This window comes from Haliotis rubra, unplaced genomic scaffold, assembly GCF_003918875.1.
Source record: "Haliotis rubra isolate DU_JTF1 unplaced genomic scaffold, ASM391887v1 Scf25, whole genome shotgun sequence".
Classification (NCBI taxonomy): Eukaryota; Metazoa; Mollusca; class Gastropoda; order Lepetellida; family Haliotidae; genus Haliotis; species Haliotis rubra.
This window is the reverse complement of record NW_025766558.1, coordinates 910899-977081: the sequence shown is the minus strand read 5'-3', so window position 1 is coordinate 977081 and position 66183 is coordinate 910899. Positions and strand designations below refer to the sequence as shown.

General features: G+C 41.0%; 3 protein-coding genes and 1 long non-coding RNA gene across 5 annotated transcripts; 2 read left to right on the top strand and 2 right to left on the bottom strand.

Moving 5' to 3' along the window:
• Positions 1-10428: 10428 nt before the first annotated feature.
• Positions 10429-17011, top strand: LOC124279371 (neutral and basic amino acid transport protein rBAT-like). Its single transcript, XM_046715184.1, has 10 exons — positions 10429-10967; positions 11904-12077; positions 12510-12655; positions 13036-13161; positions 14124-14228; positions 14504-14592; positions 14935-15133; positions 15300-15482; positions 15949-16065; positions 16394-17011. The coding sequence occupies exons 1-10, from the start codon at positions 10547-10549 to the stop codon at positions 16733-16735; spliced, it is 1902 nt and encodes a 633-aa protein (XP_046571140.1). The 5' UTR covers positions 10429-10546; the 3' UTR covers positions 16736-17011.
• Positions 17012-17099: 88 nt separating this feature from the next.
• On the top strand, positions 17100-21825 carry LOC124279372. Its single transcript, XM_046715185.1, has 2 exons — positions 17100-18800; positions 20481-21825. Exon 1 carries the CDS (start codon positions 17390-17392, stop codon positions 18731-18733), a length of 1344 nt encoding a protein of 447 aa, XP_046571141.1. The 5' UTR covers positions 17100-17389; the 3' UTR covers positions 18734-18800; positions 20481-21825.
• A 7683-nt stretch (positions 21826-29508) lies between these two features.
• On the bottom strand, positions 29509-31000 carry LOC124279369. Of its 2 annotated transcripts, none has more exons than XR_006899349.1 (2): positions 30956-31000; positions 29509-30762 (listed from the first exon to the last, which is right to left on the bottom strand). It is a non-coding gene; the product is annotated as an uncharacterized LOC124279369 (long non-coding RNA). The 2 variants fall into 2 exon arrangements; XR_006899348.1 differs by having other exon boundaries at positions 30924-30981.
• Positions 31001-31949: 949 nt separating this feature from the next.
• LOC124279368 (stress-induced-phosphoprotein 1-like) lies at positions 31950-60098 on the bottom strand. Its single transcript, XM_046715183.1, has 13 exons — positions 59971-60098; positions 49494-49703; positions 48592-48733; positions 48305-48455; positions 47716-47890; positions 47331-47457; positions 40604-40709; positions 39797-39917; positions 35429-35525; positions 34593-34754; positions 34127-34230; positions 33304-33467; positions 31950-32715 (listed from the first exon to the last, which is right to left on the bottom strand). The coding sequence occupies exons 1-13, from the start codon at positions 59992-59994 to the stop codon at positions 32643-32645; spliced, it is 1656 nt and encodes a 551-aa protein (XP_046571139.1). The 5' UTR covers positions 59995-60098; the 3' UTR covers positions 31950-32642.
• Positions 60099-66183: the final 6085 nt, after the last annotated feature.

The following is a 66183-nucleotide window of genomic DNA, read 5'->3' as shown; positions in this document are numbered from 1 at the left end:
TCTAGGTGACCACTGTTTCTGAAGATGGTACAAGTCTAGGTGACCACTGTTTCTGAAGATGTAACAAGTCTAGATGACTACTGTTTCTGAAGATGTGACAAGTCTAGATGACCACTGTCTGAAGATGCTTGACAAGATGTGACAAGTCTAGATGACCACTGTTTCTGAAGATGTGACAAGTCTAGGTGACCACTGTTTCTGAAGATGTGACAAGTCTAGGTGACCACTGTTTCTGAAGATGTGACAAGTCTAGGTGACCACTGTTTCTGAAGATGTGACAAGTCTAGGTGACCACTGTTTCTGAAGATGTCTAGGTGAGTCAAGTCTAGGTGACCACTGTTTCTGAAGATGACAACTGTTTCTGAAGGTGACCACTGTTTCTGAAGATGTGACAAGTCTAGATGACCACTGTTTCTGAAGATGTGACAAGTCTAGGTGACCACTGTTTCTGAAGATGTGACAAGTCTAGGTGACCACTGTTTCTGAAGATGTGACAAGTCTAGATGACCACTGTTTCTGAAGATGTGACAAGATTAGACAACTGTTTCTGAAGATGTGACAAGTCTAGTTGACCACTGTTTCTGAAGATGTGACAAGTCTAGGGTGACCACTGTTTCTGAAGATGTGACAAGTCTAGGTGACCACTGTTTCTGAAGATGTGACAAGTCTAGGTGACCACTGTTTCTGAAGATGTGACAAGTCTAGGTGACCACTGTTTCTGAAGATGTGACAAGTCTAGGTGACCACTGTTTCTGAAGATGTGACAAGTCTAGATGACCACTGTTTCTGAAGATGTGACAAGTCTAGGTGACCACTAGTGACCACTGTTTCTGAAGATGTGACAAGTCTAGGTGACCACTGTTTCTGAAGATGTGACAAGTCTAGATGACCACTGTTTCTGAAGATGTGACAAGTCTAGGTGACCACTGTTTCTGAAGATGTGACAAGTCTAGGTGACCACTGTTTCTGAAGATGTGACAAGTCTAGGTGACCACTGTTTCTGAAGATGTGACAAGTCTAGGTGACCACTGTTTCTGAAGATGTGACAAGTCTAGGACCACTGTGACCACTGTTTCTGAAGATGTGACAAGTCTAGGTGACCACTGTTTCTGAAGATGTGACAAGTCTAGGTGACCAAGATGTTTCTGAAGATGTGACAAGTCTAGGTGACCACTGTTTCTGAAGATGTGACAACTAGGGTGACCACTGTTTCTGAAGATGTGACAAGTCTAGGTGACCACTGTTTCTGAAGATGTGACAAGTCTAGGTGACCACTGTTTCTGAAGATGTGACAAGTCTAGATGTGACCACTGTTTCTGAAGATGTGACAAGTCTAGGTGACCACTGTTTCTGAAGATGTGAGGTGACCACTGTTTCTGAGATGTCAAGTCTAGAGACCACTGTTGACCACTGTTTCTGAAGATGTGACAAGTCTAGATCCACTGTTTCTGAAGATGTGACAAGTCTAGACCACTGTTTCTGAAGATGTGACAAGTCTAGATGACCACTGTTTCTGAAGATGTGACAAGATGACAACTGTTTCTGAAGATGTGACAAGTCTAGGTGACCACTGTTTCTGAAGATGTGACAAGTCTAGGTGACCACTGTTTCTGAAGATGTGACAAGTCTAGGTGACCACTGTTTCTGAAGATGTGACAAGTCTAGGTGACCACTGTTTCTGAAGATGTGACAAGTCTAGGGTGACCACTGTTTCTGAAGATGTGACAAGTCTAGATGACCACTGTTTCTGAAGATGTGACAAGTCTAGGTGACCACTGTTTCTGAAGATGTGACAAGTCTAGGTGACCACTGTTTCTGAAGATGTGACAAGTCTAGGTGACCACTGTTTCTGAAGATGTGACAAGTCTAGATGACCACTGTTTCTGAAGATGTGACAAGTCTAGGTGACCACTGTTTCTGAAGATGTGACAAGTCTAGGTGACCACTGTTTCTGAAGATGTGACAAGTCTAGGTGACCACTGTTTCTGAAGATGTGACAAGTCTAGGTGACCACTGTTTCTGAAGATGTGACAAGTCTAGGTGACCACTGTTTCTGAAGATGTGACAAGTCTAGGTGACCACTGTTTCTGAAGATGTGACAAGTCTAAGATGTGACCTAGGTGACCACTGTTTCTGAAGATGTGACTGTTTCTGAAGATGATGTGTTTCTGACAAGTCTAGGTGACCACTGTTTCTGAAGATGTGACAAGTCTAGGTGACCACTGTTTCTGAAGATGTGACAAGTCTAGATGACCACTGTTTCTGAAGATGTGACAAGTCTAGGTGACCACTGTTTCTGAAGATGTGACAAGTCTAGGTGACCACTGTTTCTGAAGATGTGACAAGTCTAGGTGACCACTGTTTCTGAAGATGTGACAAGTCTAGGTGACCACTGTTTCTGAAGATGTGACAAGTCTAGGTGACCACTGTTTCTGAAGATGTGACAAGTCTAGGTGACCACTGTTTCTGAAAGATGTGACAAGTCTAGGTGACCACTGTTTCTGAAGATGACAAGTCTCTAGGTGACCACTGTTTCTGAAGATGTGACAAGTCTAGGTGACCACTGTTTCTGAAGATGATGTTTCTGAAGATGTGACAAGTCTAGATGACCACTGTTTCTGAAGATGTGTGACAAGTCTAGGTGACCACTGTTTCTGAAGATGTGACAAGTCTAGGTGACCACTGTTTCTGAAGATGTGACAAGTCTAGGTGACCACTGTTTCTGAAGATGTGACAAGTCTAGGTGACCACTGTTTCTGAAGATGTGACAAGTCTAGGTGACCACTGTTTCTGAAGATGTGACAAGTCTAGGTGACCACTGTTTCTGAAGATGTGACAAGTCTAGGTGACCACTGTTTCTGAAGATGTGACAAGTCTAGATGACCACTGTTTCTGAAGATGTGACAAGTCTAGATGACCACTGTTTCTGAAGATGTGACAAGTCTAGGTGACCACTGTTTCTGAAGATGTGACAAGTCTAGGTGACCACTGTTTCTGAAGATGTGACAAGTCTAGGTGACCACTGTTTCTGAAGATGTGACAAGTGAAGATGTGACAAGTCTAGGTGACCACTGTTTCTGAAGATGTGACAAGTCTAGGTGACCACTGTTTCTGAAGATGTGACAAGTCTAGGTGACCACTGTTTCTGAAGATGTGACAAGTCTAGGTGACCACTGTTTCTGAAGATGTGACAAGTCTAGGTGACCACTGTTTCTGAAGATGTGACAAGTCTAGGTGACCACTGTTTCTGAAGATGTGACAAGTCTAGGTGACCACTGTTTCTGAAGATGTGACAAGTCTAGATGACCACTGTTTCTGAAGATGTGACAAGTCTAGGTGACCACTGTTTCTGAAGATGTGACAAGTCTAGGTGACCACTGTTTCTGAAGATGTGACAAGTCTAGGTGACCACTGTTTCTGAAGATGTGACAAGTCTAGGTGACCACTGTTTCTGAAGATGTGACAAGTCTAGGTGACCACTGTTTCTGAAGATGTGACAAGTCTAGGTGACCACTGTTTCTGAAGATGTGACAAGTCTAGGTGACCACTGTTTCTGAAGATGGTACAAGTCTAGGTGACCACTGTTTCTGAAGATGTAACAAGTCTAGGTGACCACTGTTTCTGAAGATGTGACAAGTCTAGGTGACCACTGTTTCTGAAGATGTGACAAGTCTAGGTGACCACTGTTTCTGAAGATGTGACAAGTCTAGGTGACCACTGTTTCTGAAGATGTGACAAGTCTAGGTGACCACTGTTTCTGAAGATGTGACAAGTCTAGGTGACCACTGTTTCTGAAGATGAAGACAAGTCTAGGTGACCACTGTTTCTGAAGATGTGACAAGTCTAGGTGACCACTGTTTCTGAAGATGTGACAAGTCTAGGTGACCACTGTTTCTGAAGATGTGACAAGTCTAGGTGACCACTGTTTCTGAAGATGTGACAAGTCTAGGTGACCACTGTTTCTGAAGATGTGACAAGTCTAGATGACCACTGTTTCTGAAGATGTTTCTGAAGATGTAAGTCTAGGTGACTACTGTTTCTGAAGATGTGACAAGTCTAGATGACCACTGTTTCTGAAGATGTGACAAGTCTAGGTGACCACTGTTTCTGAAGATGTGACAAGTCTAGGTGACCACTGTTTCTGAAGATGTGACAAGTCTAGATGACCACTGTTTCTGAAGATGTGACAAGTCTAGGTGACCACTGTTTCTGAAGATGTGACAAGTCTAGATGACCACTGTTTCTGAAGATGTGACAAGTCTAGGTGACCACTGTTTCTGAAGATGTGACAAGATGACAACTGTTTCTGAAGATGTGACAAGTCTAGGTGACCACTGTTTCTGAAGATGTGACAAGTCTAGGTGACCACTGTTTCTGAAGATGTGACAAGTCTAGATGACCACTGTTTCTGAAGATGTGACAAGATGACAACTGTTTCTGAAGATGTGACAAGTCTAGGTGACCACTGTTTCTGAAGATGTGACAAGTCTAGATGACCACTGTTTCTGAAGATGTGACAAGTCTAGGTGACCACTGTTTCTGAAGATGTGACAAGTCTAGGTGACCACTGTTTCTGAAGATGTGACAAGTCTAGATGACCACTGTTTCTGAAACTGAAGGTCACTGGGCTCCTTTCATTACAATTGATGATTATAATTTAGGAACCGTTTTCAGTAAAATATGTTCATTTCAGAGACTATACGTTAGTCTAATGACATGGCTGCGGGGTGATTTACCTTTAGATACAGTTTCAGGTACAGGTGCTAGTAGCTTATTTCACTAAACACTCGTTGAATATTCATACAGATAATAAGTAGAATCGGGCACATATCAAGTTATGTGTCAGCAGGTTTCATATTCACAAGCTCTTACATAAAATCATGATTCCCAGTTTATCTGATTATCCAGAGCACCCGTTTACATGCAACGTCTTGTCTTGTGTATATATCCAATACAACCGGTGCAAGACTGGTTTTTGACGAGTGTACGTAACTGCTGCTTCTGAAAATGAAAGTCTAAGCTCAATTTTATCATTTTTTCCAATTATTTATGAACGATTTTTTTCTGGAAAATATAATTTCAGGGACTAGACGTACGTCTACCTCAAAATTTGATGACTGCTTTATCCAGAATATCTAGATCACTAGTTTATCAATGAAATAATTATTGTGTGTGTCACTATCTCAGTAAAACCAGATCTTACCTCGCGCTACTGCTTTGTTTTTTGCCTAGTGGCTGCAAGAGTTGTATGATCCCCAAGGAGTTGAGATTGATAATACGACGTGCCGTTGAGATTGACATCCCGTGATGCAGAGCTGGATATCGGCGCTATACAAATGTGTGTGTGTGTGTGTGTGTGTGTGTGTGTGTGTGTGTGTGTATTGAAAACAAAGGTCGGGTTTTAATGAACACCCTGTCAATATACAAGATTGCAGGACTTTGAATTAGCTTCCATTTCAATTCTTAAATAAACTCAAAAACGTACCTGCACAAACGTAAACGACAACACGTATGTATTATCTGTTAATGAAGGCAAGAGCTGTGTCTACTGACAATTAATGTACAAGTAAACGTTATTTTAGTAATATCTGACGGCCTTGTTGAAACTTTGATGTTAGTGTCAACACATTTACCCATGAAAGCAACTGAAGACGACGATGAAGCAGGTCATGGTATTTAGAACCTGGACAGAGTTGAACTTTCAGGCCGTAGCCCATGGTATTAAATGCATGTACATTTACAGTACAGCTACTGCTGCATTCAGAAAATTGCCGGTGTTGCAATTGTAACGAAAAATAGTTCATACAATATCTGTTAAAAGGTTACTTATTTTTTTATTTTCCAGAATAACAATTCAGACTATTGTGATATTTACAATGATAAAACTGGATGCAACATGTTTTATTCTTTAAAATATGGATATAATAATAGATGAAGAAGCGTATCAGTTGGACGTCGTTCATTTGAAGTTCAAATATGCTATATTAATATTAGCAGAACAGATACAATTGAACGTACAGGGGCGTAGGAACGGTTTTCAGAGAGGAAGGGGGGGGCTAATTTATGAAAATATTGAAAATCAAAATGAAATTGTAGTTATGGTAATGTAGATATGCACCCACACCCCCCCCCCCACCCCACCCCCCGTGTAGTACAGTTTGAAGTATTTTCTATTTTTTAGACTTTCTGAAACGAAACAAAACACGTTTATCATATGGTGTGATTTTGACAGTGCATGTCTGTGATTTTAAGTAGATAAGCCACGTAAAAAGTCAGATTATAGCTGATAGCGTGTGCTTTGTTCACCACGTCCAGTAACCAAACTAGGTCTGTGTCCCTTGACATTTGAACTAATATATCTGACATTTAAGCGAAAATCAGTCCAACCACAGCATAGATATGTTTCCCTGAGTCCCTTGTATACGGTACCGACATGATGACAGCAGGACAGATTGTCTGGTTTCATATGGCTGAAATCCAGCAAGCTGCCTCTTGTATTATTGCAAGTATTAGGACGGACGCGTTTAGTTGCACTATATACTATATAATACATGACGCGCATATAGATGGCAGTGGCGGATCCAAGGGGTGGGGGGGGGGGTCGACACCCTCCCCTTGAAAATGACCTAAGACCACATTGAAAAAAAATTGCGTTGGCGGAGCCAAGGGGGTTCAGGGTTTTTAACCCCCTAACCCCCTCCCCTTTCAAAAATCCTGCATCCGCCCATGTAGATGGTGATTAGAATATAAAGAACCAATGTCCACCAAATGCAACTAGGTTTTATAACATGCACACTTCATTTTTACCCGTTTTCACGAGAGTTTCAATGGTCATTTAGTAAACTTTCAGGACAAAACCATAAACCCCCACGCGGTGATGTTGCATCGCATCAAGTGTTTGGTTGTACAAGGCTTTGAGTCACGTGCGAAACACAGACAGGAGACTAGTCTACGACAAAGTAATGGCGTGTTTGTGTTTTCCCACTGACTAGAAATTGTAACTTTTCGCGACTTGCTGGAAGTACATTGTCATGTCCAGTGTACAATGAAAAATGATATATTTACAGCACTGAACTGTGTAGTTCTTAAAAATGACTTATTAATTGTCACTAAAGTACGTAGTGTGTTTATTTTACTGTGGTAAACAATCAGCATTAAACTCTCGTGTAGCAACAGGTGCCCTTTATCAGATAATGTCAGTTGGAGTTTGTTTTGGTTGTTGTCATGATATAGGACATACACAGGTGGACGAACACAGGACTACATGTGTTCTTTATACAAGACTTTTAGTAGGTTAATGCCTGTTTTCTATGGACCCGATAAAAGCAATATTGACGCAGTTTAAATTGGAGGGTGATCCCCAAATGTTTTTCTTAAAGTTCAAAATATGTAAACTACTCAACTCTTTCAAAAATAAGAAAATCTCAACCAAACTTTGCATTACACCTCTCCTTTAGACAAAGAAGCTGAATTCCAAATATGAAATCATTTTGGCCTAAACTGTTACAGTTATTGGTTGAACAATCTTTTCTAAGTTCAAATTATTGAATTCTTAAAATATTAAACATATAATCAGAATTTGCATATTGTCTCTCCTATAGACAAAGACGGTGGTCCCCGATTTTGCCAACCAATAGTTTTCAAGTTATTGCCAAGTTGAATAAAAATGTATTCAGACGGCCGACGCTATTCCTTGGTATAACCATGATAACTGTATACCTCCAATCTTTCATCTTTATTTATGTTTATAACAAAATGTACTTTTCATACTTTACAAACCGGTCTGTGTTAATTGCTTCGCATTGTGTGTTTTCTTTCTATAAATGGGTTATATTGTAAACAGCTTACGTAATGTATAGCTGTTACACAATCTAAACCCGATAAGACCTTCAGTGGACACATAGGCGGATCAGAATGTAGCAAGCACACTAAGCCCACGCTAGAGCATTCGGCGTGTCGTTGCTTTCTATAACAAATATATGACAAACATGCTAGATCATTACATTGACTATGTTACAAACATGCTAGAACATTGTCTGTATGACAACTATGCTAGAACATTGTCTGTATGACAAACATGTTGGAACATTGTCTGTATGACAAACATGTTAGAACATTGTCTGTATGACAAACATGTTAGAACATTGTCTGTATGACAAACATGTTGGAACATTGTCTGTATGACAAACATGTTGGAACATTGTCTAGAACATTGTCTGCATGACAAACATGCTAGAACATTGTCTGCATGACAAACATGTTAGAACATTGTCTGTATGACAAACATGTTAGAACATTGTCTGTATGACAAACATGCTAGAACATTGTCTGTATGACAAACATGTTAGAACATTGTCTGTATGACAAACATGCTAGAACATTGTCCGTATGACAAACATCCTAGAACATTGTCCGTATGACAAACATGTTAGAACATTGTCCGTATGACAACCATGCTAGAACATTGTCTGTATGACAAACATGTTAGAACATTGTCTGTATGACAAACATGCTAGAACATTGTCTGTATGACAACCATGCTAGAACATTGTCTGTATGACAAACATGTTAGAACATTGTCTGTATAACAAACATGTTAAAACATTGTCCGTATGACAACCATGCTAGAACATTGTCCGATAGTTAGGCAGACACCGCGCTGTCGTGGCTAAGGGTTCCCGCGAAAGCGAAACCTAAACTGAGGAGGTTTGGTCCAGATTTCGCTTTCCCGGGCCATAACCAAACGATGAGCTTCGGATTACAGAAATGTCTGCATAACTGCTCGTGACTGGAGCATTTACAGACATAGTCTGTCGTACAGACCCTGAAGCAAATATATCCAAGAAAGCCCACACAAGTCTAGAAAATGTGGCAAGTCTAGATTTCCTCAGCTTCTGGAATGAAGAAAGTCTCAGGGCTCCTTTTCATTATATATTTTTTTTTTACTATGAACTTTTTTTCAGTAAAATATGTTCATTTCAGAGACTAGTTGTTAGTCTATTACAGACACTGTAGCTGGGGCAGTAATTATTCTATTCAAACATGTCAAACATATTCTATTCAGTTAGTTATACATGTCATGCCTATCTAATATGGATATGTGTTTCCTTATTAAAGTATCCAAAAGGATAAATGAGAGATATACAAGCTCTCAGCTCATCACTTTTGAGCAAACCTCCAACAATCAACAAACCGGTTGAGTGTGGTCACATGACCAGTTCATGGCGTGGAAGTATGTGGGAGGTCGTGCATATGTGTCTGACAGCTGTGGCCTCGCTAGATGCCTGGAATATAGAATGTGCTTATCGTGGGCAAATCTGGACAAGTCGGTAGCTGACCCAGAACCCTTGTGTATTACCAAATGAAGAGGATTTGGTGTTAGCTCTCTCACACAAAAAAACAACCCAACCACAGGGGCTTGTAACGCTAAAAACTGCCATCAAGGCATATACTATCACTGACGGGGTCTTAGTACCTTTTATATAGTACTAAGACCCCGTCAGTGATAGTATATGCCTTGATGGCAGTTTTTAGCGTTACAAGCCCCTGTGAACCCAACAACAAAAAACAAAACATGTCTGTCAGGTGTCGAGCTATTGTGTACTGATATTAAACTGCAATGTCATGCAGGTTGCGATCTCGAAGCCCTCACACTGACTGAACCAGCCCATGTCCGGTTGTCAAGGATCCGAAAACATCCGTGAACATTGTTAGGGAGTCTCCGCGTCCTGTTACCGTCACCGCTTCATGGAAAGACAAAAATAAAAACAGGACAGACACGGCACTTGTGCTTATTGCTTTTCATGACCGGATATTTCATTAAACATGACTTTGTGTTTTCCGCTTATTGTTTGCATCATATGACCACGTGTGTTAGCTGTAAAAGAAACTTCCCCCTTAATAGCAGTCAACTGACGCTCAATGAACAGCTGGGGTGGATACGTATACTAATTGCTGTAGGCCTACATGTTCTGTAAATCCACCTATATAGTTTATGTAGTTTACCGTAAAATAAATGAGCGTAAAGCTCCCCTGAGTGTCCCCATTCAGAAAAATTCATTCCCCGACAACGAAACAAACATCTTTTAACACGTGCACCTGTTGCATCATAAAGTCAAACCGGTATCTACCAGTTGGGTTATACCGACACGCAGGAACACGAATCACAGTACATGAGCATATTACAAAGAGGGGTGACGTTCAAACAGTGCGTCAATATTACCTTTATGATGCATATGTTATAACATTTGATCACTATAGTTGATGTATCCAACACATTAAAAATTAATGTTAACAACAACCACAAACCACAGAATGTTTGTCATGGTTTTGTTAAAGTTATAGTTGGTTTGATAAGCTATGCCCTCCCTATGAAATAATGAACTGGTCCATTCTAAAGACCCGGATGTTGACCTCTAGTCAAGACTGAGTGCTATTTCATCAGACCTAGTTCGGAAGAGGAGACGCACGGTGTGGTAAAGTGCCGTTCTCATTCAACGCCGTCTAAGAGCTACAGTTGTGTATATTTTAGTTAAACTTTGTCAAAATGTCGGACGAGAATACAAATCACGACGAAAAGGTACCGATCAAGGAGGCCGATGCTGTAAATGCTGAAGTCGACCTTGATGACTCGAAAGCCAAATTTCTGAATGGCGGTAAAGGCATGGATGAGTCCCATGTCGAAATTGAAGTTCCCTCTGAATCCAACGAATCTTTCGCTGGCCTAGGGAAAGATGAACTGATGCAGTATGTGAACGATCCTTTTTGGAAACGACTCCGTATCATCTTGTTCGTCCTCTTTTGGGTCGGCTGGATTGCGATGTTGGCGGCAGCCATTATCATCATCGTCCTGGCTCCTCGATGCGCTTACCGCCCCGACCTGAAGTGGTATAACAAAGAGGCCGTCTACAGCGTCTACCCGAAGAGCTTTATGGACAGTGATAAAGATGGAAAGGGAGATCTCGGTGGTAAGTTTTGAAAAAAAATGTATCAGTAGATTCAGGCTAAATCAAGTATATTAACCTTTAGGACATGTATGCCCGCCCTAGCTACCATAACCATTATTGCTATGACAATGGAAGTCTAAATATGGCTTACCTAGACTCTCTGCTGTGGAGAGTGATTAGTTAGACAGTCTATGAATCTATACATACTTGGAGTGGCTACTCATAGGTGGCGAGTTTCTTGCATGATAACCCATAGGGCTGGGACGGGTCCAAATTTTCTACCCGGGTACCCCACCCACTATTACCCTACCCTACCCGGGTATCCGTTATGATAATTCCTGACATCAAATTTGCAAGAAATGGCAATATATTCTTCAGCTCGGAGGCTAAAATTTCGAGTTTTTTCGTTATCTTGTATATATTAAAAAAGTGACTGTACATTATGTCTAAATCTTCAAACACAATACAACATTTTAATCATGAAAGTATATTAATCTATTAGTCACATGAGCATGAGCCCACCCGGGTGACCCGTCCCAGCCCTAATAACCCTATGTGCTGGGGATTCGCGCTACATTTATCTGAGGGTGCTACATTCCTCTTACATGCAAGGATCCAAGCAGTATTAAGCAGGCCTGCTATTATGCTGAAGTATTTGTCAAAACTGTAATAACTCACTCATTCGCCATTTTTATGGCCTTTTTAGAATGGACGTGGTGGGATAGCTTAGTGGTTAAAGCGTTTGCTCGTCACAACGAAGACCTGGGTTTGATTCCCCACATGGGTACAATGTGTGAAGCTAGTTAATCCTAGTGGTTATATCGTTTACCAGTCCCGCCAAAGCCTTGTGTCCCTCACCTTTGATATTGCTGGAATATTACTACAAGCTCACTCACCTCAACATATTATCAATAAACTTACAGTCAACTTATCAGTTGCTTTGTTCATGAATTGCAGGCATCGAGTCCAAGTCGTCCTACGTTACGGATGTTCTTGGAGCTAAAGTCCTTTCACTTGGATCCATCTACAAGAAAGACACAGGAAATGGAATCATTGACCACAAGGATGTTGACCTAGTGCTGGGCTCAATAGAACAGGTGGATGCCATGTTGGCCAAGTTCAAGAAAACAGGTAATTACACGTCTTTAGTCATATTCATGTACACCATCAATTTACTCTGTATCGTATATAGTATGAGATGGTGAATAAAATTGTCAGATGTTCACACAACTTCAGGAAGTCTTAAATAGTGAAAACACCTTGACAGAAAGCTTTTCTTATCACATGGTATTCATGTCACAGTTTTTTTTCAACTTTCCACATCAGCCTATATATATCACATGAATATCTGTGTTGAATTTGAAGGTGGTTGTGTTACTCCTAGATACATGTGATACATACTTTGAGTGGCTGAGTACTTGTAGCAGTCTTACTATATTTGGAACCAGTGTTGAGGAAACCTCAACCACTACCCAACACATGTAAATTAGATGTAGCCTATGCTTGACATGTTTATATGTGATTGTCCCTACGTGTCTGATTCTTTTGTTATGTTTTCTTTAGGTGTGAAGATTGTCTTGGACTTTGTTCCAAACCATACAAGCAAGAACAGCACCTGGTTCATGGAATCCAGAAAAGGCAAGAGTTCCAAGTATGGTGACTACTACGTGTGGGCTGATGGCAAGAATGGTGGACCACCAAACAACTGGGTAGGAACTTGTACCCTTAACCTTGTCATGACCAAAACATTTTCTTTGTCAATTATGGTATTTTTGTCAAATCCCCACACACAAGTCTGTCTTAAAGTATTGGATTACCTAAGTTTCCTAATAACTTGTGGCCAGTGAGAGCCATACTTTCAGTTCACAGAGTGGTAACAGATTTATTCCTCAGTGGTTTTAGATTTCTGACTGGTTGTTTTATTGATTGTTTGTTTGGTGGGGTCAGACAGAAAACTACTAGTGTGTTAACTGCATTTATCATAGGAAAAGACTCTCTCTACGCCCTGACTAGCCCAATGCTTCAGTTAGGATTAACATCTCTGATCAAAGAGTTTTCCTGTCTGATTGTCTTAACATTTGTGTTCCAGGAAAACGTGAATGGTGGCTCTGCATGGCAGCTGGACTCCACCCGCAACCAGTACTACTTGTGCCAGGCTGGCCCCGAATACCCGGACCTCAACCTGGAGAACAACGATGTTATGATGGAGATGAAGGTCAGGCTCACTGCTACTCTGTCAGTTGTGTCACATGTTTCATGTTTTCTTCAGGATATTACACAGGGATGAGACTTTCTGTGGATTTGTTTTGTGATACATGCCAACACAATATATACATTGATTCCTCCAGACCGTGGCTATCTTTCAGTGTTTTGTGATACATGCCATCACAATATACACATTGATTCCTCCAGACCGTGGCTATCTTTCTTTTGGTTTCTGTTAAAAAGATTTGTTCTCCTTATGCATACAGGATAAATGTGAGTCTATGATAAAGATGATGGGTTCTCTGCACCACAGTGTTATGGTGAGATAGAGATGATGGGTTCTCTGTACCACAGTGTTATGGTGAGATAAAGATGATGGGTTCTCTGTACCACAGTGTTATGGTGAGATAAAGATGATGGGTTCTCTGTACCACAGTGTTATAAAGATGATGGGTTCTCTGTACCACAGTGTTATGGTGAGATAAATATGATGGGTTCTGTGCACCACAGTGTTATGGTGAGATAAATATGATGGGTTCTCTGTACTACAGTTTATGGTGAACATCTATGACCTGCTGTAGTGGTTTTCTTCTGTCAAATATCTTCAACTCACTTCACTCATTATTTTGAGTTCTTCTTACATTGTTGCAGGAGATGAATGAAACATTTTCAGGTGCATTAGTGTTCTAAGATAGTGTTCAAGATTAGGGATGAAAATCCAAGATAGTATTTGTCCTAGTCCAAATGTGATACATTCTCATGTAGGCAGGCCTTGCGTCAACTTCAAGGCAACATTTAAAAGGACTTGCGGACCCTAAATGAGTAACACTAAATGATATTTTGAAAACACCAATGACTGTGATCTGTTGACAGCCTTGTGGTATTAAAAGGTGTTCTGTTGAATTTACACCTTGAGTTTTGCTTGTAAATATTTCAAGGGATTCATGTTAACTTTTTTGTTTTACTTAACAGGAAGTCTTGAAGTTCTGGCTCAGTAGAGGAATCGCAGGATTCAACCTGAAAGATGCCAGCCTACTTGTAGAGAACCTGAACACAACGGACCCAGATGATGAATCGGTAGGTCAGAACCAAAAACAGATAATAATTCAAGTCCACAGATCCTCCTGAAGGGTCCACATATCCTCCTGAAGGGTGTTTAAGTTTTCATTCTTAGGGGAGTTGTGTAGGGAACTAGTGATAGCTGTCAACTTAACTAGTGACCAGATTCAAGTGATGAGAAGTTACTTTAAAAGGAATGTGACCAGTGTGCGCACATATAGTTTGAATGCAGAAAATAAGTTCATCATCTCCAAGGAAGCACAAATACAATAAACTGGCTGTGTTTGTTTCAGACCCATGTCAATTACCAGGGCAGCATCCCAGTTGTCCAGGCTTTCCGTGCCGTTATCAATGCCTACTCCGACAAGCCTGGCAGAGAGAGGTATGTTGTTGATCTATGTACAAGTCTTTCTTTGTTGCTGTCTTAACCAAAGGTTAGAATTTCAAAAATGTCACTTTATCTGAAGCAGAGCATCGGATTGGTTGAACTCTTCTGGTGGCCATTACCCCAGTGTAGTATCACCAATATTGAGTAACCGAATATTTAGACGCTAATAGTCACTTGCCAGAGGAATGGCATTGCTTGTTTGCTAATAGTGGTGTTGATATTATTCTCCAACACGTTTTCTACATGTCTTGCTCTGCCATTATCTTCCAGTCTCCCAGACTATACAGACTTACATGTCACTGCCATTTGTTAATAGTGTTCTGTATATATCCCCAGGGTGCTGTATTCCTCAATTGATGGCACCAAGAACCAGACCATGGCATACTATGGCACATCTGACAAACCTGGCCTTCACATGGTGGTGGGAACTGGTCTGGTGTCACAGCTTACCACCGCCTGTGATGCACAATGTGTAAAGAAGATGCTGGATGATGAGCTGAACGAAAATACTGTCAACAAGTGGCTGGGATGGATGGTGAGATGGGAACATACACATGAATTATATTTAATTTGTAAATAAGTAAATTTCAGCTTTAGTTCGGGAAAACTATTCAATGATTGGTCTAGGTGACTTACATGCCATTACATTCACCTGAAGTTTCTGTCCTTCAAATTGTTTCAACTTGTGTTTATCTTTACAGCTAAGTGATGGTGACAGCAGCCGTGTGAGCCAGAGAATGGGGGCCAAGGAGATTGCAGCAGCTGTGTTGCAGTTGATGCTGCCAGGGACACCCATCATGTACTATGGAGATGAGGTTGGCATGAAGGATGGAACCTTCACCACTGCACAAATATCCGGAGTCAGCACAGATGTGGAGGAGTTGGTAAGTGGGACTTCGTCATTGTCTTATTACTACAAGGTCATGGAAAGACATCAAGTTTTGGGGAACACTCTTAACATTACCCAAGACTGGTATAGACACTGGGTCTGTATATTGGTCTCAAGCAACGAATACTTGTAGGGGGCTTAATGTATAGGAGCATGCAGTGCATTTTCAATCAATTTAGCATGATTCAGCTTGCTAGGCATGCTAAACTGTGGATCTGTTTTCCTGACAACATTTCACAACCACTGATGAGTCAACAGTGTGTTTGTGTGATTGAACCCTGTCAGGAAACCCCGACACTGCACTAGCTGTTCCCAGAACACCTTCAGAGTACTCATACAGATATTTCCCAAAATTGTTTAACACTTCAATGACACGGAGTTGTTACTTCCACTGACTTTCTATATATATACTATCTATATAACACAGCAGTATTGAAATGAATGTCATTTTTGTGTTTCAGGGTCGTATGAAGTACCGAACACCCATGCAGTGGAATTCTAGAGAGAATGCCGGCTTCACCGAAGCCTCATCACCATATCTGCCAATCAATGCTAATTACACACAGAATAATGTAGCTGTAAGTAACAGTCAGTTGTACTTCCACCTCTTAACAAGAAAATGAGGATCTGTTGATAAGGATGCCATGTTGCTACATCCATCCATGGTCAATTGATCCTGATGATACATACAAACCGGTCACATACTTTTACATGCTTTACTTAAGGAGTTTTAACCATTAATTCCAAAAGAAAACTTCTTGTTTGTGTGGTGTGTTACTGAGTGTTTAGGCACTGACTGTTATGACATGGGTAATACTGTGTACTGAAATTAAACTGATGCAAGGTTTTGTGTGTTTTCTATGTGTTTATGGACAAACTATCATTTAAATTCTCTATATCTTTCAGTCTGAAAGAGCTGTCTTCAGGAAAAAGTCCGTGTTTGAAAAGGTTGCTGAACTGATTAAACTACGTGATGCTGAATCCCTCCAGTTTGGTAAGACCACCACAGGACTCGTCAGTGACATGGTCTACTTTGTGCGCAAGGCTGAAGGCTTCCCTGGCTATTTGGTGGTCATCAACTTCGGATCATATCCTGTCAGTCATCTGTTCCAGGGCGATCTGTTCTCTGAGACAGCTACTGTGCTGTTCCACTCTCACCAGGAGACAAATGTGGGCACTGTCAACCTCCAGAACAAGTACTTGGAGGTACTCGGCGGGGGAGCAGTTATCCTGAAACTACATGGTTGACAAGTCAAGACAGTGTCTTGTTGACATTAGTTGGAGTTTTTGGGAACACCATTAGTTCAGCAACTGAACTACAACCTTGAGATTGTCCGTTAATGGTTCTCATACATCATACTATTCATTTTAAGTTGTTTAAGAATTTGATAAGGGCATTTATAAGAATATGTTGGCATTTGAAAACTTACAGTAAATATTGCCAAGAGACACAGAGGATTCTACGTCCTCATGTACATGTTCACACATAACTAGAATAAAGCGTAATGTTTCGTTGAGTGAGTACCTTGAAGTGTATGAGTTGTCTATATATGACGGAGGTATAAAATATAGGCAGATATGCCTCAGTGTATGGTCTGGTTGACATTCAGGATTCCACCTCCCTATTCCGTACTTCGGAATCCCATGAGATGTGCGCATGCGCAATTGCTTCAGTACGCTCGCGTTTTTGCTTTAGTTCAGAAGAATTTACGTCGCTCTCATATTTTATCTCTCAGCGCTTGAGATAAGAGGTTTGTTTGGAAGAAGAATTGTGGGAACTACGAGTGTAGTCCCAGTGGTGATTAATCTCGAGTCTTTTGGGGTAGACACGCAGTGTCCGTGGTGAAAATTGACTCTTTTGGTTTTTGACCGAGACGGCCCCTGGTCGTGGTCATCCCTGTCATGGCGGCTCCCCTGGGGTCAGACAAGGGACCAAGCACTGACTTGGAAAATACTTCTCGACAGAGTATTTTTGAGATTGTGGACAATATCAGAGGAACTTTGATCAACCCAACCACTCCTGATCTAGGTATGTCAAACTGTGCACAACTTTCTAGTCCCTCGGGGACTGGACAACCTCAGGGGTCGAAGGTCAGTGACAGGGTTGAAGCCACAGATGCCGTGGACCATCAGACTGATAGACAGCCGTCTTTCTCATGGGAACACTGTATGGAATTCATGATGGCCAGTCAAAGAGCTCAGTGTGCTTCTATGGAGAAAATCATTGGATCGGCTATTTCTAACTTTGGGAAAGTTATTTCTCAGCAAGGGGTTTCGGGTGGTACCGAGCAGACCCGAAGTTCACAGATCGTGGCTTCAACTTCGGTGAGTGGAGATGGCACCGGAGATTCCCGAAGTGGGGCGGATGCAACTTCCGGGGATAACCAACATGGCGGCGCCCGTGATGTATACAGTGACGACGAAGGGCTTGTTGGAGACGATTCTGAGTCGGATTGTTTTGATTCCCTTCAATCAAACCTGTGCGAAACCAAAGAAAACCCCGAGGACGACAATATCATAACTCTTATGGCTGATTTTCATGAGTTCTTTGGAGAAGACGACGATACTTCGGAATCGTTGAGAGAGGACCTGGCCAAATCAGTGAATGAGGGTATGACTAAGAGCCCGCACATGGGAAAATTGAAAGAGGTGATGGGGAGATACAAGAGACCTAAGAATTGTGAGGCATTGAGGGTCCCAAAGGCCAATGAAGAAATATGGCAACAGGCCAAACCGGCTACGAGGACTAGAGACTTGAGGGCCCAACAGACCCAGGGGTTAATGGTGAAAGCCATGATTCCCTTAATCCAATTAACAGATGCACTCATGAGTGCCATAGTCACAAAATCAGAAGTGGACATTAAAGACACACTCATGAAAGCTACTGATTCAATAAGACTCCTTGCAGGGGCTCATGGCGATCTAAATACCAAGAGACGCGAAGGGTTTAAACCTGATCTCAAAGGCCCCTACAAAAACTGTGTTTTGCTATGCCAGGGAAGAATTCAGGAACATATCTGTTCGGGGATGAACTTGGAAAACGCATCAAAGACATTTCTGATGCCAGTCAGCTTGGGTGCAAACTTGGCCAAGGCACATCATGGCAACCTAGTCGCCACAGATATAGGGGAAATCAGAGATTTGACCCCTACAGGCAACAGACACAACCCATCAGGACAGGAAAGGGTTTCCCCAACAAGGTTAAGAGCTCCAGGGGCAGAGGAAACCAACATGGTGGTTTTTTAAACCGACGTCCCAGGGAGGACAACTTCAGAAAATAGCGGAAACACTAGACAGTGACAATAGTGCAGAGGTGAGAGACTTATTACACAGTCTATCTAATGTGCCACAGAATTTCACTGCAGGCAAAACTAAGCAGTTTGTGCATCATTGGTACAGTGTGACATCTGATAACTGGGTTTTATCTAGTGTGGCAGGAGTTAGTATTGACTTCCTTGAGTTGCCAGTTGAACATTATGTACCCAAACCTATCTTGTTTAATGAACAGGAATGGCACCAAGTAGACTGTGAGATCAATGAAATGTTAGCCAAGGGTATCATTGTTGAGTGTTTCCATGAACGTGGGGAATATATCTCCAACATTTTCACAAGGGTTAAGAAAGACAATTCCTTGAGGGTTATCCTGAACTTGCAGTCACTTAATGGTATCGTGGATGCACACCACTTTAAGATGGATACTTTCAAATCTGCCTTATATCTTGTTCGCCAGGATTGCTACTTTGCATCAATTGACCTGAAAGATGCTTATTTTTCAATACCGATCAGGCCTAGTGATCAAAAATACCTGCGGTTCTACTGGAATCAACAACTATACCAATTCACATGTATGCCTAATGGACTATCTTCAGCCCCTCGAACATTTACAAAAAATCTTGAAACCTGTTTTCTCTACAATGAGGAAGCAGGGTTTTTCCAATAGTGCTTATATTGATGATTCAATACTGGTTGGGGAAGATAAAAAGCACTGTGCAGACAATGTCACTCAAACTGTTCGATTACTTGACAGATTAGGTTTCACCATTCATCCAGAAAAATCTGTGCTCACACCAAGTAAAGTGATTACCTACCTTGGTTTTGTTATAAACAGTCAGACCATGACTGTAAACTTAACAAAAGAGAAAGGGGAGAAAATTGGCAACAGTTGCAAGAATGTGTTGAATAAGGAAAGTGTGTCAATCCGAGAACTTGCGTCTTTAGTGGAGCAGCTCAATGCCAGTGGATATGGCATGAAACATGCACCTATTTTCTTTAAGAGAATTGAGAATTTTAAAAACAAGAGTTTGTCAAGGTGTAATGGCAATTATGAAGCAATTGTGCAGATAGATGAGGTATGTAAATCAGATCTGCAGTGGTGGATAGACCAAACAGGGAAATGCCCCCAGCCTATTACCATTCCACAACCTGATGTTGTAGTACAGTCTGATGCTTCAAAGAGAGGCTGGGGGGGAGTGTGTGGCAACGATAAAACAGGTGGGCTGTGGTCAGCTATGGAAAGTGAGAGACACATTAATTATTTGGAAATTTATGCCGCCTGGCTTACACTCCAATCTCTGTGCAAAACCTTCCGCAACACCCATATTAGACTTATGCTGGACAATACCACAGCAGTGGCTTATACCAATAATATGGGTGGATGTAAACAGACTTGTAATGATATTACGAGGCAGATGTGGTTATGGTGTAAGGAGAGGAACATTTGGTTAAGTGCAGCACACATACCTGGTGTTGATAACTCTGAGGCTGATTGGTTTTCTAGGAATACAAGGGATGATACTGAATGGAGGTTAGATACTGATGTGTTTGGGACATTAGCTAAAGTATTTGGTATGCCTGAAAGAGACTTATTTGCATCAAGGCTAAATAATCAGGTGGAGAGATATGTATCATGGTCCCCAGATCCAGGGGCAGAAGCAATAGATGCTTTCACATTGTCATGGGCAACCTGTTATAATTATGCTTTCTGCCCATTCAGTGTGATTGGACGAGTAGTTCAGAAAATCAAGATGGAGGCAGCAGAAGCTCTCATGATAGCACCCCTATGGTCAACACAGAGCTGGTTCAATTCGACTGTCGAATTGTCAGTCGACTGTCCTCGATTGCCGCCCAAGTCCAAGCACCTCCTGACACTCGGCCATCTACCACTGAAAGTACACCCACTACTTCAACAAGGCAAGTTGAAACTGGCGGCCTTCCGCTTGTCCGGGAAGTCCTGCAAGGTCAAGGAATTCAGGGCTCTGCTGCAGACATCATCTTGCATTCATGGAAAGGTACCACCAAGAAACAGTATAGGACATATCTGCGAAGGTGGATGCAATTTTGTTGTGAAAGGGGTATTAATTCCATTTCACCATCTTTAAATGATGGTTTGAGTTTTTTGGAGCTTCTTTATCAGAAAGGACTGAGTTATTCTGCTATAAATTCAGCACGGTCTGCGTTATCATCTGTAGTAAAAGTAGATAATGTGCAATTTGGACAGCATCACCTTGTCATACGATTTATGAAGGGTATATTCAATTTAAGGCCTAGCTTCCCCAGATATAACGTCACATGGAATGTATCTGTTGTTTTGCAATATCTTAAAGCACAATCTGACTCAGATTTGAAAGAGCTTACTACTAAGTTGGCTATGTTACTGTTATTATTGTCAGGACAACGTGTTCAATCCCTCCATTTGATAGACTGTAGAAATGTAGATATTGTAGACAATAGTATTAGGATTAGATTTGGAGATTTATTAAAGCAAACAAGACCTGGACACCATCAAGGGGAGATAACCATCCCTGGATTTTCAGACAATAGATTATGTGTTGTTAAGTTGCTCAAAGACTATGTTCATGTGACTAAAGACCTCAGAGGAGATGAAACTGCTTTGTTTATTGCAGTACAAAAGCCTCACAAACGAGTGAGCAAAGACACTATTTCCCGATGGATTCGAGGTGTTCTTGCTGCTGCAGGAATAAACCTGGCAATGTTTAAGCCTCACAGTGTGAGATCAGCCTCAACAAGCGCAGCTGCAGCTGCCAATGTGCCACTCGCCACTATTTTGAGGACTGCTGGTTGGAGTAACCAATGTGTGTTCAGGCAGTTCTATGATAAGCCTATATCTGACAATGGACAATTCGGAGAGACTTTATTGTTAATGGCTCAGAATGATAACCCTTAAGGTTAAGTCTCACCACAGAAACACTTATTACCTTGTTTGATTTATTGCATAATGACAACATGGGTTGTTTATTTGTCTTTTTCAATTGATCAGTCAGTGTTGTGATCATATGTTTTAGTAGTGCCATGTTGACCTAGTAAATTTTGGACAGCAGTGATCTTGTGTTTTGTTGTGGATTATGTTGAAAATATGATTTTCTCTAAACATCTCATGGGATTCCGAAGTACGGAATAGGGAGGTGGAATTATAAAATTAAACGAGACTTACCTGTAAGTTGAAGTTTGATAATAATTCCACCGACCTATGGAGTACTGAGGGATCACATGCCCACCCTTCCCATCCCTGGGATTATTGGTTAAAATCATATTTTACTTTAAAAACTGAAGCAATTGCGCATGCGCACATCTCATGTGATCCCTCAGTACTCCATAGGTCGGTGGAATTATTATCAAACTTCAACTTACAGGTAAGTCTCGTTTAAAGTCTGTTTGACTAGAAAGTGTCCCCATGAACTGCTAAATATATCAGTTTAGAAAGGTAGTTAATAAATATTACGAGCCAAGATGTTCATGAATAACCTATACCCAAACACCTTTACATCTATCAAAAATTGCCATGCATCACAGAAAAGGTTGTTTAACAAGCTATCATCATTATATATAGTATGACCAGAAATTATTGAGAATTTTAGGAATATGTTTAATTGGATTTCTAGTATAAACAATCTTGACCAGCTATCAAGTGCTTGGTTTCATTCAAGAGAGACAGCTCTGTTAATCCTTTTTCATTAGTTTGTGAAGAGTTATCCCCCTTTGTTTACTTGCTAGCAGACGACATTTTCAGTGATCCTCAGTAGGGATGATTTAGAGAAGAGGAAGTTGATTTTAGAGTATTATAACAAGGACATCAGATCAGTTAAAGTGATTTCAAGTAGGACAGACATCCCTTTGTCCACTGTTTATCGTGTTTTGAAATATATTGCAAATGGATGTGGCATTGAGCACAAGGGAGGCGCAGAAAATTGACTGTCGGTGACAGGAGGTGGCTTGGTATTCTTGTTTCTAAAAACAAACGAAGGAGTTTAGAAAACTTAAGGCAGGATATGATTGATAGAGGAACTGTGGCTGTCTGTAAGGAGACAATTTGAACTGAGCTGCATGCAATGGGTTGGCAGAAAAGTCGAAAATTCCGTCACCGATCATGAAACCTGAACAAAAGGAGCGAAGGTTGAACTGGTGCTTACAGTATAGAAATTTTAACTGGGACAATGTGATTTTCTCAGATGAAAGTTCTGTGTGGCTGTTTCCTAATACACTGAAATTCTGGACCAAACAAACTGAAAAACCTTTGTATCAGAACAGAAGAGAACATAATTTTATTTCAGTAACAGGCCTCCGGCCCAAAATACATGTACAGTGTACATAAATTGATGATAAGTAGAGCACATATATATTTCATTTAGATTTGTGTTTCTTGTCAACAAAGTATAAAAATAGACATACATCCTTGATAATATTAACACTTTTACTCTGTAATATTGATATAAAATTAATAATTGATGGACATTTACTAAAATATTTTGATATGTACTTATTTCTGAAGCAGCGCCCAAAGTACAGTCCGAAATTTAACGTGTCGGGTGGCATATCTGTTTTAGGGGCAACGCCCCTCTGTGTATTTGAAGGGAATATGAACAGTGAGCGGTACACAGATATTCTCGAGGGACATTTACTTCCATCTGCTCACGTGTTCTATGGACAATTTTGGATTTTCCAGCAGGACAACGACCCTAAACATCGTTCAAATCATTCAAAGGCCTGGTTTCGGACCCAAAATATGACATTATTAGATTGGCCAAGCTATAGCCCTGACCTAAATCCGATAGAAAATGTTTGGGGACTTATGAAGGAAAGTGCCAATAAGAAAAATCTGACAAATATTGCTGAAATGAAAGAAGAGGTGGTCCGATATTGGGACAGCATGGACCACGACTTTCTAACTTCTTTGATCATTAGTATGCCCCGCTGCATTGAAGCCTGCATTGCTGCCATACTAACTGTTCACCTGTCTTTGAATCTGGAGTTATGTTCTGCTTAGATTCACATTTAATACGTGAGTAATGAGTGAAAAAAATAAAAAATTACAATCTTTAAATTCTCAATAATTTCTGGTTGTACTGTACATGATTGTTGACAGTTGGCGCGGAGGGGCGCACGGCAGCAACGGGAATAGACAGGTGAGGAGGGGAGCGTCTCAAAATCTATTCTGAATGATCTGTGACTTCGTCATCAGTGGCATCACAGTCAGAGCTGAAGGAAATAACAAGCGGTGCGACAGTTCCTTGTTGGAGACCATCACGAGACACTTGGATGAAAGTCAACACCAAACCACGGACTTTTAAATTGAGTGAGTTGAGTTTTTCGCCGCACCCAGCAATATTTCAGCATATGACGGCGATCTGTAAATAATCGAGTCTGGACCAGACAATCCAGTGATCAACAGCATGAGTATCGATCTGCGCAATTGGGAACCGATGACATGTGTCAACCATGTCAGCGAGCCTGACCACCCGATCCCGTTAGTCGCCTCTTACGACAAGCATAGTCGCCTTTTGTGGCAAGCATGGGTTGCTGAAGACCTATTCTACCCCGGATCTTTACGGGTCACTTTTAATTTGATATATTTAAGCTAAACCTATGGACTCAGAAACAAGGTTAAAGAAAAACATTGTAAGAGGTAGTATTCTAATAATTATTAGCTGATAATGTTCAATATTAACAATTACGATATGATCATGGTGTATTTGGAAATATTTACACCTTGGAAATTGTATACTTGGGAACAAACCTTTTACACAAGCATCACGTCTAGTAGGATACGATCACCCTTTACACCGGGACATATTCAAACCTGCTGACTTCTAGTGATCCATTCATATAATTTTCGCAGTTATTTCCCCTTTGCACCAAACGGAATGTGTTTCTGAGGATAGTCAAGACTGGGTATTATTATGCACTGATGTTCTATATACAAGACGAACGTAGAAACAAGATTGGCACGACCAAGTCATTGATAACGACGCATATATAAACTCCTGGAAAATCTGTTGCAGTGCAAGCCTTAGAGACAATATATAACAGGAGTCTGGTGTAGTAAAGACAAAGAAATTGTATGCTTTTTAACTACCAAATTGAACTATGAAACATCATCCGGAAAATAGGACATATCTTATGGAAACTGGGTATTTTCACAACGTGTGTTTCAAAACAGTATAATTAAAAAGTCAAATGCGTGCCATGTGTAAACCTGTAAAACAATCAAAACAGTACAAACTGTTAGCGAATGAATATGGTTTGTTAACGCCATTATGTCCAATATTCAATACTTGTCAGTGGAAATTGGTAGATGGAGTCTGACGTACATCGTGCTGATACTGGGATTCGAACCTCTGACCACAGGCTGTTTTCGACTAAAGGACACAACTCCATACAGCGAGTTATACTACGGGTGTCCCACGTGCGTGAACAAGTAATACATGTAACCAGTTCCTTCGTGTCACTTGGCTAAATGCTGCGTGCAACTGCGTAGTAGAAAGTGAACTAGCCGTGCATGAAACAGGCGAGAAGGGGAAATGTCGGTGCTCGAGCTCCACCCTGCGTTGTCAGGCTACAGACCACTGCTCGACTTTATGTGAAGGTTGTATTTCATCAAAGAAAGGAAATGATCAGGTGTGCCCCCATGGCCGCCTACTGGTTGGCAAGAGGCTTGATGTTCCTTGACGCAGGGACCCACAGCTAATCCCGCTGTGGAGCTATTGTGGATTTAAACAAGCGACTTGACCCTAGATGAGATTAAGACCTCACGCAAATGCTCTTTATATCCACGCTTCACCAGGCTTGATATAGATTAGCCTGAATCACTACATGCGGGGTTTATAGCCACTGGTCTGATCACTGTGATGCCAAATGGGAAATCTCGCGATCGCAACGACATAATACGAGGTTAGAAACGGGTGTAGAAGTCCTTTGGTGAAATCAACAGCAGCAAACTGTCTACAAGTGACTGTGTGATTAGAATGCAAGATGAGGGACAACTCACTCCATAGGCAGCGTCTATACGCTCCCAGTGAACTATAGGAAACTTTGTTATTCCCTTTAAATGGAACATTTGAGTGATATGCCTCTCACACATGTGAGGCGGTACACAGCGCCGTAACAAACGGACGGACGAGGAGATAAGCTGAACAATTATGTGAGTAAATACGTCTCCGTTTAGTACACACATTAAAACCCAAAGGCTGTAATACCAATTGTTAACCAACATGGATGAAAGTGAATATTTCCTGCGTGAGTTCGTAAAAGCGCGACAGAGAAACCATGTGACTAAGATCAAGTTGAAGAAGGTGGTGTCGGACATTATTCTCGCCCAGAAGGTCAGACGCTTCGTAGTCGGCATCCATCGTGCTAGCCAGAAGACATCAGACACATCTCAGTTCAAGAGACGACCGCCAGTGAGACTCGTGTCTCCAAGGATCGCCAAGACTCCCAAATACACTGAAAGTCGCCAAAACATAACAGATAAACGGGGTACCCCCGACACCAAGAGGCCAAGTCTGGGTCTGCTCCCAGCTACTCCATCAGTTGGCAGGACGCCTCTGTTGACGGTCTCCTCCTGCTCACGGAGAAGCTCCGTGAACGACGTCAATTCCAGCGTGTTCTCTAGACTGCAATCTCAGACAGCGAGACGTGCATCAAATCACAGTGCACCCATGCAGAAAGACACACCGAAGATGCCGAAGATAAACTTTATTCAAATCAACAGTCCACTTCAGGTAAAGTCACCTTCTTCCAAACTTACCAAGCCACAGATCCGCATACAGGCAGCAGGCGCTGACAAGCCAGAAGCGTGGCCGAGGGCTAAGACTTCTCTTCCTGCGCTGCCGGACAGTCTGTGGGCAGGTGATCCCAAGGCTATAGGGTCTGTCCGGCGTCCCAGGAAGAATGCACAAGAGATGCTGGCCGAGTACAAGTCTGGGGAAGAGTCGCGCCGGGTCCTGCGGAATATGACGTTCCCCTGTACTAGGAACTGCCACAAACCTGACGTCCTCGTGGAGCTCGAGCGGATGTATGTTGAACTACCAAGCCTCGGTCCTGCAGTTGAAAAAGCGCGGGAAGATATGGCCCGGAAGACGGCAGATGACACTGCCTCTGCAGGAACTCATCGCCCAAGTTTAAGTCTCCTCTCTCTCCCGGGTCAGTCAGCTATCAGGCGAGACAGTTCACTCGGATCTGGGTTGTCGTCCAAACGCCAAAACCCAGTTCAGTTTCAGTCTCCAACAGTTCGACCCCATGGCCAGACCCTCCGCCAACACACGTCCACTAGACTGAGAGTAAGATATTAACTGATCTCCGACACACTAGTGCTCTGCCTTACGGTTCTCTTGCGTGTATATGTATGTAATGAACTGGCAAAACGTATCCCCACGCTGAAAGTCATGTATTTGTGAATGCATTAACATCAGATACATCTTCGATTGTCCAGTATGTATTCTCTATTCTATTGTCATAAATGTCACATAATAATATGGCTGAAATATTTCCGATGTGACTTAAAATCAAATTCGTACTCATTATATTTGAATAATAGACAATTTAACATTATCATTAAATAGTGGAAACATTATACCACGTATGAACACATCCGGTATTTGTAGAGATTGTCACCCCACCCCCTACCATGGCCTACTGTGATTCACCCTGGCTGCAGCTAACTGTCACCTGCTGGATATCAATTAGTTCATATAAATAAACTCGCATTCCAGTCAAGGCCTACATCGAGCACACCTTGGTATAGTGCAAAGTCGTCTAGTTATATGCTGGACAAGATTCCAGTGTACCTGACCTGCAACACTTATAACCACTGCGAGAGGATCTCAACATCTCGTGTTCGTTATGTAGTCTGCCTTTATTTGTCTGTCTATACAAACAGAACCTGACTATACAGTTCTGTCGACAAGAGAGGTCTATACCACGCTGTTAAATAAACGTAAATGAAAAAGGTCTACGCTGTTATTTATTTATTTTTTTTGTAAATCAGACTACTAATTAACGTCCGGATCCGGAGAGTGAAGCACCGGCTTAATGAAGCAAAAGTTAATGAGTTTACATAGTTAAAAAAATTGGTTACAGCTTGCTACCGTTCGGATATCGCGGGAATCGGATTATCGGGGTCCGAACTAACGCGGCCTGACACTAGTTCATCACATGGATATTAAATATATAGTATGTTCAGAACACACTATAGGTGAGCAACGTTCTGTAGAGGCTAGACAGAACACACTATAGGTGAGCAACGTTCTGTAGAGGCGAGACAGAACACACTATAGGTGAGCAACGTTCTGTAGAGGCGAGACAGAACACACTATAGGTGAGCAACGTTCTGAACGGAGACAGAACACACTATAGGTGAGCAGAGAGGCACACTAGAGGAGGCGAGACAGAACACACTATAGGTGAGCAACGTTCTGTAGAGGCGAGACAGAACACACTATAGGTGAGCAACGTTCTGTAGAGGCGAGACAGAACACACTATAGGTGAGCAACGTTCTGTAGAGGCGAGACAGAACACACTATAGGTGAGCAACGTGAGGCGAGGGCGAGACAGAGGCGAGACACACACACTATAGGTGAGCAACGTTCTGTAGAGGCGAGACAGAACACACTATAGGTGAGCAGCGTTCTGTAGAGGCGAGACAGAACACACTATAGGTGAGCAGCGTTCTGTAGAGGCGAGACAGAACACACTATAGGTGAGCAACGTTCTGTAGAGGCGAGACAGAACACACTATAGGTGAGCAACGTTCTGTATAGGTGAGTAGCGAGAAAGAACACACTATAGGTGAGCTACGTTCTGTAGAGGCGAGACAGAACACACTATAGGTGAGCAGCGTTCTGTAGAGGCGAGAAAGAACACACTATAGGTGAGCAACGTTCTGTAGAGGCGAGACAGAACACACTATAGGTGAGCAACGTTCTGTAGAGGCGAGACAGAACACACTATAGGTGAGCAACGTTCTGTAGAGGCGAGACAGAACACACTATAGGTGAGCAACGTTCTGTAGAGGCGAGAAAGAACACACTATAGGTGAGCAACGTTCTGTAGAGGCGAGACAGAACACACTATAGGTGACCTTAATGTAACACGCACACGACCTGGATGTCGGACATAGTGACCTGACCATTACAAGAGTATCTCAACACACTGCACGATGACAATACACCAAACTGTAAGGTTAAATACACCCAGACATATGTTCCCTGGTAGAAACCATTTGCCCCAACTTTGGACAAAACCTTTGTGTCATCGCACCTCAATGGCTTGGATGCTCATCCTCTCACTGACTGGTTTGTCTGACCCAGACCTGACTCACAGACAGGGCCGCCATATAGCTGGAATATTGCGGAGTGCAAACTCAATTCACTCACTCACTCACAGGCTGTTGCGATCTGTGTACCAGTGTTTCCATTTTCATACAACTAATGGTGTGTCTGGTATGGGTGGTCGGGTTGTAGATGGGTGTACCTTGTAGCACTGCATCTGAAGGAGTGTTAGGATAGTGTACACGGAACATCATACATTTACAAACACCTAACTAGAAGTCCCAACTGAGTGCCTAAGGCATTATGCTTTATGTTCATCCACTGTGATTTATTAAAGTTTCTATTTTCGTAAACTCAGAGGTACTTTAACATTGTCTTACACTGCAATCACTGCAATAACATAACGAATCCTGTACGCCTCTGTTGGTGCTGTATCAGTGAAACACAAGACTACAAACCACAGTATCACATTAACCTTTATTAACAGGAAGTGGGATTAATAAATCACATTATCCTCTATATTCATTTTCATCATTCCAGTCCCTTACACAAATCAACAAAATATACAAGAGTTTCATTTCCTTGAGTTTGTATCTGGTTTTGAATCACACACTATGTTTTCCAGTCATTGAGTGAGCATCTTCTCATCTTCATGAAGCTTCAGAGAGAAAAAACCCATCTACAACACTACACAAGGAGGAACAGGCTGCTTCACTGTCCAACCAAAGACCACTGGCCTGTTGTCTTGACCTTCAGTTAGAATACTGGCCTGTTGTTTTAACCTTCAGACAGAACACTGGCCTGTTGTCTAGACCTTCAGACGGAACACTGGCCTATTGTCTTGACCTTCAGACATAACACTGGCCTGTTGTCTAGACCTTCTGACAGATCACTGGCCTGTTGTCTAGACCTTCCGACAGATCACGGGCCAGTTGTTTTAACCTTTAGACAGAATACTGGACAGTTGTCTTGACCTTCAGACAGAATATTGGCCTTTTGTTTAAACCTTCAGACAGAATATTGGCCTGTTGTTTCAACCTTCAGACAGAATATTGGCCTGTTGTTTCAACCTTCAGACAGAACACTGGTCTGCTGTCTTGACCTTCACTTAGAATACTGGCCTGCTGTCAAGACCTTCGGTTAGAATACTGGCTTGTTGACATTGACGTTCAGACCGATCACTGGCCTGTTGTCTAGACCTTCAGACAGAATACTGGACAGTTGTCTAGACGTTCAGACAGATCACTGGCCTGTTGTCTAGACCTTCAGACAGAATACTGGACAGTTGTCTAGACCGTCAGACAGAATATTGGCCTTTTGTTTAAACCTTCAGACAGAATATTGGCCTTTTGTTTAAACCTTCAGACAGAATATTGGCCTGTTGTTTCAACCTTCAGACAGAATATTGGCCTGTTGTTTCAACCTTCAGACAGAACACTGGTCTGCTGTCTTGACCTTCACTTAGAATACTGGCCTGCTGTCAAGACCTTCGGTTAGAATACTGGCTTGTTGACATTGACGTTCAGACCGATCACTGGCCTGTTGTCTAGACCTTCAGACAGAATACTGGACAGTTGTCTAGACGTTCAGACAGATCACTGGCCTGTTGTCTAGACCTTCAGACAGAATACTGGACAGTTGTCTAGACCTTCAGACAGAATATTGGCCTTTTGTTTAAACCTTCAGACAGAATATTGGCCTGTTGTTTTAATCTTCAGACAGAATATTGGCCTGTTGTTTTAACCTTCAGACAGAACACTGGCCTGCTGTCTTGACCTTCTCTTAGAATACTGGCCTGCTGTCTAGACCTTCGGTGAGAATACTGGCTTGTTGACATTGACGTTCAGACAGATCACTGGCCTGTTGTCTAGACCTTCAGACAGAATACTGGACAGTTGTCTAGACCTTGAGACAGAATACTGGACAGTTGTCTAGACCTTCAGACAGATCACTGTCCTAGCAAGTAGCCTGGACATCTGATTTAATGCCACACTCAGCAATATTCCAGCTGCAAGGAGGCAATCTGTAAATACTCAAGTCTGGACCTGACAATCCAGTGCATCTACCTTCACCGTTGAGATACGCATATGAGTCTGACCACCCAATAACATTTTGTCATTTTTATGACAAGCATGTCTTGTTGGATGATAGTATGCAAATGGATTGTGTGAATGAAGAGTCTGTGGGTGGATTGTGTGAATGAAGAGTCTGGGTGGATTGTGTGAACGAAGAGTATGTGGGTGGATTGTGTGAATGAAGAGTCTGTGGGTGGATTGCGTGAATTACAATGAAGTTATGGCGATTACCTTCCTTACAGTCCACTACTTAGTAATATCGTAGTAGTTCAACATTTCCTTGAGTGATGGATGTTTCATGTATGAAAACTACACAGATTTAGCTACATTATCAAGTTGAGTAAGTCACAGTTGTTCCAGTGGCACAATCAATGGCCCACACAATTACAGTTTCAATCTCATTTCAGTTAACAACATACTCAAGATATATACCAAAGATATTAAAGAGTATCCATACTAGCTTTGATAACAAGAAAGGAGGGACTCCCAAGAAAAATATGGTGTCATTTGAATGTGAATAGAAATAGCATATTCTACTGATTTTAACAGATACTCCTGATGTTCATGTACACATTATGAAATATCTCAATGTCTAAGTGATTTTACTTAATACAACTGTCATTAGCATATACATGATGTATCCATTGTCTTGATGGGACATTGTCTCTATGACATTCTGTACATTGAAAAATATCTTTAACACATGTCTGTCGACAATCACTGAATGCCCCAGATAATGAAACAATCAGCAACTCTGGCAAGGAGAATCTATTCCACACTCTTAGCATACTTATGACAAAGTAAAATGAAAACAAACACAAATCTGAAGATTGATGATGTCCTCCTTTATACAGCACTGTTTCTGAAACAGCAGACTTTGTGCAAATGGTTGTTTCAATAATCCTGCAGGCAGAAGTCAAGGTATTCAGTTACATGTGAGGCATGACAAATACAACCATATTTGATACAGGAAAACATACACAAGACTTAATCCCCTCCAGACCGGCACAAAATGTTGCTGATCCAAAATGAAGCTCTTCGATGTACATGACCAGATGAACTGCAGAAGCATTGTTGAAGAGTAGCTGGTGGGAAGGTTCCTGTTGGCTGCCCCAGGCCATGTGACAGCATGTCAAGCTGTCCTATGTGAAATGTCACCTGATGTCCGATTATAAAACAATGTTGTCCTAGAATGTCTTCACTGATTGCTTTCTTTTACAACATGAAAGCCAGAAATAACAAGTACAATTCAAGTATGCTAAAATGTAACTTATTACAAATAGTTAATTCATAGTTCCAATTTATAGGTATGAACAAGAAGCACACATTTTAGAGAGCAATGTACCTGGCACTGTTCAAGGCAGTTTTACCACTCTTCAGTCTTCCTATATACATACACATGCACTATCAAAGGCCAGTTGCGTATCAGAGACATGAAGATGATCATGAAGTGAGCTCAACAAGCACAGCACCCCCTGGAGGTCATGACGGAAGTGACGACCAAGTTAAGGCAATCCTTAGTGTATGGCAATGATGCCAACTTCCATCAACTTCTGAATCTTAGCAGCAATCTGGGGGTTCTTCAGGTGCCTGAAACAACAATGATGATGTCAGAACATGCTTTACACTCTTCAAAACTGAAAATAGTGAGTGAGTGAGTTTAGTTTTACGCCGCCCTCAGCAGCATTCCAGCTATATGGCGGTGGTCTGTAAATAATCGAGTCTGGACCAGACAATCCATTGATCAACAGCAAGAGCATCGGTCTACGCAATTGGGAACCGATGACATGTGTCAACAAAGTCAGCGAGCCTGACCACCAGATCCCGTTAGTCGCCTCTTACAACAAACATGGGTTACTGAAGATCAATATTCTAACCCGGATCTTCACGGGTCAACACTGAAAATTAAAATATATATCAATAAGTTACCCTCAAGCAAAAACATTATCTCAAACATTCTGTTTCTGATGTACCTGTTTATGAATCACTTTAGACACTGATATCACATGATATCACATGATATCACATGATATCACATGATATCAAGACTCAGATATTGGTCAGTTGTTGGGACAGTGTCTGTACAGTCAAATCTGTACAAGACAGCTGAGCTAATAGCAGCCCATTGCTAGTTACAGCACATACAAACACAGGACAAAGTGACAGTGAAACACTTACTCTCGGACTGCGTTAGGGTCTTTGGTCATCTGTTGCAGGATCATCTGCATAGCTGGATCCTGCAGGATCTGCTGCACCTCGGGGTCACTCATTGCACGCTTCTTCACTGCCTCGGGGTCGCTGTTCTCGGCAGTTGCTGACTTCTTGTAGCCGTCAAGTGCTTCCTGGTATAAATACAGAATTTCATAATAGACTTACACCAAACAGAGTAAGTTAAGGCTGACTTAGCTTTGAACAGATTCAATACATCATAGAGTGCAGTTTTGGTTTCTTTCTTGTTTAAATTTGGATTGTTGTTTAACACAGCACTCGGTAATATTCCAGCTATATGCCAGCAAACTGTACGTAATCGAGTCTGGATCAGACAATCTTGAGCATCAATCCAAGCAGTTGTGATACGATGACTTGTCAACCAAGTCAGCGAGCCTGACCACCAGATCCCATTAGTCGCCTCTTACATCAAACATGGGTTACTGAAGAGAATTCTAACCTGGATCTTCACGGGTGGTGTTGTTTACAACCACCCTCAGCATATAACAGCACACTGCATATGATTGAATCTCGGCCAATCCATTGGTTGGCAACTTGAGCTTTTGGGATACTATCTCATCCATCAACGACATCATCAACTCTGACCACCAAATAAGTTCGATGCTCTTTACAACAAGCAGTTGCCTCCTATCATGGGTTGCTGAAGACCAACTGCTGTGTGGATCCCTCTATACTGGCCAATGACTGATTGCACTTCCAACAAATGTGACTGGATGCCCATCATAAATGTTAATATGTCAAACATTAATGACTGTAAGTCAAAACATGGCACCTGACAGCTGGGGTCAATGTCCAGAGCCTTCTGATACCACACGGAAGCCTTGGTCGGTTCCCTCATAGCCAGCAGATTAGCTCCCTTACGTAGATAGCCTTTAACTGAAACAGAGAACTTGGCATCAGAGACGTTCTACACGAGTCATTGTTTACTTTCAAGCCATCTAATTAAAGTCAGATCTTTGTGTTCACCACCACTACATAAAGAGAGTGAGTGAGTGAGTGGGGAACTGAACCTTGGTCTTCAGCGTGACAAACAAAAGCTTTAACCACTAGGCTACCCCACTGCCCCATTTTACACAAAGATAGAAGGCATCCCCATCCACAAAGGCACGTCTAACATGCTGCACCGAAATGATATGACATGGCATGGAACTGAAAGTGTAAAATCTAAAACCTCCACATAAAGTGGCCAGTCTGCAAACTTACAGAAGTCCTGTCACTCGAAGCAGTCATAAACTTACTGAATTTGGGGTCAATCTTGATACATGTATCACAATCTTTCAGCGCCAGCTCAAACTCCATGAGCTTTGTGTAACAGGCAGACCTGTTGCTGTAAAGCTTGGCGTCCTCCGGGTTCCGTTTAACGGCCTCTGTGTAATGCTTCACAGCATTAGGATAATCACCTGCATCGAAACAAGTGAAGCATGGCGTTTAAGAAAACTACCATGGAAACAGAATAAACATTTACTACAACCAATTACCACCTGACATTTTCCGAGATTTCAACAAAAACGTTTTGTCCCACAAAAAATGCCCCAATATATATAAATGCTTTCTTGTAATTACACTGAAAATTGCTGAAACTCAGTGAAAGATGTATATTTTCAACCTTTAAAGAGTTCTTTGGTTCATAGTTGCATTAAACAATGCCTGGGATGCTGAACAGAGAGTAGATGTTTTTGCAGTAGTGGCTGAAAAAATATCTAGTGTCCATACAAAAACCTAGGCCCCACTCCCCGCCCAAGAATATCAATCAGTCACTCCCTCCACAGCTGATTACTTCAGTGAGGCAAGAATATCAGCAGCCACGGCATATTGAAGTAACCTTACACAGAACGTTCAGTCAGTTTGTAGAAATGTATGTCATGCCTCAAGGCATTTACAGTCCCTAGCACAGATAAGGTAATCGTTTAAACATAATCACAATGAATCTGTGACTCAATCCCAAGATCAGTGGGTTCTAAATCCCCTAACTCCTGCCTAAGGGATGTAACACAGTGTCAAATTGTGTCCATGTTACAACATACAGCCCAGATTTTGGATTATGTTAATTTCTGTATGGTTTGGACTACTTTACCTTTCTTGAAGCATTCGTTCCCCTTCTCCTTTTCTTGTAGAGACAATTCTGGGTTGATATATGCTAATTTTTCTCTCTCTTTGATCAATTTTTCAACCTGACAAATCAGAAAGCAAGTTAGTACACACCATACACATGCTATACACAATACATCCACATGCTATACACAATATATACACATGATTCATACACATGCTATACATACCAAAGATATACACATTACATACACATGAATTACATGATATATACACGATATACATGATACAAACACATGATATACATGATACATACACATGTTATACACGATAAATACACCCAATACATACACACCATACACCCGATACATACACACCATACACCCCATACATACACACCATACACCCAATACATGCACACCATACACCTGATACATGCACACCATACACCCGATACATACACACCATACACCCGATACATACACATCATACACCCGATACATACACACCATACACCCGATACATGCACACCATACACCCGATACATACACATCATACACCCGATACATACACATCATACACCCAATACATACACACCATACACCCGATACATACACACCATACACCCTGATACATACACATCATACACCTAATACATACACACCATACACCTGATACATACACACCATACACCCTGATACATACACACCATACACCCGATACATACACACCATACACCCGATACATACACATCATACACCCAATACATACACACCATACACCCGATACATACACACCATACACCTGATACATACACACCATACACTGGACCGCATAATACACCATACACAATAATACCCGATACATACACACCATATACCCGATACATACACATCATACACCCAATACATACACACCATACACCTGATACATACACATCATACACCCCATACATACACACCATACACCTGATACATACACATCATACACCCTGATACATACACACCATACACCTGATACATACACATCATACACCCAATACATACACACCATACACCCGATACATACACATCATACACCCGATACATACACACCATACACCCGATACATCTACACCATACACCCAATACATGCAGACCATACACCTGATACATGCACACCATACACCCGATACATACACCCGATACATGCACACAATAATACACCTGATACATACACACCATACACCCGATGCATACACCCGATACATACACCATACACCTGATACATACACACCATACACCCTGATACATGCACACCATACAACTGATACATACCACACAATACAATCTAATACATACACACCATACACCCGAGACATACACACCCATACAACTGATACATATACATATATAATAATCATACACCCTATACATACACATACATACACCCGATACATACACCATACAATCTGATACATACACACCATACAACCTGGATACATACACACCATATTAACCTGATACATACACACCATACACCTGATACATACACACCATACACCATACATACACACCATACACCATACACCTGATATACACACCATACTGATATATACACATATATACACCATACACACCATACACCTGACATACATACATACACACTGATACACCTATCACCATACATACACACCCATACAACCTGATACATACACACCATACAATCTGATACATACACACCATACACCTGATACATACACATATACAATCATACATACACCTACATATACATACACACATACACCTGATACATACACACATACACACCATACACCATACATACACACCATACACCTGATACATACACACATACATACACCATACACCCGATACATACACACCATACACCTGATATATACACACCATACACCTGATACATACACACCATACACCCGATACATACACACCATACACCCTGATACATACACACCATACACCTGATACATACACACCATACACCTGATACATACACACCATACACCCTGATACATACACACCATACACCTGATACATACACACCATACACCTGATACATACACACCATACACCTGATACATACACACCATACACCTGATACATACACACCATACACCTGATACATACACACCATACACCTGATACATACACACCATACACCTGATACATACACACCATACACCATATACACCTGATACATACACACCATACACCTGATACATACACACCATACACCCGATACATACACACCATACACCTGATACATACACATCATACACTGATACATACACACCATACACCTGATACATACACATATACAATCTGATACATACACACCATACACTGATACATACAATCACACCATACACTGATACATACACCATACACCACACACATACACCCATAATAATCTGATACATACACACCATACAACTGGATATACACACCATACACACCATACACTGATACATACACACCATACACCTGATACATACACACCATACACTGATACATACACACCATACAATCTGATATACACACCATACAATCCAATACATACACACCATACACCATACATTATACATGCACACACACCATACACCTGATACATACACATCATACAATCTGATACATACACACCATACACCCGGATACATGCACACCATACACCTGATACATACACACCATACACCTGATACATGCACACCATACACCCGATACATACACACCATACACCCGAAATATACACCATACACCCGATACATGCACACGATACACCCCATACATACACACCATACACCCGATACATACACACCATACACCTGATACATACACACCATACACCCTATACATACACACCCTAATACATACACACCATAATAACTGATACATACACATCATACATACACCCCATACATACATATCATACACCTGATACATACACTATACACATACACATACCATACACCTGATACATACACACCATACACCTGACATACACACCATACACCCATACATACACATCATACAACTATATACACCATACACACCATATAACATGATACATACATACATACATACATACACACCATACATACACTGATACATACACACCATACAATCTGATACATACACATCATACACATACTGATACATACACCTGATACATACACACCATACGATACATACACATCATACACCTACATACATACACCTGATACATACACCTGATACATACATACATATACATACACACACATACATACACACATCATACATACATACACCATACACCATACATACACACCATACACTCATACATACACACCATACACACCTGATACATACACACCATACACCTGATACATACACACCATACACCTGATACATACACATACATACACCCATACATACATAATACACACATACACCTGATACACATCATATTAATTCGGATACATACATACCATACATACACCTGATATATACACATACATACATACACTGCACACCATACTGATACATACACACCATACAACTGATACATACATACACATCATACACTGATACATACACACCATACACCGATACATACACACTCATACACCCATATACATACACACCATACAACTGATACATACACACCATACACCTGATACATACACACTGATACACAATAATCTGATACATACATATCATACACCTGATACATACACACCATACCTGATACATACACACCATACACCCGATACATACACATCATACACCCTATATACATACACACCATACACTGATACATACACATACATACACACCATATACATACACACCATACATACACACCATACACCCGATATACACCATACAACTGACACACCTGATACATACACACCATACACCTGATACATACACACCATACACCTGATACATACACATACATACATACATACATACACACCATACAAACTGATACATACACACCATACACCCACCATACAATCTATACATACACACCATACACCCATACATAATGCATACACCATACACCCGGATACATACAACCATACCATACACCTGATATATACACACCATACACCCGATACATACACACCATACACCCAATACATACACACCATACACCCGATGCATACACCATACACCCGATACATACACACCATACACCTGATATATACACACCAGTTCAAATCCCTTCAACCTTCTTTGTTTAACCTTTTTTTCCAAACAGACTTATATGTTACCTTTGGTGACAATGAGATATGTCAGACATACCGAAACATACACTTGACATATGAGAATCATGCCCGTAGAGAACATCCCTATATGATACAGTTCCAAGGCAACCATAGGCAACATACCTCATTTGCTTTCTTCACTACGTCTGGGACTCGATGCTCTGATAAAGATTTGTTGAAAAATGCCAATGCATTTGTCAAATCCTCCTTTTTTATATATGCATTACCTATACGATAGCATGCTCTGCAAACATAAGAAACACATGTAATCAATGCTATATTAAATACACACAACACAAAGCATCAATGTGATGTTGATCCCCAGGTCAGAGGCTACAGAGACTTGTTTCTATTATACACTGGGATAATGTTTTTGCTGTTTTATATCAAATGAAAGTTAGCCAGGGGAATATGTGAATCACGAACACTGTGATGGCATTTGTTGTATCTACATCCACTTCATAACATTTCTAAAGATAAAAGGAAAAATTATTATCACATCTCACAACTGAGCCAATTCTGAAAGCTTCAACGTTCAAAGGAACATCAAACCTCATATAGCATAAATGATTTGCTCCTTGTGAACACCTGCTGCAGACATAGCACAGTTAAATTTCATTGTGAATGTTTTACTATACCATTACATTTGATAACCTGTTAGCCACAGTGATCCAGTTGAGTACATTGGAAACACAATGTTGATGTACAAAACCAAATGTTTCTAGTGTTATTAAGCGATGAAGTTGGGTATGCTTGTGACAGCTGTCTGGAGACATCATGGCTGTCAGTGGAATGGTGGAGGAAAGATGGAAATGAAGCAGGTCCCAGATGTTCCGTCCCAAACCCATGACAATAACCAGAACTGGAGATACAGGCCAGTGGAAGAAACGTGATAATTTTACTTAATCAACATGATCTGTTGTGTCTTACTTGGCTATCAATTTATAGTCGGCTCTGTGTTCTCGTCCTAGTTCAATTGCTGCCTTACATTCCTCTATACACACGTCGTCGTACTTGGCTTGTTCAAAATACACGGCTGGAACAGACAAGAAGGAAGGTGAAGGACACAGCAGATAACAGTCAGGACAACTCAAGGTGTAGTCTAAATATTCTACAAAGTCATATTAGATTTTTACTTCCTGAATATTTGAAACAACCTGTTAAAGTATCTGGACTATTTAAATCAAGGGTAGCAACATAATTAAGCCAGCTGATTGATGAATGACATTATTGTTGAAGTGGTGCTGCAACACATCGCAACATGAGATTATAACAGCAATAATCACAGAGAGCATCCTCATTTGGTCAGAGGGTGATGTAAGATTATGTTGTTTTCTCATGTAAGGGCTAGAGGAGGTTCATAGGTACTAGTATAGGTTCTGCAGGCCCAGTGGAGATTCTTCGGGCTGGTGAAGGTTCATCAAAGCTGATAGAGGTTCTTCAAGGCCAGTGGAGGTTCATTAGGGCCAGTGGAGGTTTATCAGGGCTAATATATGTTCATCAGTACTAAAGGAGGTTCGTCAGGGCCAGTGGAGGTTCATCAGGGCCAGTGGAGGTTCATCAGGGCTAATATATGTTCATCAGTACTAGAGGAGGTTCATCAGGGCCAGTGGAGGTTCATCAGGGCCAGTGGAAGTTTATCAGGGCTAATATATGTTCATCAGTACTAAAGGAGGTTCGTCAGGGCCAGTGGAGGTTCATCAGGGCCAGTGGAGGTTTATCAGGGCTAATATATGTTCATCAGTACTAAAGGAGGTTCATCAGGGCCAGTGGAGGTTCATCAGGGCTAATATATGTTCATCAGTACTAGAGGAGGTTCGTCAGGGCCAGTGGAGGTTCATCAGGGCCAGTGGAGGTTATCAGGGCTAATATATGTTGATCAGTACTAAAGGAGGTTCATCAGGGCCAGTGGAGGTTCATCAGGGCTAATATATGTTCATCATCAGTACTCAGGGCTGATATAGGAGGTTCATCAGGGCCAGTGGAGGTTCATCAGGGCCAGTGGAGGTTCATCAGGGCTAATATATGTTCATCAGTACTAGAGGAGGTTCGTCAGGGCCAGTGGAGGTTCATCAGGGCCAGTGGAGGTTTATCAGGGCTAATATATGTTCATCAGTACTAGAGGAGGTTCGTCAGGGCCAGTGGAGGTTCATCAGGGCCAGTGGAGGTTCATCAGGGCCAGTGGAGGTTATCAGGGCTAATATATGTTGATCAGTACTAAAGGAGGTTCGTCAGGGCCAGTGGAGGTTCATCAGGGCCAGTGGAGGTTTATCAGGGCTAATATATGTTCATCAGTACTAAAGGAGGTTCGTCAGGGCCAGTGGAGGTTCATCAGGGCCAGTGGAGGTTCATCAGGGCCAGTGGAGGTTTATCAGGGCTAATATATGTTCATCAGTACAAAAGGAGGTTCATCAGGGCCAGTGGAGGTTCATCAGGGCCAGTGGAGGTTCATCAGGGCTAATATATGTTCATCAGTACTAGAGGAGGTTCGTCAGGGCCAGTGGAGGTTCAGAAGTGGAAGGTTAGAAGATCAAGAAGTCGATCATCAGCGCTAGTGGTTTATCATTTACATGGAGGTTCATCAATACTATGGGGGTTCATCAATACTATGGGGGTTCATCAATACTATGGGGGTTCATCAATACTATGGAGGTTCATCAATACTATGGGAGTTCATCAATACTATGGGGGTTCATCAATACTATGGGGGTTCATCAATACTATGGGGGTTCATCAATACTATGGGGGTTCATCAATACTATGGAGGTTCATCAATACTATGGAGGTTCATCATTTACATGGAGGTTCATCAATACTATGGAGGTTCATCAATACTATGGGGGTTCATCAATACTATGGAGGTTCATCAATACTATGGGGGTTCATCAATACTATGGAGGTTCATCAATACTATGGGGGTTCATCAATACTATGGGGGTTCATCAATACTATGGAGGTTCATCAATACTATGGAGGTTCATCAATACTATGGGGGTTCATCAATACTATGGAGGTTCATCAATACTATGGAGGTTCATCAATACTATGGAGGTTCATCAATACTATGGGGGTTCATCAATACTATGGAGGTTCATCAATACTATGGAGGTTCATCAATACTATGGGGGTTCATCAATACTATGGAGGTTCATCAATACTATGGGGTTCATCAATACTATGGGGGTTCATCAATACTATGGAGGTTCATCAATACTATTGGGGTTCATCAATACTATGGGGGTTCATCAATACTATGGAGGTTCATCAATACTATTGGGGTTCATCAATACTATGGAGGTTCATCAATACTATGGAGGTTCATCAATACTATTGGGGTTCATCAATACTATGGAGGTTCATCAATACTATGGAGGCTCATCAATACTATGGAGGTTCATCATTTACATGGAGGTTCATCAATACTATGGGAGTTCATCAATACTATTGGGGTTCATCAATACTATGGAGGTTCATCAATACTATGGAGGTTCATCAATACTATGGGGGTTCATCAATACTATGGGAGTTCATCAATACTATGGAGGTTCATCAATACTATGGAGGTTCATCAATACTATTGGGGTTCATCAATACTATGGGGGTTCATCAGATGAAGTAGTGGATCATCATGGCTAGTGGATGTACATCTTAACCTGGTGATCTATCATGGCTAGTGGATGTTCATCTTAACCTGGTGGTCTATCATGGCTAGTGGATGTTCATCTAAACCTGGTGGTCTATCATGGCTAATGGATGTTCATCTTAACCTGGTGGTCTATCATGGCTAGTGGATGTTCATCTTAACCTGGTGGTTTATCATGGCTAGTGGATGTTCATCTTAACCTGGTGGTCTATCATGGCTAGTGGATGTTCATCTTAACCTGGTGGTTTATCATGGCTAGTGGATGTTCATCTAAACCTGGTGGTCTATCATGGCTAGTGGATGTTCATCTAAACCTGGTGGTCTATCATGGCTAGTGGATGTTCATCTAAACCTGGTGGTCTATCATGGCTAGTGGATGTTCATCTAAACCTGGTGGTTTATCATGGCTAGTGGATGTTCATCTTAACCTGGTGGTTTATCATGGCTAGTGGATGTTCATCTAAACCTGGTGGTCTATCATGGCTAGTGGATGTTCATCTAAACCTGGTGGTCTATCATGGCTAGTGGATGTTCATCTAAACCTGGTGGTCTATCATGGCTAGTGGATGTTCATCTTAACCTGGTGGTTTATCATGGCTAGTGGATGTTCATCTTAACCTGGTGGTTTATCATGGCTAGTGGATGTTCATCTTAACCTGGTGGTCTATCATGGCTAGTGGATGTTCATCTAAACCTGGTGGTTTATCATGGCTAGTGGATGTTCATCTAAACCTGGTGGTCTATCATGGCTAGTGGATGTTCATCTAAACCTGGTGGTCTATCATGGCTAGTGGATGTTCATCTTAACCTGGTGGTTTATCATGGCTAGTGGATGTTCATCTAAACCTGGTGGTCTATCATGGCTAGTGGATGTACATCTAAACCTGGTGGTCTATCATGGCTAGTGGATGTTCATCTAAACCTGGTGGTTTATCATGGCTAGTGGATGTTCATCTAAACCTGGGGGTTTATCATGGCTAGTGGATGTTCATCTTAACCTGGTGGTTTATCATGGCTAGTGGATGTTCATCTAAACCTGGTGGTCTATCATGGCTAGTGGATGTTCATCTAAACCGGGTGGTTTATCATGGCTAGTGGATGTTCATCTAAACCTGGTGGTCTATCATGGCTAGTGGATGTTCATCTAAACCTGGTGGTCTATCATGGCTAGTGGATGTTCATCTTAACCTGGTGGTTTATCATGGCTAGTGGATGTTCATCTTAACCTGGTGGTCTATCATGGCAAGTGGATGTTCATCTAAACCTGGTGGTCTATCATGGCTAGTGGATGTTCATCTTAACCTGGTGGTCTATCATGGCTAGTGGATGTTCATCTAAACCTGGTGGTTTATCATGGCTAGTGGATGTTCATCTAAACCTGGTGGTCTATCATGGCTAGTGGATGTACATCTAAACCTGGTGGTCTATCATGGCTAGTGGATGTTCATCTAAACCTGGTGGTCTATCATGGCTAGTGGATGTACATCTAAACCTGGTGGTCTATCATGGCTAGTGGATGTTCATCTTAACCTGGTGGTTTATCATGGCTAGTGGATGTTCATCTAAACCTGGTGGTCTATCATGGCTAGTGGATGTTCATCTAAACCTGGTGGTCTATCATGGCTAGTGGATGTACATCTAAACCTGGTGGTCTATCATGGCTAGTGGATGTTCATCTTAACCTGGTGGTCTATCATGGCTAGTGGATGTACATCTAAACCTGGTGGTCTATCATGGCTAGTGGATGTACATCTAAACCTGGTGGTCTATCATGGCTAGTGGATGTTCATCTAAACCTGGTGGTCTATCATGGCTAGTGGATGTTCATCTTAACCTGGTGGTTTATCATGGCTAGTGGATGTTCATCTAAACCTGGTGGTCTATCATGGCTAGTGGATGTTCATCTAAACCTGGTGGTTTATCATGGCTAATGGATGTTCATCTAAACCTGGTGGTCTATCATGGCTAGTGGATGTTCATCTAAACCTGGTGGTTTATCATGGCTAGTGGCTGTTCATCTTAACCTGGTGGTTTATCATGGCTAGTGGATGTTCATCTTAACCTGGTGGTCTATCATGGCTAGTGGATGTTCATCTAAACCTGGTGGTCTATCATGGCTAGTGGATGTTCATCTAAACCTGGTGGTCTATCATGGCTAGTGGATGTTCATCTTAACCTGGTGGTCTATCATGGCTAGTGGATGTTCATCTTAACCTGGTGGTTTATCATGGCTAGTGGATGTTCATCTAAACCTGGTGGTCTATCATGGCTAGTGGATGTACATCTAAACCTGGTGGTCTATCATGGCTAGTGGATGTACATCTAAACCTGGTGGTTTATCATGGCTAGTTGATGTTCATCTAAACCTGGGGGTTTATCATGGCTAGTGGATGTTCATCTTAACCTGGTGGTTTATCATGGCTAGTGGATGTTCATCTAAACCTGGTGGTCTATCATGGCTAGTGGATGTTCATCTTAACCTGGTGGTCTATCATGGCTAGTGGATGTTCATCTTAACCTGGTGGTCTATCATGGCTAGTGGATGTTCATCTTAACCTGGTGGTCTATCATGGCTAGTGGATGTTCATCTTAACCTGGTGGTCTATCATGGCTAGTGGATGTTCATCTAAACCTGGTGGTCTATCATGGCTAGTGGATGTTCATCTAAACCTGGTGGTCTATCATGGCTAGTGGATGTTCATCTAAACCTGGTGGTCTATCATGGCTAGTGGATGTTCATCTAAACCTGGGGGTTTATCATGGCTAGTGGATGTTCATCTTAACCTGGTGGTTTATCATGGCTAGTGGATGTACATCTAAACCGGGTGGTTTATCATGGCTAGTGGATGTTCATCTAAACCTGGTGGTCTATCATGGCTAGTGGATGTTCATCTAAACCTGGTGGTCTATCATGGCTAGTGGATGTTCATCTAAACCTGGTGGTTTATCATGGCTAGTGGATGTTCATCTAAACCTGGTGGTCTATCATGGCTAGTGGATGTTCATCTAAACCTGGTGGTCTATCATGGCTAGTGGATGTTCATCTTAACCTGGTGGTCTATCATGGCTAGTGGATGTTCATCTAAACCTGGTGGTTTATCATGGCTAGTGGATGTTCATCTAAACCTGGTGGTCTATCATGGCTAGTGGATGTTCATCTTAACCTGGTGGTCTATCATGGCTAGTGGATGTTCATCTTAACCTGGTGGTCTATCATGGCTAGTGGATGTTCATCTTAACCTGGTGGTCTATCATGGCTAGTGGATGTTCATCTTAACCTGGTGGTCTATCATGGCTAGTGGATGTTCATCTAAACCTGGTGGTCTATCATGGCTAGTGGATGTTCATCTAAACCTGGTGGTCTATCATGGCTAGTGGATGTTCATCTAAACCTGGTGGTCTATCATGGCTAGTGGATGTACATCTAAACCGGGTTGTTTATCATGGCTAGTGGATGTTCATCTAAACCTGGTGGTTTATCATGGCTAGTGGATGTTCATCTTAACCTGGTGGTTTATCATGGCTAGTGGATGTTCATCTAAACCTGGTGGTCTATCATGGCTAGTGGATGTTCATCTAAACCTGGTGGTCTATCATGGCTAGTGGATGTTCATCTAAACCTGGTGGTTTATCATGGCTAGTGGATGTTCATCTAAACCTGGTGGTCTATCATGGCTAGTGGATGTTCATCTAAACCTGGTGGTCTATCATGGCTAGTGGATGTTCATCTAAACCTGGTGGTCTATCATGGCTAGTGGCTGTTCATCTTAACCTGGTGGTTTATCATGGCTAGTGGATGTTCATCTAAACCTGGTGGTCTATCATGGCTAGTGGATGTTCATCTAAACCTGGTGATCTATCATGGCTAGTGGATGTTCATCTTAACCTGGTGGTCTATCATGGCTAGTGGATGTTCATCATGACAATAAGCAATATGTTCTGACTGCTAAAACGGTAGCATGACTAATGAAGCTGGAACTTCTCGTTTGTTGCTAGTACATTCGTCAGACTGACCTGCCCTGTTAGTGAGGATGGTGATGTTTGCGGGGTCGAGGTCCGCAGCCTTCTGGTAGTGCTCCAGTGCAGCAGCAAAGTCCTTCTTCTTGTAAGCTGCATTCCCCTTATCTTTCTCCTCCAAGGCCTGAAACAAGTCAACCATGTAACCATACTTCTCCCTACGTCTCCCTATCTAGCCTTCCAACACAAAGAACATCTTTCTACAGAATATTGAACCAAACACAAATCTCACTACAGAATCTTTACCCTCCCAGCAATAATGTGTCCCCATTCAGACATTGCATAACCGTGTGTGTTCAAAATTATAAACAAATATAGCAAGGGAAGTAACTCCGAGACAAAATGTTTTGGCACCAGTTTTTGAACAGACATGATTCTCCACCTGTTTCTGATTTGAGGATAAAGACTTGTCTTCTGATTTGGTCGGCTGTTTGTTGTTTCTGGGTGAGGCTTGCTCTTGTTTCCGGGGTGGCATTGGATCCTCACGATCATCACCCATAGTTTCAAATCCAAACAAGACACCAAGTGTTGCGATGATACGTGGATCTTGAATATTTCTGGAAATCATGTTGAAATAAAATAAGAACAAATCTGTTTGCAACTAGCAAATACACAAACAGAAGCAGCCCGTATAATGTAATGCTGAATGTGACAAAACTTTCCTGCCAGAAACCGTTCTGACTTCACGTCATCGCTCATCTATCTACATTCATCTTTGATCCTTACTGTTGTTTCAGGCAGTTCAACTTAGTCTTATGTCTTTTGTTCCCGTCAGAAATTTTTTTAAGCACTTCCTGTTTAATAACATCACTTCCTAATCTTGGAGAACACATACCGAGTGCAGTGCAACCTGAAGACAAGAAGTTTGCCTGATGCTGCATCAAGTCAAAAGCAGGAGACAAAGCTGCTGCAGAGGGTTTATCAAGTTTTCCACACGGGAACTCTACTAGGTGCCCATGTTGACCACTCACTGTAAACTGTTAGGGTTCTTCTGTAGGGCTTCCATCATCAGTCGGTAGTCCGGCTGTTTCAGGAACTCCCGTGTCTTCGGATTGGCTTCCAGCTTAACAAACAAATCCGGCATTGCAAAGGGATTTGTCACTGGCTGACTCCCAGCAGGGCCTGAAAGAAAGAAATGGTGTGACTGATTGAACTGGGTGTCGAGGTGACACCAACTGGTGTGACTGGGACACGTACAGCTGAGGGCTACATCAAGGGGTATGTTACTGATGGCACAACCGGTCAAGACCTTTCTTACCAGTAAGATGCTTCTTGGCATCATCCAGACCATCTAGAAGCTGCTGATTTTTGGGATCCAGCTTCAGGCCCTCTTCATAGACCTCCAATGCTTCTTGATACCTCTCCAGGTAACATAGTGCAGCACCTTTACGTGAATAGCCCTGAAATCACACCAATCAACATTCCAGTATTTCACACAAAACTACAACTACTGGCACAAAATAATGTGAATAATGAACCAGCTTCATATAAAAATTACTGTCTGACTCTCGGCCCTTGCCTGAAAGAACAACCAGTCTGTGACTTTAGACACAGTATCCTGCTATTGACTAGGTTTTCAATATGCTCTGGTGCAGGTTGTAAATAGTAGGGCTGCACAATAAACGATATGTATTGCGATACGCTGATCGAAAACCGGTATTTTGACATGCATTCGGAAAACTTTGTAACACTCGGAAATCTTCGGATATATCCGTTATTTTAATTGTTCTTTTCCCTGTTTCATTAGTGTCAAATGTTACTTACATTTTTATTTTGTCATGATTAAAAGTTTTTATAAAAGGTTAATCAATCATAGTGATTTTGTTGTGTTTTGCTTTATAATCAAGCATTAACTTGATTATAAGTAGTTTTTATTAAAAAAATAATCCTTGCAATATATTGCAATACACATCGCAATATATGCTTCCACATCGCAATATATCGCAATATGAAAATTCTCTGCAATACCCACCCCAAGTAAATAGCGAAATCGGACCCTGCTCTGCAAGAAGTATTACTGGTGCCTGGGATAGGGGCACCCATTACCCCTTCTGTACATGAATTCCCAAACATGTCAGTAATACAAGCATGGATGGATGAAATCAGGATATCTTAGACAACTGACAAGTCACACACAAAATCCATGAGAAATTTAATCACCTTTCCCCAGTCAGGTTTAATTTCCACTGTCTTATCTGCATCCCCCAGGGCCTCGAGGTACTTGCCACACTTGAGTAGTGCTGCCGAGCGGTTGCTGTAGAGGACGTGGTTACCATCGTCCAGCTTGATAGCCTCGCTGTAACATCGTACAGCCTCCTCTGTATTCCCCTGCTCCAAAGCTTTGTTTCCTTGAAGCTTCAGCTCTGCTGCCTGCATTGGAAAACACAGGTACTGTAGTTTATCACACATTTCAGGCCAAATATTTGCCACAAAAGGACTTTGCCACTAATCGAAGATATGCTTCAGTTTGGCAGAGTTGTTGGACACAAGTACTTTTATCAACACTGACTTTCACAAGTGTGACTACAGGAATGGAATGTTTATTCAAAGAAATGACAAAATGCCTGATGACAATACATCTCTTCAGACCAGTTTCCTATGTTTTCAGAAAGGTAGTTTACCTCAGTTTTCCTGTACCAGTTCCACATTATGGGGAGTAAAAACAATCACATCAGTCAATCAGTGAAAGTAATTCATTATAACTGTCTCAAATTCACAAGCATGAGTAATAACTCAAAATTTCTAATGGTACTTGCTTCTGACTAAAATGAACATTATCATTCAACACAAACATTACTGACTTCAAGCAGCCTTAGGGACCGTTCATAATTTATGGCTAGGCTGGGGTGGGGGGGAAGAGAACGATGATTTTTATGGAGAAGCATGTACAATGTGAATGACCCCCTAAAATTTGTGTACCAAATAAGCGTCACCCCTCTGCATGTCATGTACAAAATCAATGACCCCCTCCCCTTCCCATAATTTCTTAGCAGAATTTTTAACATAGTTTTATGTACAAAATTTTTTCCCTCCCCCATATGCAGTGTACAAAATTTGTGACCCCCAGATCGCCAGCACAAATGGGTGACCCCTTAAAATCATCATTCTCTTCTCCAAAAAACCACCCAAAAAAAAAAAATCCATTAATTATGAACGGTTGCTTATTAACCATGTACATACAACTATGAAACACCTGAAGGATTTTAAAACTGCTCCCTCAAACGGAAACAGCCTGTTCACCACCAGTTCAGTGCATTTTCCTCAAAATATTCTCATGTAATACACTTCCAGTCCAAACACATTACTCCCTGACCTTGACCATAACATGTTAAATACAAGACCCAACATTTATCCAAGTATTACTGACACAAAACAGATGATACAATCAGGTTTTATAACAACCTTATAGAATGGCCATGACCTTTCATAAGACATATGAAACTCAAAAATTTTACATGGAAGGATTAGTCCAGATGTATGCAACCCTAATGATTCATGCCTGTGGAAGTAACCATGACAACCATAGTGTACCAAACCTTGAATGCCAACCTTGACCTTTCTAAAGTAAAGGTAAATGCATCAATTTCTTTTGACAAAGTGTAATCACAATCCTTTTTGTGACATTTTTTTTAATCCTTGGATGTTAATATTTTGCTACTGAAAGAAAACTGACTTCAGGTGAAAAACAGAATACTGAGGAACAAGCCTGCAGAAGTGACAAAAATAACAAGATGGACAGCGATTGAATGATGGCTATTCATGAATTTTTATGAAACATGAAATAAGAATAGTAAGATACAATGATCTTATAAGACCCAGTGTTACGGTTTTTAATAAATACAGATTTCTAGTACAATGCAATTGAGTCACAAATCTAAAGTTTTGAGTCACAAATATAAAATGTCAACTCACCACGAGCCTTGATAATTATAAGGAGATCAGATATTCTAAATGAAGTTTGGTTATGATGAGAGCAGTCAGGCAAGAAGTATCAGGGTCAGACGACGTTGACGAAGGCAAACAACGATGGTGACGAAAGACGACGGTAACTCCAGTGATATCGAAAGTCCCGTGTAATTCCGTGTGTTAGTCCGTGTGTCAGTCCTTGTGTCGCACCACACAACAGTCAGCCTTTATATATACTGACACAGACTCTCGAACTTTCCAGCAAGGCATGGCTGTATCATTAACCAGTTCAAACGGTGGAAGTCAACAAGATAAACAAAAGACTCTGAAGGGCAGGTAACTCTGGAGCGCTATCATAAAGGCGTACCGCTAAAAACAGCACCATTACCGAACAAACATGATGCAAAATGTGACCCACAAGCAACACTCAAAACTTTAAACATTGTGACTCATAATAATTATTACCTAACCAATGTTTTTACAAAGTACAAAAAACACACTCTCGTAACACCAGAATAATTACATCATAATGATGTCCAGAATAATCCATGTAAAACAAGTGTTTGCCACTGATATGGCAATGTCCCCCGCCGCTAAAGAATGGAATATCTATATTTACTACTTTTTATTTTTGGTCACATAAAAGATGCCTAAAATTACTGGTGTCTGCATAATCACCCAATGTAGGCTGTCAACATAATTGAAAACATTGGGTGCAATGTTTTATGAGATATCGCGCTTAAATAAGTTTGAAAAGCGGTCAAAGTGTCATGGTGACCTTGAAGATAAGGTCAAGGTCACCCAAATCAACTGGTGTCTGTGTAATCCCCCAATATAGGCCGTCACCAAATTTGAAGACACTGGGTACAACAGTCCATGAGATATTGCGTTAACAAGAGTTTGAAAAGTGGTCAAAGTGTCGTGGTGACCTTGAAAATAAGGCCAAGGTCACCCAAATCGACTGGTTTCTGCGTAATCCCCCAATGTAGGCTGTCCCCAAATTTGAAGACATTGGGTACAACAGTCCATGAGATATCGCGTTAACAAGAGTTAAAAGTGAGCAAAGTGTGGTGGTGACCTTGAAGATAAGGTCATGGTCACCAAAATCAACTGGTGTCTGCATAATCCCTCAATGTAGGCTGTCACCAAATTTGAAGACATTGGGTATAACAGTTCATGAAATATCGCGTTAACAAGAGTTAAAAGTGAGCAAATTGTGGTGGTGACCTTGAAGATAAGGTCATGGTCACCAAAATCAACTGGTGTCTGCGTAATCCCCCAATGTAGGCTGTCACCAAATTTGAAGACATTGGGTATAACAGTTCATGAAATATCGCGTTAACAAGAATCGGGACGTACGTACGCCGCTGAATACATAGTCCCCCGTTCCGCGTTGCAGCGGGGGACAAAAATCACCTCCAGCATTGAACATTATTTAATTTTGAACAGCAGGTGCAACCTGTTTTGTCAGAGCAACAAGGGTATTGCCGAAGGCTGCACTGGGTGCAAGTAGGTTTCATTTCCTTAAATTGAGCCCTGGTATCTCATGACCTTGACCTTTACGTAACTAAGATTTCCCTAGGGACCTGTTCCATAAGGTGAACATAGCAATATGACAGCAACAAGTCTATGTAAAAGTACTGGTATCATGAACACCTTACTGTATGACAGCAACAAGTCTATGTAAAAGTACTGGTATCATGAACACCTTACTGTATGACAGCAACAAGTCTATGTACAAGTACTGGTATCATGAACACCTTACTGTATGACAGCAACAAGTCTATGTACAAGTACTGGTATCATGAACACCTTACTGTATGACAGCAACAAGTCTATGTACAAGTACTGGTATCATGAACACCTTACTGTATGACAGCTTTGCGGAATGGACCCCAAGGTTACTTATCTTTATGTAGTTAGAAACAAAAATCACCAGTTTAGAGTCAAACAGCCAAGCTTCAGCATGTGTTCATGGGACTGCTATAGTCAGAAACAAACAATCACCAATTTAGAGTCAAACAGCCAAGCATCAGCATGTGTTCATGGGACTGCTATAGTCAGAAACAAACAATCACCAATTTAGAGTCAAACAGCCAAGCATCAGCATGTGTTCGTGGGACTGCTAATGAAATCTCATATCAAAGAGTATGTTAGGTATTTAAGCCACCGTATTCTTGAACACGATACACCAGTCTGGTTGACATTTTGCCTGTCCAACCAGGTTAAGCAACCACAGCAAACTATCTTGTAAAAGAACTTCAAATAAGCTCCTTCTGTGTCATGTTTACTTGTGTCAGTGGTTACATAACGTAGACAAGGCCAACCAGTCATGTATCAACCCAAGTTCTGAACACAGTCTACATATAGACCATTCTTAGCCAATATGCATGACCTCGGGGTCAAATTGAAAGCGAGGCTTAAATAGGTTGACCCAACCTTGAAAATGGCGACCTCGAAAAAGAAAGATTACTGCTGTGTGCCTTTGCGTTGGAGTGATGCCCGTAAGGATTTTACGGTATCTTTTCACCATATTCCCAAGAATAAGATCAGAAGGAGGCAGTGGTTGACGAAAATACGGAGAGATCCTGGAAACTGATTCATAGTAAGTACAAAATAATTAAGGCAAATGGCACATTATAGATCTGCCGGGAAATGTACACACTGTTCACTATGCATGGTTTTAATATTAGGGGCACATGTACAATGTGAATGTCACACACACACACACAGAGACACATTAACACACACACACACACACACACACACACACACACACACACACACACAGAGACACATTAACACACACACACACACACACAGAGACACATTAACACACACACACACACACACACACACACCACACACATTGTCATGTTCAAAATCAGTGACCAGCCCCCTAGTTCATATGTACACAATTGGCCCCTCCCCCTGCCTCCCAAAACAAACTAGGAGACACCCCAACCCCCGCACCTAAAATCATCATCACCCCCCTAGTCATAAATTATGAACGGTCTAATATATTAAAAAAAATTAAGCATATGGACATATGGAGAAACTCTTGTCATGATGGCAAGGGAATTTTAATTGCAAATATTCTGTATCAGTGAAATTAGATTGGTTGGAAATCAAAGTAACATTTCAAGTACATGTATATGCAGGACACGCACATGCTGCTAAAAAAATCTGAAATATGTACTTTCAAAATTACTGCATACTGACCAGTACTTCAGGGATACAGGAAATATTACTGGACAATCTAATCATAACAACTGAAATATATTTGTGTTCAAATATCCATTTCAGATGCTGCTAATTAAGAGTCAGAGAGCATGTCACCAGCTGAAGAACCTCCCATAAGGAATCTACCACAGTCACCATCTCAGATACAGTAAGAATGTCAGATCATATTAAGTTAATTTTGCCAACTGGCATGGTTTTAAAGAATTTATTACAACTGAACTTTGACCTATATGCTATATTATTTACATATAAAAATATTGATTGCCCATACTGTCTAAAATATGAAATGATTATAGCCTCTATTCCTTGATGTATATTTGTAATTCCAGAGATATATTTATTGTTGGTGTGGTCGAAGAGATAATAGTGATGCTTTACAATGCTTATATTACAGTGAAGCAGAGAGTGATACAGCAGCCACTGACCCCCAGTCCAACATAGAACAACTCCATCAGAAATTACATGAACAGGAGAGGCAACTCAAGGAAAAGGTTGACAAAATAGAAAAATTGAGCAGAAAACTTGAACTTGAAAAGTTTGGAGTTTGTAAATTCATGTATGATGATAAAAATTGATTGAACATTTTACAGTATTCCGTCATTTCAAACATTGGCACTGATTAGCTGTAACTTTTTCATTTGTTGAATATCTTCCCAGGTTTTGTGATGTACCTTGCCCATACAGCACAACATTGACAGACATGAATGTAAATGAAATTGTTTCATGCTTTTGTGTTGTGTAAATGATGGATGAAAAAAGAGACAGCTGTAATACATACACATAGATGAATAATAGAAAGGTCTTTCATAATGGCATAGTTGTAGATGTAACTCATTTGCTGCTGTTTAATTAATAATTGATGAAAAATAATTTATTTCATCCTGTTTGAAAAGATTTAGTTGGGAATCAGAAAAAAAAATCATTCATAGGTAAGAGATTATGAGAATGTGTAAGGGGAGAAAACTATGATAAATTATGAATTGATCCAGCTGTAATTGTTGTCATTCATGTCAGACTAATCTAAAAAGATATTTCTATCAACATAAATACTGCACTTAATATATTTTTAATTTGCATCCTCTGAAAATTTTATTGTGTTACAGTCGGAAGCTATTGTGAATGTGTCTATTGTTATTGGACTTTTAAGACACCATTTCAGAATAGATTTTTATTAACTGCACTCCATGTGTTCGTTATTTATTTAGGTTACTAATTGTTTGCTGTAGTGTGAATCCTGTTATGTTAATCTGATATGTTCTCCTGAAAAAGGTCTTCAGTTACAGTGGTACAGAATAAATACACCAGATCTACAATAAATCAATTTTGTGGTATAGTAACACAGTATTAAAAATGTTCCAAATATTCCCCTTGCAGGTACCATAAGTCCATTTAGGTAAAATAATTATTCACCACCAAATCAGTCAAGAAAGAACTTGAAAAAAATTATCCAGTTTTGTCTTGCACTTTGTGTCGCACTCATGTTGATTGAAATAAATAGTTTCTACATGATGATGTGGCGATTCGTTGTTCCTCTGCGATTGTAACATGTAGTTATGCGCACATCGCCATCACCAGTAGGTACAACTGAAAATATGTGCGTGAATAAATACCCAAAATCTATAAACAGAGTCGATAGGACAAAACATTTTAAACAGAAAAAATACCAAACAAATAATTTCATCACATGAATAATACAATTGTGTTTGGTCCAGATCCACTCGAGGAGAGCTATCTACATATTACTTATAATCTTGATTATCCAGCTCAAGAATTAACAACACTACTCCCATGTGGAAGTGGATGATTTGAATCCAGGTCAGGAAATACGTTGAGTCCTTTGCTTTGTTCATATGTTGATAAAGTAAACGTAATTGACTTCCCTTGGTAATATTTCCACTATTGTGACTTTAGAGTAGCTTCCCTTCATAAATGCTGCGCAACATGGTAAACGTTAACCTAGATATCTAGGTCATATGACTTATCGTGATGTGTCGTGAAGACGAAGTACAGTAATTATTCACCCTTCAATCCGTGGATATTCTACAGAAACATTTTTGTAGCCCTTTCCCATTTCTCTGCGATTTCCCTGAACTACTGGACACTTTCGTATTGTACCGTTCAAGGGAAACTTGAAACCAGGAAGTATACATTGAGATTTGTCGCCATTATGCGATTGTGTCCTTGCCCAATTTAGCCTCGTTTTGGTACAGATATGAATATTCATGAGGCCTCATTAAGAATGGTCTATACATGTACCAAGTATCACTGAAAGAGGAAGTCTCGTGTAGTGGAGCACTGTAATCTAAGATGTCGGAATTGGCTCAGCAGTGTTATGTGCCTGGGTTCAATCCCACCCTTCCAAGATGATTCTGGGTTTGTCCAGAGCTCCAGATAAGATTTAGCTCATGTGGGTATTGTACCCACTCTATTTTGTTAGAGTGGGTATTATGAATGTTGAGTGGGTATTTCATTTTCTGTTACCCACTGCTTTCAAATATTACTCACCTATGTTGAGTAAGTTTACTAAGCAGGTATGTTCTGCCTTATGTCATACCTACCGTATATTACCGTCTATAAGCCGAATTTTGAGGACCAAAAAAAGCAGTCTGCAGAAGGGGGTCGTCTTATCCATGGGTTACGCTTTCGTCAAACTTTTTTTCCAGGGGTAAGAAAACAACATTGTATCACTTCGCGTGAACAAACAACAGAAGACGACTTTGTCAGTAGAGACGTCAAATTTGCAATTAAACATCACCAGACAAGATTATTTACCTTTTAAGTTCTAAGTTGTTTTTGCTGGGAATTATATTATTTGCAGGCATTAAGATTACCGTGTGTATCTGAGCCAGAAATAGCAATCAGCTGTGCACATGCTTCCCGGTGATCAAATTTCAAATATGCACAATAATATAACGGAACGAATTCTGACGCAGTCATCAGTAAAATATAATACAGAATACTATTATTTAACCCAAAGAAATATATCCTAGCATTGTGTAATTTTAATTTTTTTTATATGTAAAATATATATAACCAACACTAAGGTTATACGGACCCTCATGAATGTGGTAAGCAGAAGTTGTACGCACATGGAATGGGGTAAAATACGGAAGCCATTTAAATTCACACATTTTGACTGATGTTACTGTAAACTAGCAGTCAATGGAAAACGAGGCGGTAATCAAAACCAACTTAAATATAATGGAAATGATTTCATAAAAAATCACTCATCCTATACTAACAGTACAACTTGATAGCAATCAATGTCTTTTTCATTACGCAAGCGATTTTGATAAATATATTCCGTACGCATTTGTTTTAAACTTTCTGAGTATCTAACATTTTAAATGCGTAATTGGTACGCAACAATTATTTTGCAATGCGTAATTCTATGCGTATTTTACCCGGATACGCAGCTTATCTGGGCCTCTGGTTTGTCAGCACTATACCCATGCTGCTGGGGTTCAATCGGTGCTCAACATCCGAGACCTGCTCCCTTCAGGCTCGAATCACACCCTAAGCTTGAATCCCGGGATAAGATGACAACAAAACTTTACACAGCAGTGCTAACCAAATGCCCTCACTCACTCATGCTGTTGTTTTCTTTAAGTTTCTTAGAGTAGCCAAGGCTAAATGTTGGATGCATGGCTTGGAGAACGTAAAAAGCCAAATAAACAAACAAATAGTCGAATGTCAACACAAAGCTTACGTTTCTGTCATACTTTCATGTGAAACCAGGGTTAGCCTGAGAAATGGGAGGCATCGCATGGACTGACTGACTGAGTTTAGTTTTACCGCTTTTAGCAATATTCCAGCAATATCACGGCAGGGGACACCAGAAATGGCATCGCATGGATATGTAAATTGTAACTGAACACCTAACCCATTGCTCACACAACATACACAATCGAAAAAGTAAGAATGATCTACAGGTTGCATATTCTGCATTTGTTTTACTCCAAGTGAGGAAAATAACTCGGTTATTCCTACCACTAGATAAACAGAGAACCTTTGTAATAATGTTTAACATGTCTAAAAAGCGTATTCTACCATGTCATCCTTTACTCAAATCTTTCCATGGTTAGATCGTATTTTGCTGAGTGAAGATGGAAGAACACTTAGCCATGATCTTGTCAAGTAATGAGAATGGTTTATGTATATCAGATCTCAATGTATTCCACATAGTAACAATATTTAGCATAACGGATTCCTGCAGCAGCACCATCGACATGTTCATTGATACAGAATATGACTTCAGTTAAACAAATTTCAGGGCCATCATAAAACCTGGTAATAGAGGAAAAGGTTTAAATCAGGTAAATATCTGAAAGTTAGTGACAGAAAAATTATTGAACACTATCACCATATAATGTGAATCTAATCTGGTTCTTCGGCATGACAAGCAAATAGTGTAACTTCCATGTTCAGAGTCACATAACCTTTTAAGCACACTATGAAATGGAAAATGGACTCTTCCTTGTCTACCCATCTGTCTAGTGATTTTGGCTAGAGTGCATTTCTGTATACAGAAGTATTATATGCATAGAGAAACAAAGGAACACAGGAAAATTCAATCCTTCCTTTATTATTTTCAATTTTTCATCACCAAAGCGCTATTCAAACCTGGTGATGAAAACTAGAAAATATTTAAGGAACGCTTGAATTTTCCTGTGTTCCTTTATTTGTTTCTCTACGTGTATATCTATCTATCTATCTATCTGTATTACCATGAGTACCATTTCCAACAACCCTTCGGACACACTTTCTGTACAAATGACATTATGTCCACACAACAACAACCATGCACATAGCTGGAAGCAGGATTGCAGAGCGAAAGAAAGCATGAAATCGTGTGCATTTGTGTATGTTGTCAATTGCAAAATAGAATTCACTAACTTCACTTTTGATTGTTGTCTCCAAAGGCTGTTCATGTGAATTAAACCCCATTTGTAGTTGAATTATACATAGATTTAAGATTCAATTATAGATCTACATTTTCACTTAGCATAGTTAGTGACCACTGGGAACATATATTTGTATACATACAACGCAAAACTGCCCTTTTACATATGCAATAATCCTATATTTAACGATTGACGCGGAACGAGAATTGTTGTGGGGGAGTTTCTCCGAAGCCCTGAACAAACGCAAGAACTACTCGAGAAAAGGTCCATTTCATGAAGAGAAAGAGCTGGGATGGATACACATCAAAGATACAAAGGAAAGTTTGTTCAAATAGAGTGGTGGAGAAAGTTGTTTACTCCTGAACGATATCCGTAAATCAGAAATGTCTTGTAATCACTGATGCCGCTAGGTTTCAACTTGAAACTGTCCAAGACAAGGTCTTTTTGAATAGGCACGTGGTTTATGAATGCTCCTTTTACTACCGATTGAGCCATAATTTGTTAATCTAAACAAGACAATAATGTTTGGTATTGATATCAAGCAAGAAAAGTTAGTTTCTCCAATGATTACCCTGAAGTATTACCTTAGCCTTGTTGTCGTCCGCCATCTTGATCGATGATGAAGAAACTTCTAGCAAACCACGCTTTCAGATACATGTAGGAAATTAGAGTTACCTCCCTTCCTGTGCGATAGCTCGAAGCGTCTGGTCCTTTCTAGAATGTTCGTCAACAAACACATGTAATGGAACAGCTCAATGGAATACACAAAATGTGTTTGTATTCAATGTATCCATATGGTACCCCATTAAATAATCACTAGAATGGACTATCAACAACCAGCATTATTTTTCAAATTGGTTTGGCTGCACTTCTTGTAACCACATCCAGGAGGCGATTGCCAGGCAGGAACATAAACACATCGGGACATATTTCATTTAGATTTAAGTTGTACAGTTATTTTTCCTCGGATGAGTTAATACAGCAAACCAAATCCTGAATATGACACTTTCGAATTTTCTGAATATGACTTGGTGGTAGAGCGAACTGTATTTCTTTTCTAAGATGCCAAATGTAATACTTTCTAAGGATAACCAGGGAGACTATATAAGGTTGTAGAGTATCCCTGGGATAACTACGATTAATCTGATGCAGAAAACAAACGGCGGTGTCGGTGACCTAAATTAAGAATCCTCTAACAGGGCTAACTGGCACGCTGTTCTATTGACGTGTCTGCCCAACCCCCATAAGTGAAAACTTATCAAAAGTGACCCCGGATATTTTACTAGTTTTAATTTTTTTTGGACTGAAAGAGACTCGAACCAGCACTGAGAAGAAAAAGTGAGTATACTCTGAATAAAAGTGGTATAAAACAACATCATAACAGATTGGGAAACGTTAATAGATCGCAGTTTGCGCATTGGATGGAGGCATTAAGACGAGCCTTACCAGCAAAACACATGATAAACAGTTTCATGACGGTTTACGCTCGGGTTAAATATCTTCTATAAATTACTTTAATTACATCTGTGATTTACGTAAACCATATGGGGCAATATGAACGTCGTATTTCTACTACCAACGTAAGTTTAGATCAGTACATCCAGATGAAGCTGAGTGGTCAAGCAACGTTCCGAGATTGCATTGTGGGACTGTAAACAATGCGAACGTTACCGTGTCGCTGTAAAATTGTGATTCGAACTGAGACATTTTATCCGTCAGAAAACATAAACGTAATGTTTCCGCCAGTGATGTTAGCCGCCGAGTGAAGCAACTGCAAACCAAGAAACGGCATGCAACAGTGTATTTTGCTGTAGGAGGCTGCACGGGGCGACGACAACTGACATGCATCGTGACGTCGCTTACATTGTGACGTAATGCAAAAGTGTTCGATTACGAGGGGGCAGACTAGAATGGCGCAGTGACGCCAATACATTGTGACGTAATGCAAAAGGTGCACATTATCGTCTGAAAAAGTACTGTCGGCGCCTTTGATCTTTCAGCGTAGCATCTTAGAGAGCAAACAAATCCTGAATATGACACTTTCCAATGGCCATTGTGAAGAAATCCTCAATACAAACAATCGAAAGACAATGCCAGCATAGGTGCTGCGTATAAATAGATGGCTTGGACTTCGTGTAAGCGCCCGGCTCTAACATGATAACAGACCTGCCAGGAATGGCATGTTTGCAAGTGTTTTCTTTGTGGCATATGTGTGCCTAGTCTGTCTCACAGTCCCTGAACCACATTAATTTCCCTACTGCTAAGCCCTCTCTGCAGTACTAAAGCCCTAAATAAAGCAAGTCTAGATTTCCTCAGGCTCTGAATCTCTGGTCTCCCTAGGGCTCCTTTTCAATATAAATGGGCTTGTTTGTTACTATCAAAATTATATATATTCAGAGACTAAGCCTTAGTCTAATGTGTGGCATGCATATTAGGCTTTCGTTAAGAAAGAAACTATCTTATGCAGTTTCTAGGGAGAATGCGAGCTATAACGAATTTTTATTTAAAATCTGCTGAAGGTCGACCGTTTGTACAATTTTTTGCCTGAATCTGCTGAAAACTATAACAACACATAGTAGATTTGTATACAAAATCAAATTTGTTACTGTATCTAGACAAGAAATACAATACAGTTTCACCAGAAATTATTGAGAAAATCTTTGTTTCTTAATACTGATAATAGAATTGTAAAATAGGTGTTACATTATGTAGTAAGATACTCAACATGGGAGGCAACTCTTGTAGGCTTAAGAATGAACCTTATCTCCCTTGGTGTAGCAGACGGCTTCTTTGTTGCCGTGCCAGATTTCTCAGCAAAAGAGAAAAGAGCTGATTCTAGATGAGTTTGATAGGGGTGTGACTAATGCAAAAGAGTTAGCTGGTAGACATGACATTCCTCTGTCTACAGTTTACAGAACCTTGAAGAATATTCAGTCAGGAGTTGAGACTGAACACAAGATAGGGGCAGGGAGGCCAAGGAAGTTCATTACTACGGATCGACGGCGACTTGGTCAGATTGTGTGTAGGAGAAAGTTGAAAAGCGTTGAGAATATCAAAAAAGAAATGATTAATAGAGGAAGTCCTCAGGTATGTAATGAAACCCTTAGATAAGGATTACAAAGACTTAACTGGGTGAAAAAGCGCGGAATTCCCTCACCTTTGATGAAAGATGCACAAATAGAAAGAAACTGGTGTAGGGCTGAAGAAAATCAAGATTGGGATAATGTTTTTTTATTTTTCTGATGAAAGTTCTGTCTGACTTTTTCCGAACTGTGTGAAAATTTGGACAAAAGATATTGTGAAACCTATCTAAGAACGCCCAAACCATAGCCTGGAAATTTGACGAATATGTTGACATCTTACATGGTCACCTCCTTCTAACTGCCCGAACACTGTATGAAGATAATTGGATTTTCAAGCATCATAACGATGCTGCGGGCTACACAAAACAGTGGTTGTCGGACGAAAATGACTGGCCCAGCTACAGCCCAGATCTTAATCCTATTGAGATGGTGGGGACCAAATGATGGACAGAATAAACCAAAAAGGACCTAGAAATATTGAGGATATGAAGAAAGAAGTGGTCGAATATTGGGATAAGCTGTCAACTTTGATCGGTAGTTTACCTACAGGGCAAGGTCTCACAAAGTACTGAAAAGACACTTAGCCTGTATGAGAATCATATCTCAACATATTCATTTAAGTAAAACTTCTATAGTTTAGATACATGTATCGGACATTTGCCGAAACAACTGTCTCAATAATTTCTGGGAATACTATACTTTTAATAAGAGATCACAAATCGATTCGTGGCCAAGTTGATTGTGAGTCATCATAGTCCGATGAGGTGGTCAGCTCTGTGGTCTGGTTGACTGTGGGTCATCGTATTCTGATGACATGGGAAGGTAATCATTTCATCAAACACTGGTCAGTTTTCCCAAGACACGATTATTTGGAGCCACACTATAGATGGAATATTGCTGACTGCGGAACTAAACAACTAGTAAACAAAGAACAGTGAAATGAAGCGAAATGATGCACGAATTGTTTCCGATCTAGGATGAACACAAACAACTGGAATAAAGCAACTATTTGATGTTATGCCAGTTTTTATGCAAAAAGATAATAACATGATTTGTGGTGTTTTCCTTAATCACTGTTTTACTGTTGACAGGATACTATCGAAATCTATATGATTTGAGACTAGGCATCGTGACACGCCCTTGTGTCGTGTCAAAAGTCAGTTCACAAATTTAGTATCGCGTGTGTCCACCATTGGCGTTGATGCAGGCTTGACAACTACGACGCATAACGACACTTAGCTATTGAAGAATACTTGGGGAATATCGTTCCATGTCTGAACCAACGCATGTCCCAATTCAGCTAACGTCAATGGCTGATTCTGGGCTTGACGTAAACGTCTTTTCATTTGACCCTAAGCGTGCTCGATAGGGGACAGGTCCGGAGAAATGTAGCTGGCAATGGGAGTACCGGAATGTTCTGCTGTCTCGGGAAATCTGTCACAACACGAGCGACATGTGGCCGGGCATTGTCTTGGTGAAGCGTGAACTTACGACCCAGTGATCTCATCCCAGTATCGTTGCCCTGCCATCTGAGCTGTTCAGATGAAATCCTGACTCGTCAGTGAACAAAACACCATCCCAATCTTGTCTGCCGTACCGTACCGTACATGCTGTCTGTGCCTGTCAGTGACGCTGGAACAAAATTGGACGTATTGCAGGCCGTCTAGACTAAGGCTTAGTCTCTGAATATATATAATTTTGATAGTAACAAACAAGCCCATTTATATTGAAAAGGAGCCCTAGGGAGAACCTGAGGAAATCTAGACTTGCTTTATTTAGGGCTTTAGCACTGCAGAGAGGGCTTGGCAGTAGGGAAATTAATGTGGTTCAGGGACTGTGAGACAGACTACAGGCCGTCGTGTGTTATTGTTACTAGCCATATTTCAGCCCTAGTTGCTACCACCGGAACAGTGGACAGAATTCTTGCAGAGGGGCTAGTCAGTAATTATGTTGAATAAGTCAAATTCTTTCAAGATTCGGAATCACATTTATCAGATATAAATCCGTCAGTGTAATATGGAGCATGTTCGAGGAATATTGAACCCTGATTCAGACGTGTGTTACTTTATCTTTACCTCGAAATTCGACAAATTCGAATTGGACTCAAACCGGATCTGTGATAGTTAATATTGGTTGGAGCTATAACGTTTTGGACAATCGACGATGTATGTGCATGTATAGACAGAAAATGAACTGTTTACGTTTGGAGTCAATTTAACATTATATCTGAAGCAAGTTACATCGTATTTGCAGGGAGGTCCTTAACCGGTAAGTGTTTGTATTTCCTTGTGTCATTACATGGGGTCAATACTCACTTACCTACAACGATATTTACCGTATAGGAGTTGAGTGAGTGAGTTATTATTTAACGTCACATCGGCAACATTTCAGCCATATCGCATATAGGAGTTGATGCACGTTCGTAAGATACTTGAAGTAATCCTTATTTCTGTCATATCACGACCCCAAACAAAACAGGTCGTTTACCGCTTTTGTGGAAAGATGCACGAGAATAGGGATGCCTGCGAATAGCAGATCCTTGAATCGCTAAGGGAGGCAAATCTGTTCTTAAGGTGTCGTTGCATTAACGCCAGGTTTTCCGTCACGATTATATGTAATGTACCGACAATATTTACCTGCTGACGCTCCTGGAGAATTGTTGCTGAAGACGTTTTGTGGACTGTGCCATAGATGTGTTGTCGTAAAAATGCTTCTTTAGTTACAACTCATACAGAGGAAGCTGTCAAAACCGGCAGTTGTCCAATCCGGCAAGTTGTCAACACCGGCATAAAATCTCAGACCCGTCCGTGACTAGTGGAATTGTCACCATTTAAAAGCTCTGCAATCCGGCAGCTGTCAATTCCGAATCAAAGGATTAATTACAAAAATGCCACAGAATTCGAAAGCATGTTCATTTGGTTTCTATACGATTAAACCAAATGACAATAAAGCCTCCTGTTGGATTAAATCATACGCAGGTTAGACGTCATGTGCAGACAGGGCAGAATTATGTGAAATATCGCTTTCTTGCTCTATCGCTTTCTCGCTCTATCGCTTTCTCGCTATATCGCTTTCTCGCCTTGGTATATCGCTTTCTCACCTTAAAATTCGGAGGCGAGAAAGCGATATCACGAGACGAGAAAGCGATAACACGAGACGAGAAAGCGATAGTACGAGACGAGAAAGCGACAGCACGAGACGAGAAAGCGATAGCGCGAGACGAGAAAGCGATAACGCGAGACGAGAAAGCAATAACACGAGACGAGAAAGCGATAGCACGAGACGAGAAAGCGATACCATTACGGCGAGAAAGCGATAGAGCGAGAAAGCGACAGAGCGAGAAAGCGACAGAGCGAGAAAGCGATATACCAAGGCGAGAAAGCGATATAGCGAGAAAGCGATATACCAAGGCGAGAAAGCGATATTTCACATAATTCTGCCCTGTCTGCACATGACGTCTAACCTGCGTATGATTTAATCCAACAGGAGGCTTTATTGTCATTTGGTTTAATCGTATAGAAACCAAATGAACATGCTTTCGAATTCTGTGGCATTTTTGTAATTAATCCTTTGACTTGTCCAAACAATAATCCAACAATAACACCAGAAACCGAGTGTGTTTTCGTTGAAATAAATGAGCGCTCTTAAAATGTCTGTAAAAAGGATAACAACCATTTAATTTATCACTAATCACTAATTAGGTCTGGATTAATT

Excerpts from the sequence above, each read along its gene's own strand:
- LOC124279372 (XM_046715185.1), top strand. The coding sequence starts at position 17,390 with ATGGCGGCTCCCCTGGGGTCAGACAAGGGACCAAGCACTGACTTGGAA.
- LOC124279371 (XM_046715184.1), top strand. The coding sequence starts at position 10,547 with ATGTCGGACGAGAATACAAATCACGACGAAAAGGTACCGATCAAGGAG. Across the intron at positions 12,078-12,509 it reads GGCCAAGTTCAAGAAAACAG|GTGTGAAGATTGTCTTGGAC; the intron begins GTAATTACACGT and ends TGTTTTCTTTAG. Across the intron at positions 14,229-14,503 it reads CGGACCCAGATGATGAATCG|ACCCATGTCAATTACCAGGG; the intron begins GTAGGTCAGAAC and ends TGTTTGTTTCAG.
- LOC124279368 (XM_046715183.1), bottom strand. The coding sequence starts at position 59,994 with ATGGCGGACGACAACAAGGCTAAG. Across the intron at positions 49,704-59,970 it reads CGGACGACAACAAGGCTAAG|GCAGCAGAGCTGAAGCTTCA; the intron begins GTAATACTTCAG and ends TTTCCAATGCAG. Across the intron at positions 40,710-47,330 it reads CATCCTCACTAACAGGGCAG|CCGTGTATTTTGAACAAGCC; the intron begins GTCAGTCTGACG and ends TGTCTGTTCCAG.